Source organism: Callithrix jacchus, chromosome 2 (genome assembly GCF_049354715.1).
Source record: "Callithrix jacchus isolate 240 chromosome 2, calJac240_pri, whole genome shotgun sequence".
In the NCBI taxonomy this organism is placed as follows: Eukaryota; Metazoa; Chordata; class Mammalia; order Primates; family Cebidae; genus Callithrix; species Callithrix jacchus.
Window position 1 is genome coordinate 43313678 of NC_133503.1, and position 60948 is coordinate 43374625.

Genomic DNA, 60948 nt, shown 5'->3' on the forward strand with positions numbered 1-60948 from the left:
AAAGAATGAAAAAATAGGGCAATTATGTCATTTTTGAAGACATACTACAGGGATTAATAAAATTAATGTATTATGTTTTGGGGGCATTGATGTTGGCATGAATTCACTGTGCTTGATTCTGTACTTATTTCACATAGGATTCAAGGTCTTAGAAGAGAAGGAGAGCCCAACTTGATTCACTTAGGTGAAATAACAAGCATTCATCCAAGGTTTGGGCAGGATGTATTTTTGGTAATCCTATCAAAACCGAAGTCAATAGTTTCAATTGTTTTGAAAGGATATCAGGGAATTTCTACTAGAACAATAGGAGTAGTTAATGGAAAATAAGCCAACAAAAGTCCATTTTACCAACTATCTATCCAGTGTTTCCTTTGATTAATCAATGTTTCTATAAGGGATACCAAGGCCACCTAAAATACTCAAATTATCCTGCAAATATTTCTTGTGTATTGCTGATGGCCTAACATGCTGTTTTACCAAATTTATCAAACTTGGGAATATTTAACTCCAAACTCTGAGGATCATGCCATTTTTATTGAGGCTTGGTTTTGTCTCTGTTTCTAGAAATCCAGAGTAGACCTTACCCTAGAGCATGTTCCTTCGTCCTGGTGTCTGATCTGGTCTCTCAGTTGGATGGCTAGGGTGTTAATGAGGTCTGTTCATCTGGCATAGTCCAGACTACATTATCTTTCATCATTACTTTCTTCATTCTTTTATTTCTATTATGTCCCTAACTCAATAGCTGTAACCCCCTAATAAGCGTGTAAGCTGTAGCGTCTAGGAAATAAATGCTTTTAGCTTTCATCCAGACATCTAGTGAAATTCCCTCCTCTCTAGTATCCTGCCCTACAGTTTTTAGACATTTCAGCCTGGAACTGTGCTCTCTGCCATCTCAGCTTGGCAGGACTACCATTTTCTGCTGGTGTTCCATCTCTGCCTGCAACATTCTGGAAACTGTTCCTATGTGGAAAGAAGGGACAATATAGGAATTTATGAGTTTTCTTATCTCAGGGATTGTTGTCATGTGCTGGACTATCTGATGCCTGAAACAGTTACTTCAAATATTTTTAATGAGTTTTAGATATCGACAACAAAAAGGCTGGTCCAGTACCAATTATTCCATAGTGGCCAGAAATCCAGCAGTATATAATAACATTGTATGCTTTGAAACAAAAATATTCCCTGTATATTTTAGTAACAATTTAGAAAATCTTGAGAAAATAATATTTTGGAGCTCATATATAGAAGACATTACCCTGAAAGGTAATCAAATTAATATACCCAAGATTTAGAATACTGGTTAGCATAGACAAGGTAGGATTTCAATCTGCCTAGGCAGAAAACATAGATAGATGTGAGTTGTTGCCAAGATTGTACTTTTGAGTTGGATGGCAGTTTCATAGGTGTGTACTGTATTATTAAAGTTGAGAAACGGAGAAAAATAGATAAATCAATAAAAAGGGGACTTGCCTTTATCATTGATAAGATTGTATCATGAACAGAACAGTATAACTTCTCCAATTATCTCCTTGTGAAGCCATTTCTAAAAATTGCTTATAAACTGTATCACAGGAGCTGTCTTTTTTTTTTCCTAACAAAGACCACCAACTACTACTTAGAAGTTACTTTCTGAGAAATTTTGTGGTATATTCTGAGAGATACTGAGATGCTCCCTGAGTAACAGGAAACTCTTGTATTGTTTGATAAAGCTAAGTCCTAAAAAAAACCACTTTAGATGACTTAAAATATTTTCAGCTATGCTCAGCATTTGGGGACTAAATTTTATGACTATTTAAGAAAGTGGCACTATATAATAGCCTCAAAATAGAAATAACCCAATTTCTAATAAGTATTAAAATAGATAAATAATATGTAGTAGATTTATACAATGTAATGCTTGCAGCAATTAAAAATGCGCGAGTACTAAATGGAACAACATAGATAAATTCTGTAAACATGATATTGAGTAAAGCAACCAGCCACAGAAGAACATTAACTATATGATTAACATTAACATATTAACTATATGACTCCATGTTGTGATGGTTAATACTGAGGGTCAACTTGATTGGAGTAATGGATAGAAAGAATCAGTCCTGGGTGTATCTGTGTGGGTGTTGCCAAAAGAGATTAACATTTGAGTCAGTGGGCTGGGGAAGGCAGATCCACACTTAATCTGGTGGGCACATCTATCATGATAATTCAGTAGTCTGTACACTTAAATTACTGCACTTATATATTTAAATTATGCTTTTATGACCACATTTAAATAGTGCTCAGGAATTAAGCACATGATTTTAATTTGTGTGATTCCTTTCTTTAAATAGTTTCAAAAGTATAAAGAATGAAATTGTAACTAAGGAGAGTTAGATGGAAATAATTTCATCTACTGTTAAGATCCATGTACATGAAATCTCACTACTTTTTGACTGTGAAGGGTCCCTCTTTATTTTTTCTTAACCCAGGATGATTACAATAATGCCATCCAATTCAAATGTTCTGTTGAAGTTTGGATAATTCAGAAGCAGGCTATCTTCATTTTCTAATAGCAGCATTACAGTGGAAATAGTAATATTACCATGTGCAAAATTCTTAAGCTATACTGTAAAGGAAGATATAAAGATACCTCATATTTTCTTTCCATACCCTTGCTTTACCTTAGATTATCATGTGGCAACAGAATGGCACAATTCTTTTTTTTTTTTTTTTTTTGAAATGGAGTCTCACTCTGTCACCTAAGCTACATACAGTGCAATGGCGGAATCTTGGCTCACTACAACCTCCACCTCCTGGGTTCAAACAATTTTCCCGCCTCAGCCTCCCAAGTAGCTAGAATTATAGGTGCCTGCCACCATGTCTGGCTATTTATTATTATTATTAGTAGTAGTAGTAGGAGGAGTAGTAGTAGTAGTAGAGACAAGGTTTCACCATATTGACCAGGCTGGTCTCGAACTCGTGACCTCTGGTGAAACTCCCACCTTGGCCTCCCAAAGTGCTGGGATTATAGGCATGAGTCACAGCACCTGGCCACAAATTTTGCAATAGTCTGTTCTTCAAATACCAATTCAGTAAGACCACCTGTGGAAAAGTGGTGGAAGCACTATTATGGCAAATATTTATGGCCTTATCTTGACAAGGAAGGACTTTCCAGGGGCCCCTGATACATATGACCAATTGGAGATGTGCTTTCTGGCCCTGATATCTCCTATTGAGCTAACTTGTCTAGAATGAAATATATAAGTCCAAACTTTTCTTGTGCTCCAAAGTGATTTATCACAGAACAGAAACTTCAGTTTGACAATTTTTTAACTGTCACTCAAAGTGTTTGTTTTCTCTGTAGATGACATTCCATTATACCCATGCACAACAGATCATCTTGTCAAGAGGTGTATTGAAGCCAAATCATGACTTGCTTTAATTATTTGGTCTCTAATAGAAAAGAAAGCCCCCTTGTTAGTACATAATTTCATGTCTTATTGAATAAAGCAAGAATGTTCTTAGGGAAGATTTAAGCCAAGATGCACTTGCTCAAAGATATAATACTTGGAAATAATAAGTTAACACTAGTACAACATCTACTACACTTCACACATCTCATTAATCTGTACTTAATCAGCAGAAAAGATCCACTATAAGTACTATGGAACTAAAACTAGAGTTCATGTAAATGGGGAGAGGTCTGAGAGAATAAAAATATGGGAAATCACACTTGGAGGGCTGCATAAATGATCACTACACTTACCTAAGCACTGCACTTGGAGAAGAAAGCCACCAGTCATGAGCACATCTGCATAGCATCATGATCATGATGGTGAACCTATAAAGAGATGTGGAAGCCTACCACTTCTGACTACCACAGCCTTCAAAAATAGTAGCTTCTGCCTCACTTTGCCTATTGAATCTCACATGACTTCCTCTTATTCAAAAATTCAAAACTGGCAAGTGTGGCAAAGGGGATTCTGGAAAGTATGGTTTCTAGTCTGAAAAGGAGTGATGGTTGTGATGGTTAATTTCATGTGTCAACTTGACTGGGCTAAGGGATGCCCAGAGAGCTAATGAAATATTATTTCTCAGTGTGTCTCTGAGAGTGTTTCTGGAAGAAATTACTGTTTAAATCAGTAGACTTTGTAAAGATCCCCGCTACCAATTTGGATGGGCATCATCTGACATATTTTTGTCCTGAACAGCACAAGAAGGCAAAAGGATATTTGTACCCCCAGTAATAACATCCCATGGAAGCAGATGTCTTCTTCTCTCTCTCTTTCACTCTCTCTCTCTCTGCCCTCTGCTTGAGCTGGGACTTTCATCTTCTCTTTCCCTCAGATGTTTGTGTTTCTAGTTCTTGGGCCTTTGAACTTAGACTGGGAATTACACTGTTGACTTCCTGAATTCTTAGGCCATAGATTTTCCTGGGCCTTCAGCACACAGACAGCAAATCATGGAGTTTCTCAGTCTCCTTAATTGCATAAGACAGTTTTTCATAATAAATATATTTCCTGTTGGTTCTGTATCTTTGGAGAACCCTAACTAATACTAAAAGTGTTGGTGGTGATGTTGCCATGTGGACAGCATTTATTCATCCATTTAATACTCTGTCTTCTGTCAATTTAGCATCTTTATCTCCTCTTATTCATATTTAAGTTCCAAATAAAATTAACAATATCCTGCTTCTGCTCCATATAATGCCACTATTCCATATACAAATGTGCACATTTCACATAAAACTGAAGACAAATTAATCTCACCCTGAAAGAGGAAGCACTAATCTAATGGACTTTATCCATCTCTGGAGAAACTTACTGCTCTTCCCCTAGAGTTTCACTCCTTCCTTGATGTTCTAATACTTAGACATTGAGATGTGGGGTGAAATGTGATTGTCACATTTACATTAGATAGTGTGGGACTGAGAGAGAGAAAAACATAATTAACAAATATATGCAAATATGTTAATACCAAAGAAAACTCAAAATTCATCACGATTATAGTTCTTGTTTCTGCACTGGTCTCATGATTCATATTTATGACTTCTTCCACTTCTCACTCCATTTTTTCTTTGCCCTTGGAAAGGAACTCAGCATGTTGGTTTGTCATAAATCAAATCTTTGAATTAAAACAAGTGAAATAGTAGAAACCAAGATTGCAGAGTTAATGAGAAAAAAATTTAGAAGCTCATTCTGTTTAATAATGATGGGCATATATTAGTTTTCTATTGCTGTGTAAAAAAAATAACTACAAGCTTGATAATTCAGAATTCTTTTCCTTAAGGCTGAAGATGTCATAGTAATGTCCTTTTTCAAATCCAGCAACGTAAGAGAGAGAGAGAGAGAGACAGAGAGAGAGAGACAGAGAGAGAGAGACAGAGAGACAGAGACAGAGAGGCAGAGAGGTGTGGGGAGAGGGGAAGAGAAACTTGATATTCCATGGGATATTATTAGGGGGATAAAATAAAATCACGGGACTCATTGTAAAGTGTTGTATTAATTAGGATTCTCCAGAGAAACAGAATCAATAGATTGTTTGTATGTATGTATTTTCATTTATCTATTATTTTTAAGGAATTGGCTTATGAAATTATGGATAATGACAAGTTAAAAATCTGTCTTATAAACCAACATGTTGGAGGCCTAAGAGAGTAAGTTGTGGTTAGAGTCTAACAGCCGGCAGGCTAGAGACCCAGAATTGCTGAGAGAGCAGGTGAAGTCTAAAGGCAGTCTGCTAGAGAATCCCCTCCTTCCTTGGGAAGGCCAGTCTTTTTATTCTCATCAGGCCTTCACCTGATTGATTAAAGTCTACCAGCATTATGGAGTACAATCTACTTTACCCCGAGTTTATTAGTTTGAAAGTCAGTCTCATCTAAAAATATCCTTCATGTTGACACATTAAAACTGACCACCACAGGCATCTCCACCACTCCTAAAAAAAGTCTTATGAAGGAAAGTACTGTTTTATCTCTTCTTTACAAATAAAGAACCAAAGAACAGAGAAATTAAAAAACAATTAGTTATCTAACTAACAGTTAAACATAGCCTTGTGACACAAAATCCCTGCTGATATTTCTGAGGAAACGGAAGCAGGTCTGAGATGTATTAAATACATTCTCTATGCCAAGGATTGTGAAGGCTTTTTAGCTATGTTCACATTTTAATTATCTTGACCACCTAACAGGACAGCAATTAAGAATTCTTAATTTATGGGGCAGAATGTCAAAAAATGACTTGTGAAAAGTCCTGCAGATGGAAAGTGGCCTTAGAGGGAACTGTTTGTGACATTTCTTTGAACAACATCTTTTTTGTTTATTTCTTTTTATTTTTTCTTTGACCAACATCTCATTTACATCCACTCTAGTATATAAAATATATTAACTGTTTTTATATTTAATATTTTATATATTTATTAAATATCTTTGTCTAGAGTGTGCTTATTACTGAAAGGAATGTTTCTGTTATGAGTGATCCAACCAGAAACGACTTAAGCAAATAGTGATATAATAATTTTATTACAAATAGGCACAACGCAGATTTAGTGATGGTGTCATTAATTTTTCTCATGTGCCTTTTCCGAAGTATTTTCTATCTTCTCTATAATTTTGGTCAGTCACTCATAATATGTCTCTACAAATGTGATGAGTCTCTTTTTTCTTATCAAAATCTTGTTTCAAATGTATACTCAGCAAGCAACTACCTTGAAGTAGCTAGGTATCAAATTTAAGCCTTTACAGGTACCTGATTGCCTATCTAAAACACAACTTTATATGTTGTTTTAAATTACCAATTTTTTTTTTTTTTTTTGTAGATGGAGTCTCACTCTGTTGTCCAGGCTTGAATTCAGTGGTGTGATCTCAGCTCAGTGCAACCTCTGCCTCCTATATTTAATTGATTCTCCTGCCTTAGCCTCCGAGTAGCTGGGACTACAGGCACATGCCACCACGCACAGCTAATTTTTTTGTATTTTTAGTAGAGACAGAGTTTTGCCATGTTGGCCAGGCTGGTCTCAAACTTCTGAACCCAGGTAATCCACCCACCTTGGCCTCCCAAAGCACTGAGATTATAGGCATGAGCCACCGTGCAGGCCTAAATTACAGAATTTTTTGACAAAGACAATAGAACAATTAAATTCACAAATCAAAGAGTATTTCTAGTGAAAGTGGTTACAGAAACACTTAATTTAAATCAAATTTATCAACCAAAACCAATTTCTATGTGTGTTTTTATTTATTGACTTAGCGGAATAGGAAGTTACATTATTTTGTAAACAGGTGAGAACCTTTCTGGAGTGTTTGGTCTTTATAAACTTTCAGGATTTCATGGTCAGTTTCCCATAGCAAGGTTTGTGTCAAGGGTGACCAGTTTGTAGGATTCCACATTTTGTGTTCATGGCTTTCAAACCTGGTTTTGGGGTTGTCTCTGTAGATAAGTCCCGAGGACACAGGTGTGTCTACGTATTCACTGTTAACTTGAACACACTGCCACAAATGAGAACACTGTCTGTATTTCAGTTTAATAGACTTTCTCTGTATTTCATTCAATGCTTTTGAAATAAAGGCTTAAGGTTAAATCAGTGTAGATGATACCTTTTCCATCAACTTACTTTATAGTTCAGGACTTCTAACATAAAAAACAACCATTTCTCTGTGTGAATATAGCAGACAGGTTTGGTTGCTCCACCCAACATCCATTCCTAATTCCATTCTCCTGACCATCTCCAACATGAAACCCAAAAATCCTAAAGTCACTCTCCTGGTCTAACTTGGAGGAGGCCATTTGACATAGTTTTGTCAAGGAAACATCTGTGGATGTCTTATAGCAGTGCAGAGATGGTCTTCTGAGGAAAATTTCGTTTTTCTGATGAAAGGAACAGTCACCACTTTTACTGCTTTTTTGTCCCTTTTATTCCTGTCTTCCTAACTTGAATACAAGTGTGGATCCTGGATCTCTGGAAGATATCCTGAGACTTCTAGAATTAAAGAGCAACAAGCTAAATGTAGTGGAGTAAAAAAACAGAAAGATCTTTGGTCCTCGAGGGTATCATCAAACTGTGAAACTTAAGGCCAGGAGCTGCCTTTTTCAACCTCTAATCACATGAGGAAAAGCTCTGTTACTATTTGGTTAAGTCACTTTCAGCTGGATTTCTGATACTCAAAACTGAAAGCATTCCTTTAACGCTGTGAGTAACAATAATGGTAATAATATAAGCACTTAAAAACCTAGACTAGGCCGGGCGTGGTGGCTCAAGCCTGTAATCCCAGCCCTTTGGGAGACCAAGGCAGGTGGATCACGAGGTCAAGAGATCTAGACCATCCTGGTCAACAAGGTGAAACCCCGTCTCTACTCAAAATACAAAAAAAATTAGCTGGGCATGGTGGCTCATGCCTGTAATCCCAGCTACTCAGGAGGCTGAGGCAGGAGAATTGCCTGAACCCAGGAGGCGGAGGTTGCGGTGAGCCGAGATTGCGCCATTGCACTCCAGCCTGGGTAACAAGAGCGAAACTCCGTCTCAAAAAAAAACAAACCTAGACTAAGGAAAATAGTGTTTGCTACTACGTGACAGCAAAGGTCTAAGTGATTCGGGATTATCAACCTATTGAATCCCATTAAGAGCCTATAGCTATTAGTGTTATTAAGATGCCCATTTACACCTGAGGAAAGAGAGTTACAGTATGGCAGTAAAATAGGATCACCCTAAGTAAAGGTGCCAGAATATTGGACAATGACCTAGAATGAGAGCTTTTCATATTATCATGAGAGATTCCCCGGTGTATGTAGGGCCATGATGTCAATATGGTAGACCAATCAACAATATGGGCTATGAAGTTAGACACATCTTGGCTTAAATCTAAGCCCTGTCGCTTATTAGATGTCTAATCTTGGGTAGTATGGGAAATATCTCTATCTTTTTTTAACTTGTGAGCCACCGCGCCAGGCCTCTTTTTCCTTTTTTTTTTTGTAAAGAAAGAAAAGAAAAGGAGTAAAGGAGAGGAAGAAAGAGGAAGAAAAAGAGGGAGAGAGAACGGGAATGCTGCTTTATTCTAAAAATGGGTGTTGAAAACCTCTTTTATGCCAATAATTGTCAATAATGGCCGATCAATATTTCATTTAAACCTATGAGTAGGTGTGATGTGGCACTGACAAAAATGTACACCTTATGTATTTAAAGTGGGGAGCTCTATAAATGCCTATCAAGTTTACTTGTTCTGGATCTGAGTTCAAGCCCTGGACATCCCATCAATCTTCTGTCTGGTCGATTCACCCAATACTGATGTTGAAGTCTCCCACCATTATTGTGTGGGAGTCTAGGGAGTCTAAGTCTCTTTATAGGTCTTATGTATCTGGGTGTTAGGATCGTTAGCTCTTCTTGTCGCATTGATCCTTTTACCACTATATCTTTGTTGCTTTAAAATCTATTTTATCAGAGGTGAGAATTACAACTCCTGCTTTGTATTTATTTATTTTATTTATTTTTGCTCTCCATTTGGTTGGTAAATCTTTCTCCATCCCTCTGTTTTGAGTCTTTGTGTATCCTTGCATGTGAAATGGGTCTGGATGTAGCATACCCTTGGGTTTTGGCTGTATCTTTTGATTGGGGGATTTAGTCAATTTAAATTTAGGATTACTGCCATTTGATGTTAACTGGCTGTTTTGTCCATTCATTGATGTAAATTCATTATGTTGATGCTCTTTACTTTTTGGTATATTTTTAGAAAGGCTAATACTGGTTGTTCCTTTCTATGTGTAATGCTTCTTTCAGAAGCTCTTGTAAAGCAGGCCTGGTGGTAATAAAATCTCTGAGTACTTGCTTGTTTATAAAAGATTTTATTTTTCCTTCAGTTGTGAAGCTTAGTTTGGCTGAATATGAAATTCTGGGCTGAAAGTTCTTTCCTTTAAGGATGTTGAATATTGACCCCCACTCTCTTCTGGCTTGTAGGGTTTCTGCTGAGAGATCTGCTGTGAGTCTGTGGGCTTCCCTTTTTGGGTAACCTGACCTTTCTCTCTGGCTGCCCTTAGTATTTTCTCCTTCATTTCAACCCTGGTGAATCTAATGATTATGTGCCTTGGGGTTGCTCTTCCTGAGGAATATCTTTGTGGTGTTCTCTGTATTACCTGGAGTTGAGTATTGTCCTGCCTTGCTAGGTTGGGAAAGTTTTCCTGAATAATATCTTGAAGAGTATTTTCCAGCTTGGGTTCATTCTCTTCATCATATTCAGGTACACCTATCAAATGTAAATTCGGTCTTTTCACATAGTCCCGTATTTCTTGGAGACTTTGCTCATTCCTTTTTATCCTTTTTTCTCTATTCTTGTTTTCTAGTTTTATTTCATTAAGTTGGTCTTCGACCTCTGATATTCTTTCTTCTGCTTGATCAATTCAGCTATGAAAACTTGTGCATATTTCACGAAGTTCTCGTGTTGTGTTTTTCAACTCCGTTAATTCATTTATATGCCTCTCTATATTGTCTATTCTTGTTAGCATTTCGTCAAACCTTTTTTCAAAGTTCTTATTTCTTTACATTGGGTTAGAACAAGTTCTTTTAACTCCCAGAAGTTTCCTATCATCCACCTTCTGAAGCTGACTTCTGTTAATGGAACACAGTCCTTCTTCATCAGGGCTTGTTCTGTTGCTGATGAGGAACTGTAATCCCCTGTAGAGGGAGAGGCATTTTGATTTTGGATATTCTCAGCCTTTTTAGTCTGTTATAAATTTGTTTGTTATAAATTTATCCATCTGTCGTCTTTACAATTACTGCCTTTCTAATTAGATTTCTGAGTGGACGTCCAATTTATTGAATCCAGCGCTGGAATCTGAGCAACCCACTGCACTTGCCAGCGGCCTTAAGACTGACGGTGCTCTTCTGCCTGGGAATCTCTGGTCTGGCTTCCTTCTTGAGTCCGTAATAGGTGACTCTGCCTTCCCAGAGCTCCACTTGTCGGTGAGAAGGGGAACTAGTCCCACTTACTCTGCACCAAGAGCCGCCACGCCGAGGATCCTGCAAAACCACTGCTCTGGCCACAGGAGTCGCGCTGGTGACCCATGGGGCTCCTCCACTGGGAATCTTCTGGTCCTTGAGTGACAAAAATTCGTCTGAAAGTGTGGTGTCCTCTTGTTCTCTGTGCTTTCAATGGGAGCCAGAATCCCGAGCTGTTAGTGATCAGCCATCTTGGATCTTTCCTCTATGGTAAATATCTCTAAGCCTCAGTTTATACATACCTCTGAGTATGTACCTTTTTATTTAAGATAGAGAATTAAAAGTATCCTGTAGTATTCTCCAATGTGTTTCTGAGCTAAAGTAGTTTGTCTGTCTTACTGTCATCATGACTCAGCTTTCACTGAGTACTCACTATGAGTTAGGTACAGAGCTATACATTTAATATGTAAAATCTATTCATTCCTCACATTACCCCCTCAACATATCACATCATGTCAACACAGTGTTATTATTTTTACTTCTTGCAAATGCAGCGAATAGTGACCACACAGCTTTTAAGGAGTAGAGCCAGGGTTCATACTCACTCTAAAATTTATATTTCTAATTACTAGGCCTTTCTCTCCCCAGGAGGCACTAGAAACATAAATAACAATCATAAAATGTTCTTATTCCCTAGGGAGAGTCTGTAGGAAAAGACCAATAGGAAATAGTATTTTATTTTCTTTTTTCTTTTTTTTTTTTTTTTTGAGATGGAGTTTCACTTTTGTTGCCCAGACTGGAGTGCAATGTTGCAATCTTGGCTAATTGCAACCTCCACCTTCCAGGTTCAAGTGATTCTCCTGCCTCAACCTCTTGGGTAACTGGTATTACAGGCGCCAGCCACCAGACTCCATTAAATTTTGTATTTTAGTAGAGATGGGGTTTCGTCATCTTGGTCAGACTGGTCTTGAACTCCTGACCTCAGGTGATCTACCTGCCTCGGCCTCCCAGAGTGCTGGGATTATAGGCATGAGCACTGCACCCAGCCAGAAGTGGTATTTTTGACACAATGAGAGGGCAATGCAAAGGATTAAAAGTGGCACTATTTTAATGTTGGATTTGTGCCCTGATCTCACATTTTGCCAAGAGGATATTAAAATTGTGTGTATGTGTGTGTGTGTCCTTTCTTCTGTTGTTGCCTCTTATGGTATGCTGCTCTGTGATTTTTCCTAGATCACATTTGCTGTAGACTACTGGGTGCTGCTTTTTAGCAAGGATAGCGTGATAGAGAGCATGTAGCCTGCCATGGGGATGAGGAAAATTAAGTCCTCGTCTCCGTATCAATTCCTCCCTACCCTTTGATAAACGGAGTCACACTGGTTGTGTCCTTGAAGAAAACAAAGGAAGAGTTGAAACCATTAATATTAAAAATTTTACTAGGGACATACGCTACCCTTTCCAGAAGCTCTGGAATGAGTATTGTTCAAGTGATTTAAATTCCCTAAAAGATCATTCTACTATGTTAGTTCAAGACTAATGAGCTGAATATGAACAATAGGGCAATGGAAAGAAGAAAAAAAATACATTCAAAGTGTATTTCCTGGATTTCAGCCCCAACCCCTTTAACTGAAAAATGACAGTTGTCATCTATATTTTACTATGCCATTCTAACTCAGATCATGATGCCTTCATGAATTTCAACTGTGCAATTCAATCATAGAATACAAGATTCTACTTGCAAAATTTAGCAATTACTTTAAAAATCACTTGGCAATTTAAAACATTTTAGACAAATAAAAGTGAACATTATGCCCAGGCAAAATATTAATAGGAGACTGTGGAACAATCCATCTTTGCATAGCAATTTGTGAACATATGGTGAAACATTCAAACAAAAGGCCACCTTCAAGGTTGAAACAGCCTTTGTGCAATGGGGCCAGGCAATAACTCATGGCATTGATTACATAAAATGTAGCTCCAGGAGTCTTTCCTGGCTTACTGTTTTGTAGGTCCACACTGGGTAAGTAATAAGGAAAGCTGGATATGTGGTTAAGGTTTACAAGGCAAACCATACATCGCTTGGTCATTTAATTACTCATTTTTAAAATTTCTTTTTGTGCTCTCATCCTGTAAGAGATAACATGTAGTGACTTAATAGTCCACCCTAAGTGTGAGATTTGGAAACAAAATCTTCTTTATCAACACAATTTATTCATTGCCAAAAGAAGGAAAACATTGATTTGAGGCAAATTATATCTTTCTAGTGTTGGGAAAAATACTTGAGTGTGTATAGAGCCTTTTAAAATTATTGCTAAAAAATGGTTATGGAACTATAACTCTGTATAAACATGTCCATAATTTAATTATAACACAATAAGACTTAAGTTCACCAGCAAAGATATAACTGAACAACTACCCTATGCCAAAGACTGTGAAAATTTAATTTAAGATGGAGACCATGGATGTTCTTGTCCACAGATGCATGCCGCATTGGAAGAAGAATTGTCTTGAGCCATGCATGAAATATACTAACACTAACGATAGCTAACAAGCTAAAAAAAATCACAAAATAGTCTCATAACTAGTTTAGGAACGTTTACAAATTTGTGTTTGGGCTGCATCCAAAGCCGTTCTGGGCTGCATGTGGCCCATGGGCTCTAGGTTGGACAACCTTGGTATAGACCTTAACCACAAGAATCTTATAGCTTAATTAGCAAGAAATCTTTTTTTTTTTCTGCTATTATCTTTGATTGGTAGAACTTTCCAAACTAGTTTATTCCCAGCTTTATTAGGTAGAATATACTGGAAATAATTTCATTATTCTTGGGTGGGAGACTTTAAACTGGCTTACATTTATTATTCATATTTGATCATTTATGGATACATTTAACAAAATATTCACCAGCACAACCATGGACCAGGCATTATAGAATTAAGAATTGAAGGCCAGGCATAGTGGCTCATGCCTGTAATCCCAGCACATTGGGAGGTTTAGGTGGGTGGATGACCTGAGGTCAGGAATTCGAGACCAGCCTGGCCAACAAGGCAAAACCCCATCTCTATTAAAAATGCAAAAATTAGCCACACGTGGTGGCATGCACCTGTAGTTTCAGCTACTAGGGAGGCGGAAGCAGGAGAATAGCTTGAACCCAGGAGTCAGAGGTTGCAGTGAGCGAGATTATATCACTGCACTCCAGCCTGAGCAACAGAACGAGACTCCACCTCAAACAACAGCAACAAAGAACTGAAGCAGTGAATGCATTAGGAATGGCTGCTACTCTCATGTAACTTGCAATTCTAGTGAGTAACCTATAATACAAAATACCAATATATATGTTAATGAAACTATAGGATACTAGGAGGGCTTGTGGAAGATCCACCAAATCCAAGTGTGGATGATCAGAGACGCTTCATAAGAGTTGTTTGAGATGAAACCAGATTTAGTAATGCAGAGCAAGAGGCATAAAAGAAGTTCAAGAGGCAATTCCAAGAGAGAGAAAACGGGGTCGGTGGGGTGGGGAAGTAAGAGAGACTGCTTTTCAAGTACTGAAATACTTTTACTGTAAATGGACTGTTGATTTCCAAGTGGGCATGTGCATTGAGAAGGTGAGAAGGGTAGCAGGAGGTCTGAGTGTGTAGGGCCTTATAAACCATGGAAAGAAGTTTAGACATTATCCTAAGATAAAATAAAACCCTTAGACAGATTTCAAACAAAGGAGTGGCAGAATTAAATTTGCGTGTATCATTCCTGCTTTGGCTGTATAAGGGTGAGAATTTGAAAATAAATATGGACACATTAGAGAATATGCCCAAGAAAATGAATTACATAATTTTCAAAAATAATTTTTACTAGTATTTATTTGTATACATTTATGGGGGATACACATGCAATTTTGTTGCATGCATAGGCTGCACAGTTGCCAAGTCAGGGCTTTCCAGGTATCCATCACCTGAATACCATACATTACAACCATTAACTAATTTCTCATAATTTCCTCTCTTCCCACTTTCTCACCCCTTTGAGTCTCCATTATCTATCATTCCATTCTCTACGTCTGTGTGGACACATTTTTTGGTACCCACTTATGGGTGAGAATATGTGATATTTGTCTTTCCGTACCTGGCTTATTTCACTTAATACTTGCTTTTTAAAGACTTGCTTCTTTCTTTTTTCTTGACCTCCATCTAAAATTTAAGTGCCATATTGATTTAAGAAAGAGAAGACTTACGTTTGTCATTTTAGAATGAAAAACTATAGCCAAGCTAGAGGAAAGAAGATTTCATCTAGAACTTGATAAATAATTTTCTGATAATTAGAGTTGTGTGAGTATCAAATAGGCAACCTTGTGAAGTAAGTTGCCACTCCTGGAAATATTTCTGCGGGGGAATGATCACTGATAAAGGGATGTTGTAGAAGGGATGACTGTGTTGCTGGAAGGTTGGATTAAATTGCATCCAGAGTTTCTTCTGGTTCTCAACTTATTTGAAGGTTCCACTTGGTGGAATTATGGTTAACCAAGGTTCTAACATTATATTTAGATTGCTGCATTGTCTCAAATTTTTAAATCCTTCCCACTCTTTTTTTTCTAGACGTACAGGGTATTTTTTTCCAGACATTACGACTCTGAATTTCTTACTAGAAGACATGAAATGAAGTAAGTTAGGAAATGAATTGTTTGTCTGCTGCCCTGAATTTTTATAGACCCTGATGCCTGGCACAAGGGTTGTTTTCAGGGCTGCAGGTAGGTACACTTTTTGAAATTTCTGCTGCATTTTGAAAACATCTTGGAGAACTAAAATGAGCCACATTTCTCAAAGACATAATCCAGAACATAACATTTCCAAGAACCTTATTATACACATTTCGGCACAGTAATGCTTATCCAATTAACTATATTCACAACCAAGGCACTCTCTCCTCTTCTCTCACTCTCCAAGTGAATTCATGTATGAATAAATGAACAAATGTATTGGAGATTCACGGTTGATGTAACAGACAATTTTGGAAGATTTTCCATAAGCTAAAAGGAAGATATAGGGAATAAAGGTTTAGCAATCTCTGAATTGTCAGTGGTATTTAGGACTTCAGTCTTGTTTTAATACTGTGCCTCTTCAGGAGTTTCAAATTCACTGTGCATAACTGGAGGTGGTGTTACTTCCCATAAATCAGACTCAAGATAAAGCGAGTAAGGGTAACTTATCATGCACATGATTTTATTTTAAAAAGTCTTTACATTTTCAAGGAGTGTTTTGCATATTTTGCTGTGACTTAATTCCTTTTGGACTTGAGAACAATAAATATAGAGGTTACTAGCCACCTTGGTAAACTCTTAGGATAGGAATTTTAGAATCAAATATGCACAATTACTTCTTCCTCATGTAACTCATTCTAATGTTGAAATTTGGGATGATTTAACTTACATATGATTCTCAGAGGACTTAATACTTGTATTATAATTTCTATTGTAAAGAAATTTTTTATTTTGAAGTCTTGTTTGTTTGTAGTTGGTATGTTCTGTGTTGGTTATTAGAATATATCTGGAAAGCAGCAACTCAGGAGGCTGAGACAGGAGAATTGCCTGAATCCAGGAGGCGGAGGTTGCAGTGAGCCGAGATCGCACCATTGCAGCCTGGGTAACAAGAGTGAAACTCTGTTTCAAAAAAAAAAAAAAAAAAAAGAATATATCTTGGAAGATGACCATTTGAGACAATTTGCAATTAAAAATTTATAAACAGTAATTGCAGAGATTGTCTTCACCACTTGCTGATAGTCCACTAATGTACTACTAGTGAATCCAATAAGGGCAACTGGATTTTCTCGGTTACTTGAAATTTATTATGTGGGTATCTTACCTATGCCTTATTGGATGACAAGAAAATTTATAGAAATTCTGTCTCCTTTAACTCTTGTCCCAAAAGAAGGAGGTATTGTTTGAGATAGTGTTTTTCTGTTGCAAAAGGTCCAGGTGAAATTATGAGAAATGTGCAGAAAGAGATTTCTACTAGTTGTATTTAGGGGACAGGCTGTTAAACAGCCTTTCAAACCAAATGATGGAAAAATAATCATATTGATTTGTGGTTGTAAATTGTCTTCCTCTTACCTATCAAAATCTTTTCTTGGGGGGGGGTTTATGTATCCATACATATACCTTATGAAACTAAAAATATTGGAATCCAACATCCAAAATCTAGGGTTTGGCTGACGGATCTTAGGGCAATGATCCCCTTTGATGAAGGTTTATTCAGTAATAAGAATTCACACCAGTGAGTTGAAAGGAGCAGACTTGGGAGAATTCCTGTTAAAATATTCCTTTCTTTTCTGAGAGGCTGTTCAGAAATGGCTTTCTCTTGGTATTCATCTGGATAGGGCTAGGCTATTAGTGTGTAACAAGAGGAAACATTTATATACTTTTCACATTAATTTCTATTACAAATGTGGTGGGAGTTCTGTGTTGTCCTCTCTCCAGGACATAGGCCGGCAGAGCAGCCTCTGTCTAGAACATTGTTCATCACTGCAGTGGAGTCCTTTAGAGTCCATACCCAGGATAGATGCGTATCAATTCCATTTGCATTACACTAGCAAAAGTGACCACCTCTACCTTCAAGGGAGCAGGGAAATGCAAATGTACATATTCCTTTCGAGCCACCCCAGAAAGGACCTTGTATTAGTTTTATTCACATTGTAGTAGCAAAGGTGATCATCTTTAACTTCAAGGGAGCAGGGGTATGCAAATCTGTATATGCTGGGGAAGAAACAAGAAATATTTGTTGGTCAATATTAATGACTATTGCAGACTTTCTGTGAGCATTATCCTCTAAAGTACTAAATATCACTGTCGATTCAGAGATTGGTAAGCCCTTTTTCCCTGTATCTTCTTCTTATCCTGTTTTATATCTGGATTTTCAGTCTCTCAAGCTGATCAATTTCCACAGTGTTTAAAGCAGTCTCAGTTGAGTTTTCTGTAGCTTGCAGCTAAAATTACCTAACTGATACATATGTATTATGAAATGCTCTTTGAGTAAATATCACCAGTCAGACCCAATTCTAGAGAGAGGGTACTGTTGTTTATGATTCAGGCCAAGTCACTGCCCTTGGGACCTTACATTCTAATGAGATTTACTTCACTACCTTTGGGTAATAAAAGTAAATGGAAGCTCTGCCCACACGCAGTGTGAAACTCGGATATGCTTCTGTAGAGCACATTTTCCTTTTTGTCATATATAAAATCCCTAGAAATAAACAAGAGAGAACTTGTTATATCTCATTCAAAAAATGCCTAGAAAGGTAAGTGCCTGCTGTTTATTTCCTGGCTTTGGACTCTGGTCTGTGTGGGGATTGGTCTATGGGGACCTGGCTATCTCTTCAATTTCTGCTTTCTTTGAGTGTCACAGAGAAGCAATCAAGTTTTAGAGGAAGCTTATGCAATATTGTAAGCTCTATCTGGGGTATATTTTTGATCCATTCTGAATTATTTTACAACTCTAAAGGCCAAAAAACTCAAATTGAAGGTTATTGTTTTTGTTTTTTAAGGACATAGAAATTCAGTACTGTGAGTTCAGCAGAGAGTAAGGAGAGAATGAGTCAGGAAGTAGACTTGAGTGGAGAACCAGGACTCTCTTGCATTTTCTAAGTCTACTGTGCCAATCTCTACAGATTCCTACCTGATTTAATAATACCACCCTGGCCTCAACTTCCTTCAGATACATCAGCATTTAGAGAAACAGGAATCACGAATTCATCTGTATTCAGCTCTCCTTGTGTTGCCATAAAGGAATACCCAAGGCTGGGTAATTTATAAAGAAAAGAGGTTTAATTGGCTCACAGTTCTACGGACTGTACAAGTATGGTGCCTGTATCTGCATCTGCGTGGCTTCTGGGGATACCTCATAGCTCAGTGCTGTTCTCCCGATAGTGAGTGAATTCAGATGACATCTGGTTGTTTAAAAGTGTGTGTCTCCTCCCCGTCTCTCTTGCTCCCGATCTGGCTATGTGATGTGCCTGTTCCTGCATCACCATTCATCATGAGTAAGTTTCCTGATTCCTGGTGGGGTAGGGGTTATGCTTCTCCTAACATACATTTAATAACTCTATGCTTTATTTTATCACAGCAATTTTCATACTTTGAGAAGTTTGCCTATTCACATTTCTCAGTCCCTGTAGTATTGGGAGCCCCTTGAGGGGGTAGATTAGGTGTGCTTTGATTTTCACAATTTGATCTAGAGAAAATTTAAAGTGACTTATAAATGTGAATCTATGAAAGATAACACAAGTCCAATTTAGTATACAGGAGAAAAAAAACAGAAAAATGTAAAATATTACTAGAAATGAGACTTAAAATGCAAACCACAACGCACTGTTCTAAGAATGCCAAATGGGTTTTAGCCATTGTTCCAACTTTCAAGGTTTGGTCGCAATATCCAGAAGGGCTGTGTTGCAAAGGATTCTGAGGTCACATTTCATGGGCAATAGTACTGTGTCTGATTTGTGGCATCTGCACTGGATACTGAAGGGGGATTTATGACTCATAATTTGCCATTCATGGTCTATATATTTTCTTATGGATGCATGAAAAATTTGGATCTAAACTCTTGGTAAAATAGAAAAAAAAAAAATGGTCAGTTGTACAAGTTTTAGTTCCCACAATACAAAAACACACACATCGTTTAGAGGGAAACACAGGTTTTTTGGTAGTCTCACTAAGACGGAATCTTTCTTGACAATCATCATAAAGTGGATGTTTTGGTATAACGAACATCATACATGACAACATTCTAAAAGGATATACAGTTACAAATTTATAGTGTTATTTTTTCTCACTGGTCCTAAATAATGGTCAGGGAAACTCTATCTAGTATAATTTATTAAAAATAACCCTTGGTATGACCAGTATGCTATAGTAAATGCATTCTGTTCTCCACCTATCTAGGTAAATTTAAAAAATATATGGAGGAATAGAGAAAGGAATATACTTCAGTCTTCCATGAAAACTTCTTCCAGATAATTTATGATACATGAACTTAATATTTTGATACAACAAGCTTAACATTACATGTCAAGAGAACTAGTACCTAAAGTTCATCTATTCTATGTGGCCAGATAATTATAGAAAATAACAGGCCGGGTGTGGTGACTCACTCCTGTAGTCCCAGCATTTTGGGAGGCTGAGGCAGTTGGATAATCTGAGGTCAGGAGTTCAAAACCAGCCTGACTAACATGGTGAAACTCCATTTCTGCTGAAAATACAAAAAATTAGTTGCATGTGGTGGCTTATGCCTGCAATCCCAGCTACTCGGGAGGCGGAGGCAGGAGAATCGCTTGAATCTGGGAGGCAGAGGTTGCAGCGAGCTGAAATCATACCATTGCACTCCAGCTAGGGCAATAAGAGTGAAACTTCATCTCAAAAACAAACAAAAAATGCACAGATAATAACAATAATAATAAATCATATTGGGTTTTTCAGAACCAGTAGGAGATAGATAGATAGATATGTACATACATACATACATACATACATAGATAAATAGAAATATAGATAAGAAGATATTTATTATAGGAATTAGCTTATTTGGTTCTGGAGGCTGAGAAGTCCCATGGTCTGCTATTTGCAAGTTGGAGATCCAAGAAAGCCAGTGGTGCATGTCATTCTAATCCCAGTCCAAAAGTCTGAGAATCTGGGGAGGTAATGGTGTAGGAAGCCTATGTCTGAGTCCAATAGCCCAAGAACCGGGAACACCAAAGTCCAAGGGTAGGAGAAGATGACTGTCTCAGCTCCTACCCTTCCCCCACTTCTTTGTTCTATACAGGACTTCAGTGGATGATGTCCACCCACACTGAGGAGGGCCATCTGCTTTACTCAGTTTATCATTTCAAATGCCAGTCTCTTCTAGAAACACCCTCACAGCCACAACTGGAAATAATGTTTTAACAGTTACCTAAGCATGCCTTGGCCTATCAAGTTGACACTTAAAATTACCATCATCTAATTACCTGTCATAATAAAAATTATAAAAATATCTGACATCCATTAAGTACTTACTCTATACCACACACTCTGCTCAGCTCTTTACCTACATCTTATCTAATTTTTATTAAAAAATTACCTTGTTATAAAGTAAATCACTCAATAAAGTGACCTTTTTCAAAAGAGAAAATTACTAGTGTTAAGATGAAATAATTTGTACTAAATCTCAAGTAGTAAGTGGGGGGATCCTTTGAGTTTAAGGTCTATAGTCTTGACATGGCCAATTCTACCAATAAACATGCTTCAGCAAAATAAATAAATAAATAAATACATACATACATACATCAATGAGCTGTAAATACAATTATAACTGTCTTGAGAAATATTAGCTGCCTAGTTGGAATTATTTTAAAAGATAGTCATCCCAGCTCCAATGTAGTATGGGTCTTTGTTTTTTCTGTTCCATCTGAATGTTTCCAGTAACCAGTACAAGGAAGCACTCAAAACTAGTATTGGAATTAATTATGTCAGTAAGTGAAACAATTAAAGACAAGACATTTTTGAGAACCCTTCTTGTGCAGAAGACACATTTGACTGAATATTCTTTCAGTCAAACAAATTAGTTACGTATTGTATCTGCCCACTTTCTAAGATAGTTTCCTATATGGGTGATATATTTAGTTTTATTAGTTTTGAAACCATTGTCTAAACATCCTTTTCTGCCTCAAATGCTGCAGGGAAATATATCTACCTCCTCCATTAAATTATAAGTTTAGTTAAAGACAGAGGGAATTTCATAAAAGGGGAATTTTTATTTATAAGCACAAGGTGTCTGCTTTTGCTCTTCACTTGACAATTAGGCACACAACCAGAATTAGTGCCAACATTAAAGTGGGCTTTTTTTTTTTTTTGCACATACTAATCTGATGCAGGCAATTTAGGATGATGCAAAACAAAGTTATGTTTACTTGATCACTAGGCTTCTCCATCTCCATCTCCAATAAAGATTCCAGGGACAAGAAAATTATACTTTACCTCACAGAAGTTCATTGGTGAGAAATTAATTAAAAGTAGTTGAACTCAATCAAAAGATGAAAAGTTGATTAAAGTGAGTTAGGAGACCACCCCCGATCTCTAAGGATGACATTGTGACTAGTAGACATTTGTCCTGATTTTTTTGCATGTGCCATCTTCAGAGATAAAATTCTAGTTTTATCCACCATGGATTGACCTAAGATGATACTTTCATTTCCTCACATTTAGCTTGAATTTCCATATAAATATTTCAGTGGTCATTTGATGTCTGCCTTTTTAATAATCATTTCTCTTTCTTCTTCCTAGCAGTACTCCAAATTTCCCAGCCATATGAATGAGTGGAATTGATTTCACTGCTGGTTTTATAATTTAATTGAAATTTTCTTAAGTTAATCAGCATTTTTTTTATCTTCCTGGCAATAGCAATAAATTCAGACTCGGGCCCAGGACACCAAAATAGGTTAATCAATGTCAGTGAAACTTAGTTAAAGGTGTTTATTTAAGCTATGAAGAAAAGATTATTTCTTCCCTATACGGACTTGGACAAAAACATGGAACTGCTGATATGCTGATAGTTATCTTGAGATCATGTGGAAGAGGCTTGCTGACAAAGAAGCTGGTTCTGAGAAAGTGTTGCTGAGAAATGGTGAGGATGGCCATAGGGAGATAGTGAGAAAACCCTTTTGAGTCCTTTCTATGGCCACACTGAGGCAATTTTCACTCCTAAAATCATCAGCTACTTAAGCCAGTTGTATGTATGTGTATATTGCTTATGTTTAGGAACTTCAAGCCCAAAGCTCTCCTTAATGGGAGTTGGTGGGTTTTATTTTCAGCTCTTATGTTTTTGCATCAGAAATACATATATGAGAGAGAACTTTATACCTTAATGTGAAGCTAAAATAACTATTTCTTTATTTTAAACTGTATCCTCATGATGCTGCAGTCTGTTGCTTTCTTCCTAAATTTTTCCTCAACAAATCACTTAAAGGCTTATTAATATTCATTAGTATCTCAGAGAGAAAACTTTAGAATGTTGAGGAGTCAACTACATTAAATCATCCCCCCAAATTTCCATCAGATAAGTGATAAAAATAAGGTTAAAGATCTTATTTTCTTTCTTCTGTTATCCTTTAGAAAAATACTCAAAAAGGATGAAATAGAACTGTGGGCACAAATACACAAATTAGTCCAATTTGAAGTAAACTGAAAGAGCCTAGCAAAGAAAGTGTGACTGAGATACAGAAAACTGGCTGCCACAGCCAGGACTTTGCCATATTCACAACTTTGACGTCATTTCGAATACATCTTCATATGGAAAACAAAATTACCTAGGTTAATTTAATTTATAAGATATATTCCTTTCTCCATTTTACACATTTTTGCTTAAATAAAAATTACAAAGCTTGTCAGTAAAATAAAGTTGAAACAAAGATCATGGTCTGATGGAGTTCATAGTATGTCTGTTTTGTCTATGAGTAAGCTGTACAAAAAGGAGCAAATCTGGAAAAGCGAGACCTGAAATAGTCACCAGTGCTGAGTTATATATATATGGACCAATAGTTCTATTCCTAAAGAGGCAGCAACACAGAAAAAACTTTTTTTTTTTCTGAGACAATATCTCATGGTACTTAGGATCACTCATTTTGGAGACAGATAAAGCAGGGCTTGAATCTCCACACTTGCTTTTCACATCTGTGTGACCTCTCTGGTATTTTGCCATTTGTAAATTGGAATTAAAAATGTCATTTCCCTGTCGGTTTGTTAAGGAGATTAAAAGAGACAATTCACAGAAAGTGTCTGCATCAAACACAGAATGAAGATATAGAAACCTATCTTGGTGGCTATGAATCATTGGGCCCAAAATTTTTGAAAGCAAAGGAAAGTCCACCTGTGAAAGAAAAGTAAATGTGAACAGATAATTCCATCTGTTTACTAGTTCATTGTATATATATTGATTGATTGATGAAGACCATGGGTTCTAGAGTAATTCTCTCTGAATTTAAATCTCAATTCTTCTACCAAATATTATTTTATTATAAAGTATATCATACATACAAAAATATATAAACTGATTGTTACACACACACAAACAGATAGGTAAAAGAGTATTAAATGACCAATGAAAAGAATAACATTAGCAACTGAGATCCATGAATCAGATTACGTATTAAAGCATACCAGTATATATTCTCTCTCTGTCCCTCTCTAATAATATAGCTCATCTCCCTCCTCAGAGGTAATGAATAACCTAATTTTATATATTTATTTTATTTGCTTTATAGTTTTGCTTCTAATACATCAATCATGTATTACACTCTATCTCTCTATAATCTATCTACCTAACTTTCCATCTATATATCACCTCTAATGTGTTGCTTATATATTAGTATACCTAATCACTATGTTATTCTTTGTTTCTACTTTGTACTTTATGGAATAGGGTATGTAGTTTACTGAAATTTGCTCTACTGTTATTTTTGAATTTTATTCTTGTAGATCTATGAATGAAGCCATATTTCTTTAATTTTCACTGGTATATAATATTTCTGTTTATTAACAAAATTGTATTTTATGTGTCTATTCTACTTGATAGACATTACTTTTTTTTTGTTTTTAGCTATTATAAACAATGCTGCTGTGAATATTCAAGCACACATCTCCTGGACACATGGGCAAAATTTCTCTAAGGTCTACTTGGTGGCAGAATCATTATGTCAGATATACTAGTTAATGCAAAAACGATGCCAAAGTAGTTGTAACAAATGACTTTTCATATTCTTAGTGTATGAGAATCTTATTTGCCCTAGCCTCACCAGTACCTGGTATTGCTGAACTTGATTTTTTATATTTTTGATGGCATAGGGGAGTGGAAGGTAGAGCAATTAGATGAGTATTAAATAATACCCCAATGTAATTTTATTTTTATTTCCTAAAAGCTAATGTGGCTGATCATCTTTCAATATTGTCGGAGTCATCTGTGTTTCCTATTCTATGAAATACCTGTTGCTTTCTCTGTTCATCTCCCAGTGAAAAATCAGCTGTTCTCTGCTAAGTTTTGTGGCACTTTGCACTACACATGCACAATCCAATCAAGGACCCATGGTGAGTCCCCTTGCAGAATTCTGGGGTTCCTTTTAGTTATCTCCCCTTTTTCCTGTAACCATTTTTAAATTCCAGCTGATCTGTTAGTCCTGAACCCAATCTTTGATTTCCTAGTTCATGTGCTACTTCCTGTATTACAGCAGGAAAAGTGAGACATGAGACTTACGTATATGTTTCCGTTTTTCTTTGTCAAGGACCACAGGGATTATATTTCTGCTTTTCCTATACCTGTTATCCAATGGCTGAAAATAGTCACTTGGTTTAGTTTTAGAGTTGTCTGCTATGAGATGGTAAGTTCAATACTCATTCCTTTATTATGGTTGGATGTGGAATTCCTAAATTTCAATTTTAAGTATTTCTGAATTTGTACTATGATTTCCTCTTTGGCTTATGAGTTTCTTAAAATTTTCTTAAATTTTCAAATATGTGGGGTTTTTAAAAATTCTTTTTGTTGTTAAGTTCTAACTTTTAGCATTATTATTTTTGAAGATGATCTTCACTGTAGCAGTCCTTTCAAATTTTAGAATTTAGCACGAGAGTAGAAGACATAGTCAATTTTCTTAAGGGCTTGAGAAGAATATGTATTTTCCACTTTTAAGTGTAATATGCTATTCTATCCCATAGATCAAACTTTTTATTTTACTCTTAAGAACTTCACTAATCTTTCTAGCCTTTCTATTTAATGTACCATTTATAGAGACATGTTAAAATATCTTACTCTGTGGGTGAATGTTCTACTTTTTCTTTATAGGTCCATTAACCTTTTCCTTTGTATAATCCAAGGAAATAATATTAGGTCCATGTGAGCTTTAAATTGTTCTTGTGGAGTTTGGGAACTGGATATTTATTAGAGATCGACACCTGTAAGGGAGAGAGAGAGGAAGAAGGATTGTGCAAAGAAAATACTCAAATTGCAGTGCAGGACCAACAAAGCCTAGAATAAACTGGCAGCAAGCATGTCCTTTCAGAGTGCCCTATGTCAGACTAAAATGGCCAAGCCGTTAAGCACCACCTTGTTCAGTCACCGAATACAGGCTGCCCTGAGGCAAGAGAGGATGTTTGGATCTGAGGTACACAGGCCACTGAGTGGACTCCACTGACTGCACTTGTTACAGCCAGTCTCTCTTTGCTGTGGGGTCTGGGAAGTCTGTCTCTGTGTTTTTGTTACTGTGCATTCAAATTCACTTCTCCATATATTTTTGAGAAGCAATTTCTTTTCCAAGACTCGAGTGGGCTTTCTTTCTGAGGAGAAACTTAGAGAGAGCCATGTTGCGAGAAACTATGGCTTCCATAGCTTCAGTGAATCTGGTTTCTGGAGTACCATGGATATTCCTTGTCTCCTTTCTTTAACATCCATTGTAGATTCACCTTGCCTTCAGCGCTCACCTCTGTTGAACTCATTGGCTTACCTGGTGGAGGTGGCTCAGACCTCATTTTTGAGGTTTCCAACCCCCCCGTCACCATGTCCTTCTTAGGGTTGTTGCATGTCTCCATTTACAGTCACAAATGTTAGGAGAGTGGCAGGAGGCACACATGTGGGTCACCTTGCTTTATTACTCTATTCTTTCCAGTTGGGTAAAACTATGTCCACTTCCTCCTAATGCTTCCATCTACCACCCTTTCATGACAGTGACTATTTGCCTGTCAGTCCCTAGACACAAGGAGCTTGTAGAGCTCAGATGGCGACCATAGCTTTTATTCAATGGAGCTCTTACAGTGTTTGCAGGTAACAGTGTGCCCCCTTGGGGGACCAGGATCTCTAATACCACTGATACCTCAGTTTAATGGAAGTAATGGAAAAAACAGCCACATTGGCTTCCACCCTTGCTTTTTGTATCCATGCATTTGTTTTTCCAACTGCGTTCAGCTCTGTACAGATATCTTGGTTTCATGCATATACTACATCCTGGAAGATAGTGGCTGGAGGATAGCATTTACGCTTGCAGAGTTTGACTCCTTAGCTAGTGCTTCAGCTGTTTCTTCAGCAGCTTGTTATACCTTATTATATGCCTTATTATCAGCTATGGGTAATGTGGTACATGATGCATTTAGGGAATCCATGATCAAGGGCTTACCCCACACCCCTTAGTGGCAGTCAACAATGAATACCCTGTTCCAGTGCAATGTTACATTATAACAAATATAACTGGAACCTACACACACATACATATATATTTCTGTATATATATGGAGTCTCACTCAGCCGCTTAGGCTGAAGTCTAGTGGCATGATCTCGGCTCACTACAAGCACCATCTCCCGGGTTCAAGCAATTCTCTCATTTCAGCCTCCCGAGTAGCTGAGATTACAGACACCCACCATTAGGCCTGGCTTTTTTTTTTTTTTAATATTTTAGTAGAGACAGGGTTTCACCGTGTTGGCCAGGATGGTCTCGAACTCCTGACCTCAGTTGATCCACCTGCCTCGGCCTTCCAAAGTGCCAGGATTACAGGCATGAGCCACTATGCCTGGCCTGGAGCAAATATGTTTAGGCCCTCAGATAGTAGTGGTGGCTCAGGTCTTTCATGCAGGAACAGAAAATCTGTATGTGGAACATGTCTACTTCTACAAATCATTGACACTTCCATTATGTACATACCCCAGTGAAGTCAATTTGCTCCAAGATGTACATGAGTCTCTTTGAGTCTGAAGATTCATTATTAGTCTCTCTTTTGGCAGTTTGGACATTTATCAACAGCTATAACTAACCCAGTCTTAGTAGTCAGAAGTTCACGTTGTTCTGACTTTGAAAAACTCTCATCTCTTTTATTGGGGCACTTTGATTCACATGACCATTAGGTTAGTATTGGTGGAGAAACGTACAACAAAATTGGTTGATGCCAACAGACTAGCATCATTTTTTACTTGGTTGTTTAGTACATGCTTCATTTTACATCTGGAAGGTGTAGATACATTGTAAAACGGTCATCATGTATTCTACCCACTCCCATATGTTCAATCCACATGATTCCACTCTAGAATTTCCCGATATCTTTATCTTTTTCCTTCTAGATCCCTGACCAGCTACCAGGCCATTTATCATTTCCCTTGAGACTCTACTGACCTCAGGCTACTGTTCTCTCCAGGCTAGCTGAATAACCAGGTGCAGTGCACAGTACTCTGCCCATTGAGAAGATTTCCCCTCTCCACCCCTTGAAGGCCACCCTTAAGTGGGCCTCAGTGCTGCCATCATTCATTTCAACTTGCAACCACATATTAAGACAATTAAAAAGACAGTTAAAGACAAATATGAATTATTTTCTTCTTCTGCCATCAGTAGCAAGTGGTCCCCATGTAGTCATGGACATTAACTGAGGGAAGCAGCAGTGGCACAGAGTTGTAGGTCTGGCTTACCTGATCATAACCCTTGCTTGTGCCTTCTAATCCTGCTTATGCTCAATCTTTAATGCCTCACTTCTGTTTTTCAGTGGATTGTTGCTTGTCCTGACTTTTTCAGTTATAGGGTCTGCCAGTTCTGGGCACATGGGCTCATGGTCTGAAATTCCAACTTTACCAGTGCTCAGTAGCAGACCAAGGGTTGTTTTTTTTTTCTCAGTGAGCATATAGTTCTTTACCATATATAGCATAGTCTTACTCTAATCTCCATTGGCTTGAGATGTGGTTCACCTACTAGGTTTTGCCACAAAATTGATACATTTAGTTGCCCTTCCGATGTCATCAATACCACAGAGTCTGCTGGATTTCATGGATTAAGCAGCAAGAATGTTTAATTACAGTTTAGACGGCTGCACAGCTATTTTTGGTTTTGGGTACTGCTATAGTTTGCTTTTTGGATTCATTAATTCTTCCCACTGGGGACACAGCTCTACAAACATTTTTGTTTCACCCGTATACTACATCCTAGAGGATGGCACCCTGTGCTTGCTATAGTTTGGATGTTTATCCCCTTGAAATCTCAGGCTGAAATTTGATCCCCAGTGTCAGAGATGGGATCTAATGGGAGGTATTTGGGTCATAGGTGTATATCCCTCATGAACAGATTAATGTTCTACCTAGGTGAGAAGTGAGTGAGTTCTTGCTGTATTCATGTATACAAATACTTTGTGTTATGCATGGATTATAAATATCTTGTTCATATGTTTGAATGCGAAGATAACGAAGAAGGAGATGTTGAGAAAAATATTGCAGTGTCTTGCTTACATTACAGGATAATGATGTTGGCATTTATGAAAAGCTGCAACCTAGTGGATCTAAAAGCTTTAGAAAATGATTTATAAAGCAGAGCTGGAGTAATAAGAGGCAGCTTTGGAAATCTTATGTTATCTGTCTGTTTTCTTCCTTTTTTTTCTCTCTCCTTTTTAGTTTTTAAACTTAGTTAACAGTATACTTTTTATTGAAATTTAAAAATTCACTTGCATTTGTAAGAAATGCACCCAGTAATCCAATGTAATCTTTACCAAGTTCCTTCAAAGGTGACATTTGCAAAACTATTCTACAATATCACAACTAGGATATTGTCATTGACACAGTTCATCAATGTTACTCAGAATTTCCCCACTTTTACCTGTACTCGGGGTGTGTGTGTGTGTGTATGTGTGTGTGTGTGTCTGTGTGTGGTTCTATGCAGTTTTACCATGTATTCGATTCTGTTTCCCCCATCACAGTCAAAATTTGGAACAGTTCCATCACCACAAGGATTCCTCATATTACACTTCATGACCATGTCCACCTCCCACCCATGCTTGCCCAATGACAACCACTAATATGATCTCTATATCTAAAGTTTTCTAATTTTGAGAATGCTGCATAAGTGCTCCTATCCAGTATATAACTTCTGAAATGGACTTTTTTCATTTAGCACACTGTCTAGAGATTTATTCCGGTTCTAGTTTATATCAGTAGCTTGTTCCATTATAGTGTTGATTAGTATTCCAGGTTATGGATTTACCATAATTTGACAAAACCATTCTCCTATTGAAAGACATTTGCATAGTTTTCACATTTTTACTATTATGAATAAAGCTACTGTGAACATCAGTGCACAGCTTTACAATTGTTGTAAATTACCTGTAAAATAACAGGTAATTTTCTGGAATAAATGTCCAAAATGCAATTGCTAGGTCATATGATAAGGGCATATTTAATTTTATAAGAATGTAATCTGTTTTTCAAAATGTCATATCAACTTAAATTCTCACCAGTAATGTATCACTAATTTTTTTTTTAATTTTTAGTTAACATGTAATAGTTGTTTATGTTTATGAGATACAGAGTGATATTTTAATATTTATACACAATGCTTAATGATCAAATCAGTAACATTCTCAACAACGTTTGGTGCTTCATTATTTTTTATTGTAGTCATTCTAACAGGTGTGTGGTGATATGGTAATTTTAATTGGCAAGTTTGCTAATAACTAATTATGCTAAACCTCTTTTCCTATGCTTATTTATCACATTACTCTTCTGGGTAATATTTCTCCAAGTCCTTTTTCCACCTTCTAATTGGAATGTTTGGTTTTTTAACTGTTTGGTTTTATTTAAATTTAACTAATTTTATTTTAGAATAAGTGGACTGTACAGAAAATTCCCATATAACCCTGTCCCAAACACTCACATCCTCCCCGACAGTTGAAATCTTGCATCACAGTAGAACATTTGAAACAATAAATGAACCTACACTGACATGTTATAGTCACCCAAAGTCTATACTTTACTGAAGAGTTCACTCATGATGTGGTATACTCTATGGGTTTGGACAAATATGTAATGACATGCATCCATGATTTGTAATATCAGGCAGAATATACTGATGGAATTGTGTAGTGTGTAGTGTTATCGAATTATTTTTGTCTTAATAATATGCATTTAAGGTTCCTCCATGTCTTTTTATAGCTTAATATTGCGTGTATTTTTTCTTTTTTCTTTTTTTTGAGACAAAGTCGCTGGAGTGCAGTGGTGAATCTTGGCTTACTGCAACCTCCACCTCCCAGGTTCAAGTGATTCTCCTGCCTCAGCCTCCTGATTAGGTGGGACTACAGGTGTGCACCACCACGCCCAGCTAATTTTTGTATTTTTAGTAGAGATGGGGTTTCACCATGTTAGCCAGGATTGTCTTGATCTCTTGACCTTGTATCCACCTGCTTCAGTCTACCAAAGTGCCGGGATTACAGGCATGAGTCATCACAACTATCTTATGTATTTTAAACTCAAAATAATATTCCATTGACTAGATGTACCACAGTTTATTTATCCATTCAGTTACCGAAGAACATCTTGGTTGCTGCTAGGTTTAAATATTCACAAACAAAGCTAGCTGCTATAAACACCTAATTGCAAATTTTTGTGTAGATATGTTTCCAATAAATTGAGGTAAATACAAAGGGCTACAATTGCTTGTTCTATGGGGAGACTATGATTCACTTTGTAAGAAACTACTAAACCACCTTCCGAAGTTGTTGTACCATTTCGTTCATAACAGCAATAAGTCAAGTTCCTGTTGTTCCCATATACTTGCCAGAATTTGGTGCTGTTGGTGTTTTACGTTTTGTCCTTTCTGATATGTATGTAGTGGGATCATATTGTTTTGATTTGCAATTCCCTAACGGCATATCATGTTGAACATTTCTTTCTATGTTTATTTGCCATCTGTATATCTGGGTGAGGTATCTGTACAGAACTTTTGCCCATTTTTGCCCATCTAATTGTTTTCTTGTTGTTGAATTTTAAGAGTGCTTTGAATATTTTGTGTAAAAGTCCTTTATCTTTTGCAGTACTTTCTCTCAATCTATGGCATGTCTACTCATTTAGTTGATGTTGTCAAAACTCAAAGCTTTTACTTTTAATAAAATCCAGTGTATTGATTCTTTCTTTAATGGATCATGCCTTTGGTTTTCAATCTAAAATGTCACTGCCATACCCAGGGTCATCTTGGTTTTCTCTTATGTTATCTTTTAGGAGTTTATGGTTTTATATATCGATTTATGAACCATTTTGGGTTAATTGTTGTGAATGGTTAATGTCTATGTCTATAGCATTTTCATTCTTTTTTTTTTTTTTTTGCATGTAGATATCCAATGCTTCAGCAATATTTGTTGAAAACTACCTTTGTGCCATTTTAAAGGTAGCTTTGCTCCCTTGTCAAAGATCTATTTGACCTGTGGACTGCATTTTTGTGGGTTTATTTCTGGGTTCTCTATTCTGTTCTACTGATCTGTGTCTATGATTTCATCATCACACCATCTTGATTGCTGTGGCTTTATATCAAGTTTTGAAGTCATGTAGTGTCAGTTCTCTGATTTTGCTCTTCATCAATGTTAATTTAGAAATGGGGAGGGATAGCCTGGGGAGAAATGCCAAATGTGGGTGAAGGGGAGAAGAAAAGCAAAGCACACTGCCATGTGTGTACCTACGCAACTGTCTTGCATGCTCTGCTCATGTACCCCAAAACCTATAATCCAATAAAAAATTAAAAAAAAAAAAGAAATTCTGGGTCTCTTGCCTCTCCAGATAAATTTTAGAATCAGTTTGTCAACATACATTAGATGACTTGCTGGCATTTTGATTAAGCTAACATTGAATTTATAGACTAAATTGAATCTTTCTAGCCATGAACATAGAGTATATCTCCATTTGTTTAGTTCTTTGATTTCTTTCACCAGAGTTTTATGACTTTTCTCATGTAGATCATATATTTTTTCTTTTCTTTTCTTTTTTCTGAGACAGAGTCTTGCTTTGTCGCCCTGGCTGGAGTGCAGTGGCACAATCTTGGCTAATTGCAACCTCTACCTCCTGGTTTCAGGCAATTCTCCTGCCTCAGCCCCCTGAGTAGCTGGGACTACAAGCATGCACCACCACATTCAGCTGATTTTTGTACTTTTAGTAGAGATGGGGTTTCACCATGTTGGCCAGGTTGGTCTCAAACTCCTGACCTCAAGTGATCCACCCACCTCAGCCTACCAAAGTGCTGGGATTACAGGTGTGAGATACCACGCCCAGCCTGTGTACATATTTTGTTATATTTCATCCTATTTATTTCATTTTGGGGAGTGCTAAATGTAAAGGGGAATATGTTCTTAATTTCAAACTTTAGTTATTTATTTTTGGTATTGGTGTATAGGTAACTGACTTTTGTACATTAACATGCAACCTTGCTATAATCTTTTATTAACAGGTTATTACAGTAACTTCCTTTCATTTTTTTTTTTTTTTTTTTTTAGAGACGGAGTTTCGCTCTTGTTACCCAGGCTGGAGCGCAATGGCGTGACCTCGGCTCACTGCAACCTTCGCCTCCTGGGTTCAGGCAATTCTCCTGCCTCAGCCTCCTGAGTAGCTGGGATTACAGGCACGCGCCACCGTGCCCAGCTAATTTTTTGTATTTTTAATAGAGACGGGGTTTCACCATGTTGACCAGGATGGTCTCGATCTATTGACCTCATGATCCACCCGCCTCGGCCTCCCAAAGTGCTGGGATTACAGGCTTGAGCCACCGCGCCAGGCCCCAGTAACTTCCTTTCAAAAGTTTTTTTTTTTTTTTAATTGATTCTCTGGCAGTTTTTACAAAGATTATCATGTTAATCTGCAAACAAAGACAGTTTATTTCCTCCTTCTCAATTAGTATACTGTTTCCAGTTCTTGTCTTACTGCATTCCATAGAATTTCCAATAGGATGTTGAAAAGCAGAAGTGAGAGGAAACATTCTTGCCTTGCTCCTGATTTTAGTGTGAAAGCTTTACTTGTAGGGTTTTGAGAATTCTTTCTATAGCATAGATACTAGCTCATTGTCATATATGTGATTTGCAAGTGTTTTCTCCCACTCTTGAACTTATCTTTTTATTCTCTCAAAAGGATCTTTTGCAGAGCAATATTTTTCATTTTGAAGAGGTCCTTTTTATCAGATTTTCTTTTTCCGAACCATGACCCTGATTTTAAGTTTGGACTTCATATGAAATGTTTGCCTAGTCGTAGATCACCAAAAATTATCCCCATTTTTCTCCTACAGATTTTATGGTTAAATATTTTATGTAAATATATTACTCACTTTGAGCTAATTTTGTATAAGATGTGAGATTTAAGCTACGGATCAGTTTTGCCTGTGGTTGCCTAATTGCTATAGTACTATCTGTTGAAAGCTTTCTTTCTTCTATTGAATTGCCTTGACACATCTGTCAAAAATTTATTGAGCTTATTTGGCTGGGGTTAACCCTGGTTTATCTATTGTGTGTCATTGATTTGTTTATCTATTTCTCTAACATAGGACACTGTCTTGATTACTATAACTATATAGTAAAACTTAATCTCAGGTAAAGTTATTCCTGTTACTTTCTTCTTCTTTCTAATTTTTTAAAATGTATTCTATGGACAGTGGTATATCCTAAAAATTGTGAAGTAAATATATCTAAGTCTAGTAAAAGTGTTGTGATAGCTCATTGTGGTTTACGTTTTATATTGTAGATGACTAATAATACAGCAAGTGTTTGCAGGTGCTTATTTGCTATCTGCATATCATCTTTGGTGAAATGCCTCCTGATAGAAATGGCATAAAGTTATAAATTGATTTGGGGAGACATGCCTATTTTACCCATGCTAAGGCTTTTAATCTATGAAAATTGTATGTTTGTTCATTTATTTAGATCTTGGTTTTATCAGCATTTTGAATTTTTGGTACACAGATATTGTGCATGCTTTATTGAGAATATGCCTAGATGTTTCATTTTCTTTGAAACAATTATAAATTATGTTTGATCTTTATTTTCAGTTTCCACAAGTTCATTTTTAGTATACAGAAATGCAGTTGATTTTGTTTTGATCTTGTATTCTGCCATCTTGCAAAACTTACTTGTTAGTCTAAGACGGTATTTTTTTTTCCTTTTGTAGATTCCTTAGGATGTTCTCATAGACAGTTTTGCCAGTTTTAGGTTTCTTTCCAATCTGTACACCTTTATAGCTTCTTTGTTACTTTGTTACAATGGTTTGAACTTCCAGTACTCTGATGAATAAGAATAGCAGGAGAAGACATCGTTGCTCCTAATCTTCCGGGAAATTATTTAGGGATCTGTTATAATTAATAAGTATTTTAGCTATAGAATTTGGTAGGTAATTTTTATCATTTGGAATAATATCCCTCTAATCCTAACTTTCAGAGAATTCTTATCTTGAAAAAAAGTTAGATTTTATCAAATATTATTTCTATATTAATATAATCATAAATTTTCTTCAATACTCTGTTGAAATTGTGGATTCTATTCATTGATTGGCAATGTTGAACAAGTCTTGAACACTTGAAATAAATTCCATTTGTTCATGGGGCATAATCCTTTATATACATTGTTGGAATTTCATGAAATATATGAACAAATAACTTTATTTTTCTTACAGGTTTATTGAGCCATGATTGACATATGAAATTGCATACATTCAAGATGTACAGTGTGATGTTTGTTATATGTAGATATTTTAAATGACTACCACAGTACCCCAGGGGAGCCCCCCCAGCTCCTCAGGGGAGGCCCCCCTACCCAGCACCTGTGCCTGAGCCCAGCCCCCACAGCGGGGCCCCACGGCCCTCCTTGGGTCAACCGCTCCCCTGTTTCCTGCTGCAGTGGGGGCCATCAGCCTGGCAACCTCCCAGCTCCGAAGCCCACCCCTGGGGCCCACCATTCCACCACAGCTGCCCTCAGCCCTGGAGTTGGATGGCAAAGGGCCGCTCCCCAGGGCGGGTTTTGTGGACAGCACCATTAAGAGCCTGGATGAGAAGCTGCGGACTTTGCTCTACCAGGAGCACGTGCCCACCTCCTCAGCCTCAGCTAGAACCCCTGTGGAGGTGGGCAACAGAGACTTCACCCTGGAGCCCTGCTTGGAGGTCTGAGTGGTGGGGGGACCTGGCCCTGACCCCAGCGCCTAACAAGGCAGTCACAGGGCATGCCCAGACACCCCAGCCCTTGGTGGAAAAGTCAGAACTGGCCCCTACTCGAGGGGCCATGATGGAGCAGGGCACGTCTTCATCAAAGTCATCTTCCAGGAGCATGCTGGGCTGTGACAGAGGTGGAGGGCTGGTGGTCTCAGACTCCTGTGTGGTGCCCAGTGCCCCACAGGATGGACCTGCTTTTGTGAGACCTGAATGTGTGGAGCCCACAGACAGGGAGGATGGAGTCACTGGAGAAAGTTCAGCAGAGCCCCCACAGAGTGCCATGGGCATTTCCACAGTGGGTGGCCAGGCCAGCCACCACCAGACACTTGGCTCTCGAGCTCCGGAGTCCCCTTGGAAACATCCAGAGCGGCAGGATGGCAGCTCACCAGCTAAGACTATAGTCTTAGAAACGGCCTATAGGCCGTTTCTCGTGGTCAGCATGAAGGACGAGTGGACCCTGGCCTCCCCCCAAAGCCTGAGGTACCCCGCCCCACCCGATGTCTATCTGGGGGAGGCCCCCTCCAGTCACAATGTGAAGCTGGCGGTGCAGCAGGTGCAGACGGCCTCCTCCATCGAGGTCGGCGTGGGCGAGGCCTTGTCCAGTGACTCCGGGGACTAGTGACCTCCGGCGAGGCCCCCCTGGCCCTGCCCGGTGCAGAAGCAGGCATCCCTGCCTGGGAGGGACAGCATGGCTGGTGACCTCATGAAGAAGGCCACTGCCTTCCTGAGAGGCCTTCTCGGGCCCGCTCCATTGGCCCAGCAGGGCGAGAGTGAAGGTCCCCACCATCAGTAACCTCCTTCCACTCGCAGTCATCCTACATCAGCAGCGACAACGACTCAGAGCTGGAGGATGCTGCCATAAAGAAGGAGCCGCAGAGTCTGTGGGAGAAGCACCTGAAAGAGATCACGGAGGTGCTGAGCCAGCAGAAGCAGGAGATCAAGGCTCTGTACCACTGCCTGGGCAAGCCGCTGCCTCCCAACGTGGGCTTCTTCCACACGGTGCCCCAGAAAAGCCAGCAAGATCAAGCTGAAGGCGGGCAAGCTGCTGCCCCGCTTGGTGCAGCAGCTCCAGGTCATGGCCTCCAGCACAGATCCCTTGGCTGACTCCAGCAGAGCTTTCTGCTAAGGACCCTACCCAAGCCAGTGCGGGGCTCATTGCAGACAACACGGGCCTGAGCGGGAAAGCAGTGCAGTCCCAGCAGCCCTGCTCTGCCCGGGTGTCTCTGTCTTCGCCCATCTGCTCTGGCTTAGCCAATGATGGAGGCAGAGCACGTGGCCAAGGGTCCTCCACCAGCAGCCTGGCCCCAAACCCTGAGCTTGGCCTCCAGCCCGCTCTGCACGTCCAGGCACAGGTGAACAACAGCAACAACAAGAAGCGCACCTTCACAGATGACCTGCATATGCTGGTGGACGAGTGGACGAGCAAGACGGTGGGGGCCGCACAGCTGAAGCCCACGCTCAACCAGCGGAAGCAGACCCAGAAGCTGCAGGACATGGAGGCCCAGGCAGGCCGGGCTGCCCCTGGCGAGGTGCGGGTTCACGAAGAACTAGGCTTCTCCACTTTACAGATTCGGAGGTGAGCGACATGCCCACAGCTCCACAACTGGCAGGTGGAAAGGACAGGACAGGCCAGGGCTGTGACTCCACAGCTCAGATACGGCAGCAGCCCGGGCCTGGGCAGCCTGTGCCCCACACTCAAAGCTGGTAGCCCTGGTCTCGTCGGACAGACCCACCTCTGCCTGAGTTCTGTTTGTGCCTAGGCTGGAGACAAGGGCAGGTGTGTCACCCCTGAATGACATCAGTGTTGGGCTATAGCCCACACACACCTGAGCCAATGTGGGGTAGAAGTGAGGACATGCTCTCCTAGGTTTTGACACGTCACTTGTTCTGATGTCTGTGCAAGTTGGAGGAGCAACTGCTGTTTTTCAGCTTTGTGGAGAGCTTTGTGGAAGATTGGTGTTATTTCTATCTTGAACATTTGTTAAAAGTCATTCATGAAGCCAAGAAAAAAAAAGGCTCCTGGGCTCTCCCTCTGCAGAGTTCCCTACCCCAAGAGAATGTTACCACCTGAACAGTCCTCAGTGAATCTGAGAGGAGAGGATGGGGTAAGGCAGCACCAGCAGCTGTACCACTAGAAGGGAGCCTTTGGTGGTAGAAGATCCCCTGGTGTCCCCAACCTGACCAGGTGGGCAGAGCTCAGACAGGCCCCCTTCCCTCTAGTGAGATGATAGGACATCTGGCTTGCCACAAAGATCTGTTTGACCAGGCATACCTAGCTAAGGGCTGTCCAGACATCAGAATGTGAGGCCAACCTTCTATCAGAGTTAAACTTTTGACCAGAGAACAAATCAGAAATTGATGAGCCATGTAGCTAGCTGTAGAGCTCGAAACTTAATAGCAGCAGCTGACCAATGCCATGTGCAGTAACAAACTGGGTTTTTTTTTTTTGTTTTGTTTTGTTTTTTTACCCTTCAGTTTTAATGTTATGTGTAATGTATTTGAATCATTATTTAAAATAAAACTTGTTTTCAGAAAAAAAAGGATATCTGTCACTTTGTAAAGCTACGTTTTTGTGTGTTTGTGGTAAAAACATTTAAAATTTAATCTCTTAGCAAATTTCAAGTACACAACACATCATCGTTAGCTGTAGTCACTGTGTTTAGTTATTATTCATCCAGCACAACTAAAAGTTTGTATCCTTGCTAACATGTCTCTATCTCTCTGTTTCCTTCCCTAGCTCCCTCAAGCCCCTTGTCAGTTTCTGGCCACCACTCTCCTATCCTCTGCTGCTGGGAGTTTGATGATTTTAGATTCCACTTACAAGTGAGATCATGTGATATTTGTCTTTCTGTGCCTGGCTTATTTCATTTAACATGATGTCTTTCATGTTCTTCCATGTTGTTGGATTTTGATTCTAATAATTATTCACTTCCTAGTCTAAATTGTGTTGATTTCTGCCCTTTCATTTCTTCTGCTTGCTTTGGGATCATTTTGCTTTTCTTTCAAACTTCCTGAGGTATGATCTTAGATGATTGTTTTGAAAACTTTTCTCATTTCTAGTATAAGAATTTAGTGCTATAAATTTCTCTGCAAGCACTACTTTAGCTGTATCCCACATATTTTTGATATGTTATTTTCCTCTTTGTTTAGTTCTATGAGTATTTTTATTTCCTTTTAGACATACATAGATTTTTTAAAGGTATGTTTTTTAATTTTTACATTTTCAGAGATTTCACTGCTCTTTTTATCATTTCTAGATTGATCCTATTATTGTCATTGAATGCACTCTGTATAATTTAAATCTTTTAAATTTGTTAAAATTTGATACATAACGTATAATGTGGTCTAACCTGGCAAACTTCCTTGGACACTTGAAAAAAGATGTGTATTCTGCTCTCGTTAGGTGGACTGAATATAATGTCAATTATATGCTTGACTATATTATTTAAATATTCCATGTCTTTGCTAATTTTCTGTTTACTAGCTCTATCAGTAGCAGAGATAGCATGCTGAGTTGAGTTACTATCTGTTTCTCCTTAAAAATCTTTCAGATTTTGTTTCACATATTTTGAAGCTCTGTTGTTAGCTGTGTACATACTTAAAATTGGTATGTTTTCTTGGTGGAATGATCCTTTTATAATTGTTCCGTATCTCCCTTTATTTCTGGTAATTTTCTGTGCCCTAACATTTCTTCCCTTTTAAATATTATTGTACTGAATATCACATGGTATTATAAATTTTTGTTTCAATTATCAAATATATTTTGTCAAACGCAATAGGAAAAAGATAATCTCTTTAATGTACTTATATGTCTGGGTTCTTTTTTTAATTGTATCTTTATTTTTTCCTGGTTCTCCAGGACTTTATCATTTTCTTTCTGTTTAAAGAACTTATTTTTGCTATCTTTAAGAACAGATTTGCTAGTGTCAGATTATTTTAATTTTTTTTAATCTGAGAATGTCTTCATATTCTCCTCATTTCTAACGAATAGTTTTACTGGTTATCAAGTTTATAGCTGACTTCTGTCTCAGCACATAAAAAAGTTTTTGCTAGTTCCTTCTGACTACCATGATTTCAGATGATGTCATTCAAATCAGTTTTCCCCTTTGGATTTTTCTGGCTCCTTTCAATACTTTTTTCTCTGTTATCAGTTTTCAGAAGTTTAATACAGTGTGTCTATTGTCATGGATATCCTATCTGAATTAAGTCAGTTTCTTAAATCTTGCATATTTCATCAACTATAGAAGAGTATCACCAATTACTTTTGTAAGACTCATTCAGCACCTCTCTCTCTCTTCAATGTGGAATTCTGATGATACAAGTGTTGAATCTTTCATTATCGTCCCCTAAGTCCCTGTTTGTTTTTATTCAGTATATTTTCTCTCTGCTGTTTTCATGGGCTAAATTCTATAGTCTATCCTCAGCTTTACTGATTCTAACTTTTGTCATCTCCACTCTATTATGGAGCCCATCAAGTGAGTTTTTAATTTTTATTAGAATATTTTTCAGTTTCATAATTTCCATTTGGTTCCTTTTATGCAGCTTCTTTTGGTTTTCTATTTTCTTATTTGTTTTAATGGAATTTCTTAATCATTCATTTTTGTGATGACTGATTTAAAATGTCTGTCAAGATCTGATTCATCTCAGTATTGCCATCAGTTGATTGCCTTTTGTTCATTCAGTTGTGATTTTCTCTCTCTTTTCTTTTAATGACAGGTGAGTGTCTATTGTATATTCATCATTTTGTTTGTTATATCAGAGTACTCAGGGTCTCATTCAAATCTTATTTTAGCAAGTAGTTATGCTGGTTCAAGTTAACATACAGGTCGTAGACTATTTTTGTGGGCTGTGGTTCCAAAGACACTTTAATTTTCAAAGTTATTGCAGTGTTATTTTGCTGTACTTGGTTTATCTTTGCTACTGGAGCTTCCCTGGTACTTGTTGGTACTGGCTGAGAGGGTGGTTTGGGGTTGGTCAGGTAGGGTCACCTGATGTGTTCCCATAAAGGAGGGGAAGTCTCAGACCCACAGTAAAGAAAAGATTTCCTAAAGCAGTTAACTTTTGTGCCTGAATTCTTCTTACTGATATGGCCTACCACCTTCATATTTCTCAATAGCAGAGAAAAGTCTTAGGCATTTTAGAGAAGAATGCTTTGGCCATTTATTTTGTGTGGGACTTTCTATTAATATTTCTTGGCAATTATGTTAGCCTTGATTGACATCCTAAGCTCTCCTAGTCTATCCAGGAGAATGATAAGCTTGACTGAGCTTCCTTCGGTCGCTGGGTCAGGGGTTGTGGAATGTTGTGTCTGAATGGCTCTCTTTTTTTTACACATTGGCAGACTTCTTACCTGACTTGCTAACTAGAAGGTCTCCCTGAGATAATATTCCTCACAATGACCCAACCCCCAGTGTTAGAGAATCTGAGATAAAACAGAAATTTGTGCCCTAGCCATCCTTAATCCTTCCTTCTTCTCACTTCTAGAAAGGAGAGATTTATTTATTTCTTATAAAACAATGACAGGCCATCATTTCTAGCAAGGGATTTTTGGTGTGCTTTGGAGATACTCCACTCTAAAGATTCAATAATAATGGAATTTGAGGCTTCATACACAAGAGTCATTAACAAGATGCAAATAGAATTTTGGGAAAAGTGGCAGAGAAACGAAAATTGAAGTTGAAGGGAAGGCCAAGGGTTAAGGGATCCTTCATGTTTCCTCTATTGGAATGTTTGCATGCACTAACATATAATCCAACAGGAAGAGTAACCTTTCATATCACTCAAGAAGCACAGAGTATGGTTTAATCAAGAATGGGTACAATTAGCTCCACTCTGGTGTAGGACTCCTTTCCTATCCTTTCAGACATTTCAGGCCATAATGACAGGATGACAATGGCCTAGGATCTGTACCTTTTGGGAGTGTCTCTAACTTTTGGAAGGGAAACCCACTTATGTATTGAGAAGAGGCAGACAGCTGCTCCATTGCTAAAAACTTCTGGGTTTTGATTGACCAAAAAAAAAAAAAAAAAAAAAAAGCTACAGGACACTTTTGACCATACCTCTTGTTTGAGATGGTTTTAGGAAAGTAAAACATCTTTTGTTTCTTGGCCAAACAAGATAATTAAAACATCAAAAATAAAAGGCCCCTCAAATATTGGCATGTCAAATTGCAGTGACTAAAACTGAAGAACAGGATCTGTGCTCATCAGTAACAAAGAAAAAGAAAGAAAGAAAAGAAAAGAAAGGAAAGGAAGAAAGAATAATAGAACAATCCAGTTGGGATCAGTTACTTTGTCAATGGGTCATTTTTAATAGCATTGCAATATAAAAGTACATTCATTCATTCTTGGATTCCCAACATAGGATGACACCTATTCTTGGTAACTTTGAGAACATTATATAATGCTGGGTGCAAATACAAACTTTAGTGTATTCATACTTTTGGCATGTAAAGAGCAACTTCCACGCTTTTACTTTCTCCCATTTTACTGCCTGCAGAGGGAAGGTAATGGGGACCAACATTATACAGAGATATTCAATTAGGGTTAGGCTGCTATTTAAGGTGCCCTTGTCTGCTTCCCATGGCTAGTCATCCTTGAATCTAATTTCGTGAAGGACTCTGATCTGATTTCAGTTCCACTTGGCAACCTGCCCTAACTTTAAACTGCTTCCAGGACGTAGTAGGTTACTGTATGTATTTTTATCTTGAGCTCTATTCCACTTTGATTGACTCACTCTAGCTATAATGCTTAACTGAAAACTCCTGAGCCTCATGTATTAAAGGGCACAGAACTACCTTTTGTTTGCTATTAAGCACCTTGATGACTGGATTATTCCATAATGTGGTGGAAAGATCATCCACTTTGTAATCAAACAGATATGAAGAAAGCTTCTAAGATCTGGAGTGTCAGTTTCCTCATTTGTAAATGGGAAGGCTAATATAATCTGTGCTGTGGGACCATTAGGAAAACAACTCATGTGGAGTACCTGGCAGATAGTAGGTGCTCAAAGTAACTTTGGAAAAGTAAATAAATTTACCTAGAAAGCCAGGTATTGTCAAAGGCTTAGGGCACGAGAGAGCCATTACTGAACTGCATAGAGTTGATGTTTTAAAGGTCAAAATTTCAGGTAGGGCATGGTGGCTTACACCTGGAATCCCAACAATTTTGGAGGCCAAAGTGGGAGGATCGCTTGAGCCCAAGAATTTGAGACCAGGCTGGGCAACATAGGAAGATCCTGTCTCTACAGAAAAAAAAAAAAAACCTAAAAATAAAAACATTAGCTAGGCATAGTGGCTTGAGAGGCTGAGGCAAGAGAATCACTTGAGCCCAGGAAGTCAACGCTGCACTGTGTTTTGATCACTCCACTGCACTCCAGCTTGGGCAAAGTGAGGCCCTGTCTCAATAAATAAATAAAAATTAAAAATAAAGGACAAATTTGATTAGCAGGATGTATTTTTCTGAATCAGTGCTTTGGCATGCAATCTAATAAACCCATTTGTTCAGAACAGATTAAATATCATGCATATTACTGATACTTTAATTCTGAGCCAGGTAGTTGGAATAATGTTAGGTCCAGCAAAATACTTTAAAATTATGCATAATACTATTTCTTATTTTGGGAATTTGCAAAGTATTTTTACTGGAAATTTTAACTGGAATAGTTTGATCTGATCAATTCTTTGGTAAAACAATGTTACAGAAAGACCACTAGGTTCACCTTTTTCAAACTGGCATTTTTTTCTGAATAAACAGTCATGGAAATTACAGCATTTTTATTCAGTGGTTTTTCTTTCCTCCTTTTCCTTTTTCTCCAGAGAGGCCACCTTTCTTCTTGAATGTGTGTTCTGACGCTCTCTGCACTGATTGTCCACATCTCTCTGTATTTTCATTGAAGCTAGCAGAATTGGAATATTGACTTCCCTGGTGTGTTGGTGAAAGGATGGTCCAAACATTTTCCACTTAAGAAACCCATTTCTGACAGGACTCTTTGGGGGCACTCTTCATAGTCAGTTCAATCTTTGGAGGCTGAAAAAGCACACTGTTAACGCTTTTTGAAGATCACCTGCAAAGGGAGCCCACTGCTAAATTTCCCAACTGACAAGAAAATGCCCATCAGTCTACGTGGCTGTTAATAGATTCTAAAGAAGACATCATTCTAAATGTGTGTGCCTGTGTGAGATGCCGCCTTAGGGAGTTTGCTCTGGGATATGTTTCTGGATTGGAAGTTGATTTTCAAGTTGTTTTTGGAATTTAGGAAAGTTTTTTTTTCTTTTAATGCAACATCAGGCCCATTATCAGAGACTCAATCATAATCAACCTGTGAATACAGCCACATTGTTCCTAAGCAACCTCATGAATAAAAAAAGCAACCATATTTGCCTGTGATTGTGGGGGCAAAATTTGATAAGGAAACAGATGGCACTTGGTAGCTTCCAGGAATTTTCAATCAACAAGCTCATATTGAAAGAGGTTTGCAAAAAAAAAAAAATCCAAATAATATTTTAGCTGTGTGTATGTGTGTGTGCACATGTGTGTGTGCTTTGAAAATTAAATACTAGATTTCAATGCTGATTAATGTCAATGTCAAAACTTACAAACCTCACAACTGAATAATTCTGGATGCATACTCTATGGCATGCAGAGCTCATTATTAACCTTAGCCTTCCTTGGCATTGATACACCACTTTTGCCAACTTGGAGGCCTGAACACCACATTAATTCCATAACAGGTGGCAAAACTCCTACTACCCGATGAGTCAAGAGTGAAGCACATTTTAAGCAAATATTGTGTAGGCTGTCTTCTCTCACAAGAGGTATGTTTCAGGGGGCATCCATATTTTCAAATGGGAGTTTGTAAAATATAAGTATTTCAAGTTTTCCAAAGAAAGCAGTAAATAAATACAGTAGCATTTCATCATGCAAACATTTTAACATGTCTCAAACCACAGGACCTCTGTCTCATGCCATGAAAATCTTATAAACAATATTTTCATTTGTATGCTTTATTGTATTTTGTATGTTATTCTATTACTAATATATATTCTACATTCATGTGATTCTATAGGATTGAACATATTTAACTCCTTATTTGTATTTCTGGAGAATTTTTAGCAATTTTCAAAGATGAAGCTGACCTCAGGTGATTTTTGACTACGTACTGAGTTTAGGACACAAACAGTATCATATGCACCTCAGTGTCATTTACAAAAGTTTGCCCTTACGTGGTTCCCATTCACCCAGGCCCTACCTCCCCCGTTCCTTCTGACCTGGCTCAGAATCTCCTCCTCTCATTTTGATCTCTGCCTCTTCCATCTCTTCCTCTGGAATCACTGAGAACTTTGACTATTTGAACTTTCTCCTCAGCTGATCCCCCTACATATACATATTTCTTGTATTATTTGCTTTGGTATTTTGTCTTTTTTCCCCCAGTTTCCTTTATCCTTCCTCAATCCTCCTCCTTCTTTTCCAGGCTATGATGAGTAGAAAGAGCCTTAAATGCCTACTCTGGCCATTGTTGTCCCCTGATCCTGAAAATGCTGACTCCTTCCTGTGGGGTCACAGCACTGCTCATCACCATGTCAAGATACTGGCAAAGCTTCTGTGGGATGCCTGCTCCAACCACTAGAGGACAGTCCTCAGTGAGGAAGAAAGGTGGGACTCTTTTCAGTATAAACTTGTTTTATTAACTGTACTGGTCACACCAAAATTTCAGGGTATTAAGATTGTGAACTCTGCTCAGGAGTTCAAGACCAGCTCGAGCAACTTGGTGAAATCCTATCTCTATAACAAATATAACAAATATAAAAATTTAGCCAGGTGTGATAGTGTGCACCGGTAGTCACTCCCAGATACTCCTGAGTCTAAGCAAGAGGATAGGTTGAGCCTGGGAGGTAAAACCTGCAGTGGGTCCATCACTGCACTCCAGCCTGGGTGACAGAGTGAGATCCTGCCTAAAAAAAACAGGAAGGAAGGAAGAAAAGAAAAGATTGTGAGCTTGTGAGCTCTGGAAGCAAACCACCTTGGTTTAAATCCCAGTTTCATATGTATGAATGGTGTGACCTAGGTGAAATAAGCTTCATGAACTCTAAATTTCCTAATTTGCAATAATAACATTTGATTACAGTGGTATGGGGATTTAAAGGAGCCAATGTATGTAAATTGCCTGGGATAAAACCTGCAACATAGTAAGAACTCCTAAAAAGTGAGCTACTATAGGATATAGTGATATCATTCCATGATTATTCCTCTCAACAACCCTTTATCAAATACCTTTTAAGTGCCAAACACTATGCCAATCAGTGGAGAAATAGGATAAATTAGGCAAACCACCTGCCATTAAGAACCACAGAGTCAAGAATTAGAGACCAATGGGCAAGTGAGTAAAGCCAAACTGTCACCAAGATTACTCTCTCCCTCCCTGCGGTGCTTAGTCAGCCTGGTTTTCGCTGCAGATCCAGTTTCAGGGGATGCTGTGGACTGATCAGAAAATCAGTAGAAGCCAACTTGGTGGGGAGAGTACAGAGGACATTGTCATTGTGACTTGGTCCTCTTAAGAGCTGAGATGCTTGAGCAAGAGCTGGAGGTAAGTGTAGAGGCAGGCTCGGCTCTGACCTCAGGCTATGAGATTTGTTAGAAATGAGCACCTCTTCCTTAGAAATTCTCAGGAGACACCTCCTACACTGCATCCTCCAAGGCCAAGGCTTGGTTATGGCAGGAGGTAGAAGGAAAGTTCTGGGAGGAAGTGTGGATGAAAATGAGTTTTTAATTTTCCCATATGCCGGGGATTTCAGAGGATCTTAAATAAAAGACTATAGACAAAGGAGCCATAAGAGATTGTGTCAGAAGTAAGAAAGCATAGCCAAGTATGGGGATGAGAGCATTCGTCTGTAAAAAGGGCTGACTATGCCTATAATTTTGACAGTGACCAGGGCTAGTAGAGATGTGACATGTGATAGAATGAATGGCACATAAGTTCTCACACAGGGCTCTCCACCTATATGTTTGGGCTTCATTTTGTAACACTGCTTCCCAAATGCAATGCATGTTCTAAGCCATGTATGGGAGCAGAACTGTTAGAGTCAAGGCCAAGTCTTTCAGACAGACGAGCAAATTCTCCCAGATGCTCAGAAAGTCAAAAGAAAATTGTAGAATAGATCTAATATGAGAACAAAGGACAGATTTTTATATTATTAAAGAAAACACTTTGAAACTTTAAAAATAATGTTAGTGATTCACATAATCTTGTTGGAACATTGGCAAATATTCAGACTACCTATACTATATTTAATTAAAATGACTTATTTTACCACCATAAATTCAAACTTAAATTATTTCAAAATACTTCCTGGCATTAGAAGTCTAATGTCTGGCTTGAGGCCAGGAATTTAAGACCAGCCTAAGCAACATAATGAGCCTCTGTCTCTACAAAAAACTTTAAAAAAATAGGTGGGCATGGTGGTGTGAACCACAGTCCCAGCTACTTGGGAAGCTGAGACAGGAGGATGGCTTGAGCCCAGGAGTTTGAGGATGCAGTGAGCTATGGTCATGCCACAATGTAACAGACAGCCCAACAGAGTGAGTTACTGTTTCAAAATAAATAAATAAACAAACAAAATAAAATCCAAATACTTCCTGGAAACAGAAAATTTTATTTTAGCAAGTTAGATATTACTTCTATTATATTACTATCTAATAACCTGTGAGGCATTTCAAATGCAAATGACTATTCTGTTGATGGCTGTACCTATAAAATGGACCAAATGATATTACATTAGCAGTTTATCAACCTGCCATTCCTCATTTTAGAATCTTGTGAATCATGAAATACCAGAAGGCATTTGCTGACCCTCCTATGGAATCCAAACAAATTCGATAAATATAAGTGTCAGAACTAACCAAAGTAGTCAAGCCTTGGAATCACTGTCCAAACTTTGGCAGAGATAGCAGGCTATGGCAACAATGGGAAACAGGGCAACTGTTCCAACTCATAGGCAGAGCTGGTGAAAAATCTAAGAAGGTAAGCTAAAATTCATTCCAATGAATAGATCTCAGCCCATGTTTTATGAAAAAAAAGTACCCAAAGCCAGAAAGCTTGGTCAATTTGACCCCTTTAAACAATGCATATAGATGTTTTTGTATGCCCATATGCCACATTTCCATACTGAAATACAATAGAAGTGTAAAGGTGGACTTACATGAGCCAAGTCACTTTTGGGAGAGGTTGCTCCTAGGCACATGATGAACTTTGGTTAAGGTAGACGCAATTTAAAATATTTAAAAATAGATAATCACACATGAAATACTTATTTGGGCATTATTTATTCAAAAGTGTAGCTAAGTGACAAAGGCACAGTCACTTGATATTTGGGACTTTGATGAAAGTGTCATTGATAGGGGTGATTAGGATGAGGGAAGGCAAATTATAATGTCTCCAGAGCCTCATCTCCTTCAACACTGGCACTTTAAAAAATTAGAGTTTATAAATTCATCAAAAAGTGATCAAGTTCTGGAGAAATTCATTAACTCAACTCACAGAGTAATGATTTATTAACCAAAAAAACTATACTAGGAATTGTTTATCAAGCAAGATGAATATAATTCATTTGAATGGGAGACCTCCGTCTGTTGTACTCTGGAGAGCAAATGATATAAGGAGGTGATTTAGTGTGATTAAAACTAAAAGCAAAGCAACCCCATTTTAAAATTCAAGTGACAGTATCTTCAAAATACTTTCATTTTCTATGTTCACACTATTTCTGATAAGATAACCTGGTACAAGCTATTAAAATAATAGCATCAACACCTATGAAGAGTGGCATGTTATTCTTGCAGATGTCTTGTGACAATACAGACAATACAATATCACCTCCTGTGTTATGAAAACCCTACTCTGTGTATCTGAGATGAGCTATAAAAGATGCCATCATCTCTAGTGGTTCAGTGAGTGTGGCAAGTGCTGGACAAGTAAGTTTTTCTTAAAAACCTCTCAAACCCTTTGCCATGGCAATGCTATGTGAGACTCTAAGAGCAGAAAGTTCAAACACACGAGCTCCTCAATTTATTTCAAAACTAAGCCACTGTATCTTCCGGTTCTTAATTTTATCTTTTTCCTCTCAAATTCTTATGGAATGGATATTCTTCTTCAGAATAGACATTGAGAACCTTAGCCCTAAATTTATAAATTATAGGACGATTTCTGAGAGTTCTGCTCCTAGAGTTCACTAGGGCTTATTCCTTTCACATTGATTTTGGTTTGCTCGTTTCAGAGGGCAATGCTGTTATCTGATTAGTTCCTAATGTAGGTGACATTTGAGCTTAAAATGGAGTTTTCTGGGCTTGTTCCTAATATCTAAGAATCTGTTGGAGCCCCATATGTGTTGTCTGCCATTTGGTGCTGAGAATCAAGAAGTCTTGCAATATTTAATTTTGAAATAATTATCAAATCATGGGAATTCAAACAAAATGTACAGGATGATATTATGTCGCTTTCACCCAGTGGTAACATACCACATAACAATAGTATAATACCCAAACCAGGAAACTGACATTGGTACAATCCATAAACTTTATTTAGATTCCATCAGTTTTACATGCACTCATTTGTGTGTGCATGTGTGAGTGTGCAATAGTTGTATGCTGTCTTCCACATACTGAGAATTTGAATTTGGGCAGTCCTTATAAGACAGTACTGGGACAAATATTTTTTGGGGGGGTTCTATTTAAACCTAGGAAAGATACTTTGTTTTTTCTTGTAAAATTTCAGAAAAGTTTAGGAGACTTTGCATTTTCCTGAATACCTTCCTAGACTTCTTTCTGGTGACTGAAATGCTTTCAGTTAATAGACAAAGTATTTCTTAACAAAGAATTAATAATAAATTTTTTCTTTATATACCTACTTAACAAATATTTACTTAGGTTCTACCAAATCCCAGACACTGTTTTAGGTGCTAGGGAAATTACTGTGAACAAAACTAAACCTTTGTTCTTATGAATTTTATGCCTTAGTAGGGGGATGTCAGAAAGTATAAAACCCTCTAGGTGGCAATAAGGGCTGTGAAGAAACCTAATGTGGAATTATTGGGGCTAGTTTACACAATGGGGTTAGAAAAAGCCTCTCCAATAAGGTGGCATTTAGGGAGAGGCTGATGGAGAAATTGAGAAGCAGAGGGAAAGGCATTGAGGCACAGGGAACAGCACATTACAGAAGTCCTGAGTCACAAGCTTGCCTGGTGTGTTTTCAGAACAGCAAGGAGGTCAGCGTGACTATCATAGAGTGATGAGGAGACTGTAGAAGGACTTGAGGTCAGAGAAGTGTCAGATGCTAGATTATATGGGGTCTAATAAACCATAGTGACAAGTTGGGATTTTAGCCTGAGTGATCTGAGGAATCATTGGGCATTGGGAAGATTTGAGCAAAGAATCGATACAATCTAACTCAGTTAAAATATCACATAGGTTTTCTTGTAGAGAACTAGTTAGAACAAGAGTGGAAGCAGGAGACCAGTAAAAAGGCTATTAGTGATAACACTAGGGAAAGTTGATGGAGGCTTTTCCACTAGCTGTAGCAATGGAGGTGAAGAAGAGTTGTCAGGTTCTGGATATATTTCAGAGGAAAATCAATACATTTGCCTATGGAATCCATGTGGAGAGGGAGATAAAGAGGAACTAAGGGTAAATGCAAAGTTTGGGCCTGAGCAACAAAACAAATGAGAGTATCACATGTTGAGATGAGGAAGACTGTGAGGATTGCTGGTGTTGGAGGAACAGGTGAAGAAGTCAACAGCTCAGTTTTGTTGGTGTGAATTCTGAGATAGCTACTAGGTGCCCTAGCAGCTGGGGATAGGAATCTGGAGTTCAGGGGACAGGTCTGCTCACTATCAACATAGCGATGATGTTGAAGGCCATGGGACTTGATGAGAACACCCAGGAAGAGGGTTTAGAATCAGATAAAGAGATGAGTGCTTACTATGAACCAAGCAATGTTCTAAATTCTTTGTGTTTAATTGCTCATTTCATCCTCACAACTCTGTAAAGTAGAAACTCCTCTTTCTCCTCATTTTACAGGTGTGAAACCTGAAATTTAAAGAGGTCATAAAACCTGTCCAAAGTGACACAGATATTCTGGTTATAAAAAGCTTACTTGGTTACCGTACTTGCTGATAAAACTTGAAATTCAACCTCTGTTGTAAAGGGTTACTCAGCTTGAAAATGTCTCTTAGCAGCCAGGACAAGAAAAGAGAAGAGTTTATTTATTTCCTAAGATAAAAACTCCTATAATATGCAATCTTGATGCTCTCATCATTGTCAGTCAGCCTCAGCTAAGCAGAGCAGAGGTCACAAGGACTGCCCCCATGCTCCTTACTGAAGAGTGGTTCCTTTTTGTGTTGACATCATTTCATAGCAAATCTTTCATACAGAAGCATAGTTTTGGGTGGAAACCCTCTAAGGGGATCCAAACTCCATATCTCTTACATGATTCATTCTCTGATTCTGTTTTGACTGGGTTGTTTTCATTTATTCATTAGTCACCTATTTCTTGTTGGTCTATTAGGAGATGTGTTGGGGATAGAATAATAACTAAAATAGAAATAGTCTCTGCTCTACTGAATAATTTTTTGTACTAGAAGAAAATAAAAAAATCATGAACAAGTACACAGGCAAGTAAATAGAATACTTATAAATTGTGGTAAATTCTATGAATAAAAGAATGATGCAGCAAAAGCAAACCATAACAGGGAGATCTAGCTACAGTGAATAAGAAAGACCTTTCAGAGAAGTGCTGTGTAAGCCAATACTTGAGGGATGAGCAGGAAACGCCCATAAAAAAAGAGATGGAAGGACATTCCATGCAGTGAGGGCAGCAAGAGGTTGGAGGCGCTGGGATTTCAGCAAGCTTCGGTAATTGAGTACAGATAAGACAAGCTGTTTGGAGGGGACTGAATGAATAGGAGGTCCTGACTATTTTTTACAGCAGAGTATAAGAATATAAAGTGATTTAATCTAAAATGACTCAGATATTGCTTTACTTCTATAATCCCATTCAAACAAAAAGGTTACTGTGAATCAAATAATTTTATGACAGAGCAAAATATATTCATTTTGAAAAGGTTACCAAGACCCTGACTGTTTGTGGCCACTTGAAGTTAATACTTATTCAGTCCAGTTGTTTTGGAAAATGTTCTTCTGGCAATCTCAATAACCAGTTGCTGCATAATAATTTGAATTTGGCTCCAAGTTATTGGCCCAGATGAGCAGACCATAGCTAATCCTCCAATTCTCTTTACCCAGGCAGAGCCCAGGGCTGGTCATTTATAAAATGTTTTGCCTAAGTCCTCCTCTAATCATATGTCATAACAATATCTATTAATCACTTTCCTAGATGCGTAAGGATCACAAGGAATTTACCCATGTAAGAAGGAGCAAATTTAGGTAGCTTTGTCCTTAAAATGTTCACATAGAGCAAGCAATTATGTTAGTCTGACCTCTTTCTATTATAAGAGGTAGGAAACCAATTCAAATTAAGTCATGCCTTTTTGTTTATGTGCTTGCTTTACTGGTCCACATGGTGAAAGTATGGAAAGGGGAAAAATAGGAAGGCCCCATATAGAATGCATTCAGGAGCTTGAAAGACATCAAGATTCTTTCTCACTCTCTGCATAGACTTGATACTTCTTACTGCATTTGGGTTTGTCCCACTGATTCATTTAATTAATTCTGTAAACATTTAGTAAGAACCTACTTATGTATGAAGCACTGTGTTAAGGTCTAGACAGTGGTAATCAAGTCAGGCCAGCTCTGTGCACAAGTATATAGCACTTTATACCCTTTTCTATAGGTAAAGGCAGAATTTAAACTAAAAATTAATTCATAAATAATCTAATTTCAAACAGTAATATATTCCATAAAAACGCAATCTGGGATAAAGTTAGGGACTAAGGCTAGAGGAAGGCAGTACTTTAATTAAGATGATCAGTGGAGCCTTCCTTAAAGAGATGATACTTGACTTGAGACCTGGTACATTACAAAGAAGCAGTCATTCAGAATCTGGGGCAAGAACATTCCAGAAAGAAGGACCCAGAAATATAAATATAAAGACCCTAAAAAAGTGAATGTGACCTGAGTATATGCAGGGGGTAAAGACAAGGCTCATATGGGTGGAGCAAAGAGATCTATGGGGAAAATAAGATTTAGTTGTTGAATAGACAAAAACCTATTATATAGGGTTTCCTAGCTTATGGTAAGAAGTATAGACTTTATTTTAGTTTTAACAAGAAGTTGTTGTAAACTTTTAAGCAGAAAATGAAAAGCTGTGGTATAAGCTTTAAATATATCTTTATATAGATAAAGAAGTGGAAGCAGGAAAACCGCTAGGAGGTAGACACTTCAGTCCTACGGAGAAACTACAGTGGTGTGGATTCAGGTTAAAGCTATACAGTTGGAAAGAAATTACTCAACTTGGGTTATATTTTGAAAGTAAAGCCAAAGGTACTTGTGAATGGATTGAATATGAGAGCACAGACAGAAATAAGCAATGCAATTCAAAGGATACTTCCCTGAGCAAGGAGGTAGATGGTGGTTAACAATATTGGAATTTCTATTTAGTACTGGAAAAACTGGAGAAGAAGAAGGTTTAAAGAGCACTATTGGGAGAAATCAAGAGTCCAGTTCAACATCCTCATCAACCATAAAGGGAGAGATAAGTGGATTGCAGCCATCGGAGTCTAGTATTTAAAGAAATCTGCACTGGAGATAGAGAGTTGGGACCATCGATATTATAAATAAAACTCATAACAAGGAACATGGCTGGGGGCAATTCTCAGCTCAGATCCCTGTAGTTCAACAAATCAATAAAGAAAGAGAATTTCTCATTCCAGTTTCCACAAGGAGAATCCTGGGCAAGAACTCTTATTCGTCTGGCTTGGATAGTTTGTCCTTCTTTTAGCTGGCATAGTTCAGAAGATGAAGTAGCACAGACATAGCAGCTGTGTCTATTACTCCAGTGCAAAATGTAAAAATAACAACCTACCATGGAAAATATGCTTTGCTCATCTTTTTATTTGCTATTTCCCATGAGAACACTCTCCAAAAATACTCTATTCCCTGTCTTTTAACATAATGAATGCTTTATTAAATAGCAATCTCTACTTATAGCACACATCAAGTATATGGGAAATTATTGAGATGAGTGGTCTCAAACTTGAACTCCATATTAGACTCACCTGGAGGATTTCATAAAACACAGACTGCTAGGTCCTGTGCCCAGAGTTTCTGATTCTAGAAGACTAAGTTGCCCAAGAATGTCTTTTTTCTTTTTTTTAATTTTTAAAAATTATATTCTAAGTCCTGGGGTACATGTGCAAATCATGAAGGATTGTTACATAGGGATACGCATGACCATGGTGGTTTGCTGCATCCATCCCCCATCACCTACATTAGGTTTTTGTCCTAATGTTATCCCTCCCCACTCTCTCCATGCCCTGCTATCCCTCCCCTACTCCCTCACCCCCCAACAGGCACCAGTGTGTGATGTTCCCCTCCCTGTGTCCATGTGTTCTCATTGTTCAACAACCACTTATGAGTGAGAACATTTGGTGTTTGGTTTTCTGTTCTTGTGTCAGTTTGCTGAGAATTATGGTTTCCAGCTTCATCCAAAGAATGTGTTTTTGTAACAAGTTCCCAGGTGATGCTGATGCTGCAGAGATCGGTGACACCCTTTGAGAATGACTAACCTATGTAATGTAAACCATACAACATTATGTAGTAGTCTGTTTACATGCTGCTGATAAAGATATATACCTAAGACTAAGCAATTTACAAAAAAGAGGTTTAATGAAGAACTCACAGTTCCACATGACGTGAAGCTTCACAAGCATGACAGAAGGTCAAGAGGAGCAAGTCACAACTTACATGGATGGCGGCAAGCTAAGAGAGAGTTTATGCAGAGAACCTCTTGTTTTTAAAACCATCAGATCTTGTGAGACCCATTCACTATCACCAGAAAAGCATGGGAAAGACCTATCTCCATGATTCAGTCATTTCCCACTGGGTCCCTCCCACAACACTTTGGAATTATGGGAGCTGAAAGATGAGATTTGCATGGGGACACAGAGCCAAACCATATCAAAATTAGTAATCAAACAATTGAAGTTAGCATTCTATCTTTTGTTCTAAAATTTATTTTCTGTTTTTACCTTATGCTGTACATATCTTTGATATCGAATTTCCAGATAATGGAGAAATGCAAAGTATAGCCTGTTAATAATATTTTTCTCTGCATGACTTGGAAGAGCTGAATGACTGAAAGGAATGTCCATTTATGTTTGTTCTGCTTGTTGGTGCTTGGTACATTGGTACATCATATATGTGTATGTATGTGGCTGAATGTTTACTATTGCATAATATTTTGAACTTATTATTCTGTCTCTTAGAAATTCTGCCGATGCCCCAGGGCAATGAATTCATGCAACTGACCAAGTCTACAATGAGGATGACAAAAAAAACCCAGGAGGACTCAAGATGGCGCTGTGAGAACAACCCAGGATTGGAGCTCTCGTTGAATCCGCAAAGTGGTGAGTCGGAGCTGCATTTCCATACTGATCTTTGTTGCCCACAGAACGGGGAAACTCCCAAGTATAAAAAAGACACAGGACGCCAGGCAGTAGGTCTGCCTGGCGAAGCCGGCAGCCGGGGCGGCGGCGGCCGGCCCTACCCAGCAATCCCCACAGGGCGTGCTTGTCCGGGTGCCCTGTTGAACCGGCAACCTGAGACTTGAGAGGGCTGGACTTGAGACTGAATGAGACTTGGACAGTAGGCCAGCCCAGGGGATTGCAGGGACAGACCGTTTGGGGTACCCAGTGGGACGAACAAAACCACGATATCAAACTATCCCGAGCAGACGATCTGAGAGGCTCTGTGGGGGAGGGGCGTCCACCACTACCAAGGCAACCCGCCCCAACTGAGATACACGCCCACTGCTGACGCAGCCTCCCGTTGCCGAGGCAACCAGTCCCTACTGAGATACACGCCCACTGCTGACGCAGCCTCCCATTGCCGAGGCAACCCGTCCCTACTGAGATACATGCCCACTGCTGATGCAGCCTGCCGTTGCCGAGGCAACACGCTACAAGGAAGAGACTCCGCTGCAGGGCGTGGCGGAGACCACAGCAGAGCCTGCAGGAACAGGGCGAATCACACAACAGCAGGGGGGAGCCTCGGCAGGCAAACAGTGGCTAGTCTGCCTCCTAGCTGGGCAGGACACTTCAACGGACATCAAAAAATAAAGCCCGAAACCCCCAACACAGAGCATTTGAGAAAAAAAGGGTTTTTTTAATGAGCTCTGTTGCAGCAGAATCAAACAGAGCAGCCTAACAGCCCTGAATGAACAACAGAGCCCAGAGCTCAGCAATTGAGCTCCTAAAAAGTACAGACTGTCTCCTCAAGCAGTTCCCTGACCCCTCTATATCCAAAAGACTGACATTTGGCAGGCATCATCCTGGGACAAAGATAGCAGAAAAAGAAACGGGTAGCATCCCTCACTGTCCCACAGCTGCTAGAGGTGCACCCCAGACAAGCAGGGCCTGGAGTGGACCTCAGCAGTCATACAGGGAAGGGGCTAGGCTGGTAGAAGGAAAACCAAGTAACAGAAATACTTCATCATCAAGAATCTGGGGGTCCACTCAGAGACACAATCAAAAAGTCAGCAACTACGCAGACGACAAGCGGATAAACCCACAAAGATGGGATGGGAAGAAACCAGCGAAAAAAGGAGGAAAACACCTGAAACCAGAACACCTCACCACCTACAAAGGACCAAAACTCCTCACCAGCAAGGGAACAAAGCTGGACGGAGAATGACTGTGACGAAATGACGGAATTAGACTTCAGAAGGTGGATAATGAGAAACTTTTGTGAGCTAAAAGAACATGTATTAAATCAATGCAAAGAAACTAAGGAAATTAAAAAAAGATATGAGGAAATGATAACAAGAATGGATAACTTAGAGAGGAATATGAATGAATTAAAGGAGCTGAAAAACACAATACGAGAACTTCACGAAGCATGCACAAATTTCAATAGCCGAATTGACCAAGCAGAAGAAAGAATATCTGAAGTCGAAGACCAACTCAATGAAATAAAATGAGAAACCAAGATTAGAGAAAAAAGTGCAAAAAGGAATGAACAAAGTCTCCAAGAAATGTGGGACTATGTGAAAAGACCTAATCTACGTTTGATAGGTGTACCGGAAGGGGACGAAGAGAATGAATCCCAGCTGGAAAATACTCTTCAGTACATCATCCAGGAAAATTTCCCCCACCTAGCAAGACAGGCCAACACTCAAATGCAGGAAATACAGAGAACACCACAAAGATATTCTGCAAGAAGAGCAACCCCAAGGCACATAATCGTCAGATTCAACAAGGTTGAAATAAAGGAGAGAATACTAAGGGCAGCCAGAGAGAAAAGTCGAGTTACCCACAAAGGGAAGCCCATCAGACTCACAGCAGATCTCTCGGCAGAAGCACTACAAGCCAGAAGAGAGTGGGGGCCAATATTCAACATTCTTAAAGAAAAGAACTTTCAACCCAGAATTTCATATCCAGCCAAACTGAGCTTCAGAAGTGAAGGAAAAGTAAAATCCTTTGCGAACAAGCAAGTACTCAGAGATTTTGTCACCACCAGGCCTGCTTTACAAGAGCTCCTAAAAGAGGCACTACACATAGAAAGGAACAACCAGTACCAGCTATTCCAAAATCACACTAAATGCTAAAGGGCATCAACATAATGAAGAATCTACAACAACTAATGGGCAAAACAGCCACTTAGCATCAAAATGGCAGTATCAAATTCACACATAACAATTTTAACCCTAAATGTAAATGGACTAAATGCACCAATCAAAAGGCACAGACTGGCAAATTGGATAAAAATCCAAAACCCATCAGTGTGCTGTATCCAGGAACCCATCTCACATGCAAGGATACACAAAGGCTCAAAATAAAGGGATGGCGGAAGATTTACCATGCAAATGGAGAGCAAAAAAAAGCAGGAGTTGCAATTCTCATCTCTGATAAAATAGACTTTAAAGCAACAAAGATCAAAAGAGACAAAGAAGGCCATTACATAATGGTAAAAGGATCGATAAAACAAGAAGAGTTAACGATCCTAAACATATATGGACCCAATGCAGGAGCACCCAGATACATAAGGCAAATTCTTAATGACTTACAAAGAGACTTAGACTCCCACACAATAATAGTGGGAGACTTTAACACTCCACTGTCAATATTAGACAGATCAACCAGACAGAAAATCAACAAGGATATCCAGGGCTTGAACTCAGACCTGGAGCAAGCAAACCTGATAGACATTCACAGAACTCTCCACCCCAAATCCACAGAATATACATTCTTCTCAGCACCACATCACACCTACTCAAAAATTGACCACATAATTGGAAGTAAAGCACTGCTCAACAAATGCAAAACAACTGAAATCATAACAAACAGTCTCTCAGACCACAGTGCAATCAAGTTAGAACTCAGAATTCAGAAACCAACCCAGAACCGCACAGCTTCATGGAAACTGAACAACTGGCTCTTGAATGTTGACTGGGTAAACAATGAAATGAAGGCAGAAATACAGAAGTTCTTCGAAACCAATGAGAACGAAGACACAACATGCCAGAACCTCTGGGACACATTTAAAGCAGTCTCTAGAGGAAAGTATATAGCAATAAGTGCCCATATGAGGAGAATGGAGAGATCCAAAATTGACACCCTATCGTCAAAATTAAAAGAGCTAGAGGAGCAAGATAAAAAAAACTCAAAACGCAGCAGAAGACAAGAAATAACTAAGATCAGAGCTGAACTGAAGGAGATTGAAAAACGAAAAACCCTTCAAAAAATCAATAAATCCAAGAGCTGGTTTTTTGAAAAGATCAACAAAACAGACCACTAGCCAGATTGATTAAAAAGAAAAGAGAGAACAACCAAATAGATGCAATGAAAAATGATAAAGGGGAAATCACCACAGATTCCACAGAAATTCAAACCATGATCAGAGAATATTACAAACAACTCTATGCACATAAACTAGTAAACCTGGAAGAAATGGATAAATTCCTGGACTCCTGTGTCCTCCCAAGCCTAAACCAGGAGGAAGCTGAAACTATGAATAGACCAATAACAAGGTCAGAAGTCGAGGCAGCAATTAAGAGCCTACCACACAAAAAAAGCCCAGGTCCAGATGGGTTCACAGCCGAATTCTACCAGAAACACAAAGAGGAGCTGGTACCATTCCTTCTAAAACTATTTCAAACAATCCAAAAAGAGGGAATACTTCCCAAATCATTTTATGAGACCAACATCATCCTGATACCAAAACCCGGCAGAGACCCAACAAGAAAAGAAAACTTCAGGCCAATATCCATGATGAACATAGATGCAAAAATCTTCAATAAAATATTGGAAAGCCGAATGCAACAGCAAATCAAAAAACTTATTCACCATGATCAAGTAGGATTCATCCTGGGGATGCAGGCCTGGTTCAACGTACGCAAGTCTATAAATGTAATTCGCCACATAAACAGAACCAAAAACAAAAACCACATGATTATCTCAATTGACACAGAGAAGGCATTTGACAAAATTCAACAGCCCTTTATGCTAAAAACTCTCAATAAACTCGGTATCGATGGAACTTATCTCAAAGTAATAAAAGCTATTTATAACAAACCAACAGCCAATAACACACTGAATGGGCAACAACTGGAAGCATTCCCTTTGAAATCTGGCACTAGACAAGGATGCCCTCTTTCACCACTCCTATTCAATATAGTTCTGGAAGTTCTAGCCAGAGCAATCAGGCAAGAAAAAGAAATAAAGGGTATTCAAATAGGAAAGGTGGAAGCCAAATTGTCTCTATTTGCAGACGACATGATAGTATACCTAGAAGACCCATCACCTCAGCCCAAAAACTCCTGAAACTGATAAGCAACTTCAGCAAAGTCTCAGGATATAAAATCAATGTGCAAAAATCAAAAGCATTCGTCTACACCAATAACAGACTTAAAGAAAGCCAAATCAAGAACGAACTGCCATTCACAATTGCTACAAAAAAAATAAAATACCTTGGAATACAACTCACAAGGAACGTAAGGGACCTCTTCAAGGAGAACTACAAACCACTGCTCAATGAAATCAGAGAGGACACAAACAGATGGAGAAACATTCCATGTTCATGGTTAGGAAGAATTAATATTGTGAAAATGGCTATACTGCCCAAAGTAATTTACAGAATCAACGCTATCCCCATCAAGCTACCATTGACTTTCTTCACAGAACTGGAAAAAACCACCATGAACTTCATATGGAACCAAAAGAGAGCCCGCATAGCCAAGTCAATTCTAAGCAAAAAGAACACAGCGGGGGGCATCACACTACTGGATTTCAAACTATACTACAAGGCTACAGTAATCAAAACAGCATGGTACTGGTACCAAAACAGAGATATAGACCAATGGAACAAAACAGAGGCACCGGAGGCAACACAACATATCTACAACTATACAATCTTTGATAAACCTGACAAAAACAAGCAAGGGGGAAAGGATTCCCTGTTTAACAAATGGTGTTGGGAAAACTGGCTAGCCATGTGCAGAAAGCAGAAACTGGACCCCTTCCTGACACCTTACACTAAAATTAACTCCAGATGGATTAAAGACTTAAACATAAGACCTGGCACCATAAAAACCCTAGAAGGAAATCTAGGCAAAACTATCCAGGACATAGGAGTAGGCAAGGACTTCATGAACAAAACACCAAAAGCATTGGCAACAAAAGCCATAATAGACATATGGGACCTAATGAAACTCCACAGCTTCTGCACGGCAAAAGAAACAGTCACTAGAGTGGATCGGCAACCAACAGAATGGGAAAAAATTTTTGCCGTTTACCCATCTGACAAAGGGCTGATATCCAGAATTTACAAAGAACACAAACGGATTTACAGGAAAAACACAAGCCCATTCAAAAGTGGGCAAAGGATATGAACAGACACTTTACGAAAGAAGACATATATGAA

The 60948-nt window shown here is 38.5% G+C and overlaps 1 pseudogene; it reads left to right on the top strand.

Annotated features, from left to right (window-relative positions):
- The first annotated feature begins 22484 nt into the window (after positions 1–22484).
- Positions 22485–37488, top strand: LOC100396616 (serine/threonine-protein kinase WNK2 pseudogene; annotated as a pseudogene).
- The last annotated feature ends 23460 nt before the right edge of the window (positions 37489–60948 follow it).